The sequence below is a fragment of the Daucus carota genome, chromosome 3 (genome assembly GCF_001625215.2).
Source record: "Daucus carota subsp. sativus chromosome 3, DH1 v3.0, whole genome shotgun sequence".
NCBI classification, from domain to species: Eukaryota; Viridiplantae; Streptophyta; class Magnoliopsida; order Apiales; family Apiaceae; genus Daucus; species Daucus carota.
In genome coordinates, this window is record NC_030383.2 from 34,871,696 (window position 1) to 34,943,784 (window position 72,089).

A 72,089-nucleotide genomic window follows, 5' to 3' on the forward strand; every position below is an offset into this window, starting at 1 on the left:
CCTCTTTACCCATTGAACGCGCCTGTTGATTTTAAGCAGAAGCGACCAAAAGAAAACTGCAGATGTTAGGATACTATAAGAAAACTTAGCCAGAAATTAAGTGCACAGAGTTCAGATACCTTCTGCTGGTGGCTATTACCCCATTCAACAGCAAACTTTACGGACCTGCATTTGTCATCATCCCTTATGGGCCAATAATGATGCATCGGCATCAGACCCCTTGTAAAGAAGTCGTAGAAACGTGGCTTCACCAGCAAGGTCACAGAATCACAAGCAAGAATATATTTTTCACTAACAGACCAAGTCGCTCCTTCTACGTAAATCTTATATCTAAAAAAAATGATAGAGAATAAGTATGACATGACTGTAAAGTTAAAAGCACTAAACAGAACAAAAAAATTCTAATTTATGGAGTATCCAAATCCAAGAACACATTCTTGGTGATTTACCCTCATAAGACTTAAAATTGTTAATAATTATTCGACCTGTGAATGCATTGGCTTGCCAAGTCAGAGTGCTTGTAACCTAGTCGTGCTTCTTCACGCCAGTTCTGCAAGTTTATGAACAATGGATCACAAGCACCAATTGGGTGTCACTTCCTACTAACCACAATAACTATATTCTGCAAGCAAGAAATTCTCACCAGGGAATAAACGCGAGCATTCCAGTCCTGTTTGTCAGTGACATTGCATCTAAGGAGATCCATCCTGGATTTTGCGACAACAGGATTCCCCTTCCAATACGCATATGGTTCCCTGTCTACCCAACTCGTCTTGGCATTCCCTTTCTCTAGGTCCTTTAACAATGAACCCCATGGCTTTATATTAATCTCAGGCCTGAAAGTAAGTACATTTAGAGAAAGACAATAGTCAGAAATAATCAATTCTTACAACAAATTGCTGCAGACAACAAGTAATCCATATGTTTGTCAATAAGAAATAAAAGATTGTGGAACAGTTTTTACCATCCCCAGAAGGACCAGTCTGGGAAAACAATGTCTAATGTGGAATCGTCGCCACAATAGTGAAATAACGGAGGAGGGGCTGTGGCATTAGGACCACTGTAGAGACTGGATTTGATAATTGGCCAGTCAGCACACTCAAACATGAGGTCTAAATCAGGAATCTTTCCAGGGTACAACCGCAACAATTGCAGAATCCCCCAGAGTGAAAAAACATCCCTTGTTTGAAATGATTTACGATATGTTTCCACATACGCCCTCCCATTTAGTATCACTAAACGAAAGTTTGCCGTCCTTCTGGCTTGCTCCACCATCTCCAGTGTGATTCCGGTCTTTCTCCAAGGACTTAGATCCTCATGAATCCAACGGAAGTATTCAGGACACTGATCAGCTGGTGGACTTAACATTAGAGACCGGTCTCTTCTATCGTATTTTCCTGGATAATAATTTGCAGGGCACGTTCGAGTGGCATTGCCAGCTGAGCAGTTTATAGGAAGTTCAATTCTGATTCCAGCAATAGACTGCAAATCAAATAAGGAACTCAATCAAAGAACTTAAAAATCAAAAAATTATCAAAAAAATTGTCCTAAAGAACATGCAAAGAACTTAGACTAGCTTATTCCTTGCATGCTTTTCGTTTCAAGGTAAAATATTTCGACATTTATAACAAAATGTGAAACAAAGACGAGGGATCTCACCGTAAGAGAAGAATGAAGCACGCGAGTGGAGATGAAGGCACCGAAGAACAGAAGGAAGATGAAGACGGAGATTCGGAAATAATAGAAAATAGAAGAAGATCTAGTTGAAGAACAGAGGTTAAAATTCGGTAGAGAAAGAATGGTATCTTTCAAGTGCTTAAATATAATTCTTTCGGAACCTTCGTGGAGTAAATGATGTCTCTGCTTTGTGTTCTCCTTCATTGTTCTCTCTGTCTCTCCTCTGATCAAGTAATGTTCTTTTGAGGTTGTAAGAGAGGCTAGTAGTCGCGAGTCCCGTGAGCCTTGCATGCAATGTGTGTTTTTTCGTCGAGTAAAGCGTTTGATATCATGCCTAAGAGCATACCATGGGTGATTTTTCACTCCCAAGCAGGCAAAAATTGGGGATAAATAAATCTAATATATTTTGCCTGCAAAATATTGATTTATAGATATTTCCTAACTAAAAAATTGGGGATAAATTTGAAAATCCATTTGCGATCCTAACAATTTTGTTGTCAACATATAGGATTGATAGCAGATTGAGGGGAGACCAAATATTATAAAGTGAGAATTTGATGTGTAGTAGTTTTAATATGCTCTAGGTACTTAATCATAGCATATCGTCAGCTTTGTCTGGCCCTTTTGTAATCTCATTCCCAATCAATGAATTCCTTTTGCTTTCAAAAAAAAAAAAAAAGATATAATTCTTGGAAATATATAAAATGTTCAGGAGACGTCCACACGAAGATTCGAGATTCCCAACCAAATTTTAAAACATGTGTTAGCTAAATATTTTTAGACCTAGTAAAACAATCAAATGTCCAAAATCATGTGTTTGATCATAAAATATATCAGGTCATAAAATTTTTTGAACGATTATAGTCATTGGTTATATTTTAAAATTTTGATATTACTATTTTAAATTTTTGTAAAAAGAAATATTCTCACAGATTTGGAGGGACAAATTAATTTTTGTAAACAAATTAATAAATTATGTGAAATATTCTCACAGGTTTGGAGGGACAAATATTAACATCCATATTACCTAAATTTTTGGACCAAAAAATGTACAGTCAAAGTGAAGAATATTTATGATATCTATCTATTCAATTTTAACTAAAAAATTAGAATGTTACTAGCTTTTTTTGCCCGTGCTACGCACACGGATATGATTTTCTTTATATTAATCTTCTTAACTTATATTTGAACCTATATTTTATGTCGTAATTAATCCCAAATTTGACGGGTACGTAATTGGCGCGGTCAAACTATTTATTATCAGTTTTAAGTCATAAAATTTTACGTGTGTATTAGTTATAATAGTTGTTAACGATAATATAAACATTTTGGATTATTTTAAAGAAAAACACGCAACATATATTAATAAGCACGAAAACCAAACAATTACTCCCTCCGTCTCGCCCAATTCTTTACATTGGGTTTGGGCACGGAGGTTAAGAAATATGTATAAAGTAGTAGAAAAGAGAAAGAAAAGTGGGTGAAGTGGCGGGACCCACTGATTTTTAATATATAAAAGAGAGATAATGGAGTAAAAGTAGTGTGAAAAGTAAGAAAAAGTGGGAAAATAGTGGGACCCATTAACTATTTTAGGAAAGTTTTGTAATGTAAAGAAATGGGTGGGACAGCCAAATAAGGAAACTGTAAAGAATCTGATGGGACGGAGGGAGTATCAAATATTATTAAAACAAACAGGGTAGGGATAATATAAAACTTTCATCCGTTCCTTTTTAGAGGCAATAAGTCCGCCTTTTAGCGGCTTCCAAAATGACTCAAATTTCCTGCATAGAACATAAGGAAACAAAAATAAATTGTATTTTATTTATTACATTTACGAATATTATATATCTGACATGTTAAAATTAATTAATAAAATATTTATTTTCGAAAATGCTTTGAACATATAAAACATATAAAATTTTAAACTCGGACAATGTGAAACATATAAATTTTAATATCATTAACATAATAAAATATCCGATCATCAATTTGGTAATATATAATATTCTATAAATCAAGGGAATTTCATATTTTAAGTATAAGTCATAGGAGTTGTTTGTTTCCGAGAAGTAGAAAGTGCTTCTTGACTTGTACTTTTCTTGACCCCTTTGTGTAAATAAGCAGAAGCATTTTTAAAAAGCTACGAATGCTAGCTTCTGCTTCTTTTCCAAACATTTTATTCACTTATTTACTTTTCATTTCTCATCCACTTCTGCATTTTAAGTAAGAAATTATTTTTTTTTAAGTTTGCCCAAACGGACAAAAGAGCATGAAAATAATATCAATTTTTTATATCAATAATGAGGACTTTATGTGATGAGTGTATAATAAATCACTAATTAGTAGACAATGTGATATTTAAATAGAAATGGATAGCTAACCTATAATCGGTGTATTCCTATTCCGATTAGGATCATTTGAATCTAAAATTTGTGAATGAACAATTATTTTAAAAAGAGTTACTATTCTGCTTCTCGAAGTTAGAAATTTTCTTCTTGAAAACAGCTAAGAATGAATGAACTTTATGGGTTATGTAGATATCATATTTAAATATATTAATGCAGGGCACTATAAGACGCATATAAAATGTACCATTGAGCAACATACATCGGATTATTTTGAATTTCTTTTTTTTTTGAAAAGCGAAGAGGGTGTCATATATTAGCAATGTCCATGAGTTTCTTACAAAAGGTTCCTTCCAAAGACAAGGAAGGAAAATGACAGACGCAACTGCCATGCACAGAAGAAACTAGAGGACATAAGCCTCCTAAACCAACCCATCAAACCACCTAAACAAACCTACAGAGAACCTAGAAACTAAATAGAAATACAAAAGCACCTAATAAGTGGAGATAAGGACTGGGAGCAGGCTAGGCAATGCCGTCATCAGCAGAAGTCTGGGGAAATGCAGAGGAGGGAGCAAAGCCCGTCAGTTCAAGCACTTCTTCAACTGACATAAGGCCTTTGAAATCTTCCAGATTGACGAGCTTCTTCGGGACATGGAGCTTAGGGATAATTGCATGCATGGTGCCCAGCATGGCATGATGAAGTACATCGCGCGCAAAAACACCGTTGCCCACTTCAGCATCCAGGTTAATCACTTGTTTTGAGAACTCACCAGAGAAGCGAACCAGTTTTCCATCATCTATGAGCTTCACCGCTTTTGGATGAAGTGCACCAGCATCATTGAATGAGAAGTGAGCATAAATTTTCTCCTTCCCTTTGATAGCATGCAGAGTGTTAGCCTTGACTGTCTTTAAGTACTGGGACAACTTACACCTTTTCAAGGGTGGTGGACCATCTTCCACTTCTCCATCACCAAGAATTTGGGTGACTGCGACATATGGGGGGATCAGGGTTTTCCCCATATCTCTTGCTAGATGGAAGTCAAGCTCCCCCACAGAGTGTTCCACCTCCCCAAATTCAGTGGAATTTGCCAAACCATAGGTCCAGGTGTTCCGCTGTGCTGTTCATGAACCTCGGAATGCATGAGACCCTCCTTTTAGTGAGCCCCTCTTTGAAATTATTGGCGAAGAGGGTGTTCAGATTTCGATACACCTCAAGTTGATCATCGTTCAAGGGAATGTGCTCTTGGAGGCTTATAGTATCATACACCCTTGGGCTTGTCGTTTCAATGTGGATTGCATCCCAACCTTTTGCTAAAGCATGTTCACATGCTGCATGTATGGCAGTGACTAAAGCTTGTTCTTCAGTCAGATCCGAGAGAGAACCAAAAGCAGTCCATAGATTTTCCCCTTGCTTGCCCCTGATGATTGCCCCAACACCATTAAGATTACCGTTAGGCATTGGGTTCTCTGCCACAACGCAGTGAACGTTGATTTTCTCTAAATCAGCTTCTGGGACTATCCATAAAGATTCCATAACGAAGTGAAGGAGAAGAAGATTAGAGAGGGAGAGAAAAGAAAGAAGAGGCAGATGAGGGAGTGAGAAGGAAGTAGAACAAATGGTTCTAGATATAAGCAAGAGAGGGGATGGGGTTAGACCCAACATGCTTGTGGCAGTGCCGACAAAATTTGAAAACCTGGCAGAGAAACTCGGAAACCAAAGAAAAGAACGGTAATACACTGGCGGATAAAAGAGAGTACCCTTGTGTGTTTGCAGCAACTGATCCATAGGCACGCCCAAGGAAGATATGTAACAGAATCTACCCACGATTTGAGCTGAAAAAATCAGAACCCCTGGAGACCAGCTAGAGAGTGCTTTTGAGTAGCTCCAAGAAGACATTTTTTGACCTTAAGAAAAGATTTAAAATACCTCAAGGATAATCTGTAAGATTAATACAGATGGTACTTTAAAATAATAAAGCCTGGGCTGGGCTGAAAATTATTTATGGGCTGAGCTTCAGAAGATGGGCTCAAGTCGGTCCAGTGTGTGGACATGTATGGCCTGAACATGCCCTTTTTGGCCAAGGAGTCTGCATTGTTATTTAGGTCCCTCGGTACATACTGAACAAAGATTGATGTATTTAACAAGTGCTCAAATTCGAAACCAGGTTCGATCAGAGGGAATTCTATCAACAAACCTTTGTGGAAAGCATTAACGGCAATGACGGAGTCTGAGCAAATAACAGAGCGTGAAAGACTAAGATTCCGATATATGAGGCAGTGGATGACAAAGAGGATACCTTCTATCTCAGTTAATAAAGCACTCGAGGAGGAAACAGGGCCTGAGAAAGAGAGGAGAAGCGAGCCATGATTATTGTGTATAGTCCCTCCTATACCTCCTCCCATTAGATTCCCTTCTATCACTCCCCATGCACCATCTACAGCACAAATAAGGTCGAAGCCTTGTCTTTTGTGAAACCAGAAGGAGTTGCTTGTCTTAAGAGAGTGTAAGGCGATCGCACCACGGGGGTGAATCCTCCATAGTGGTGTGTCACCATAATGTATCAAAACCTGAAGCTTTTCCCCACTTCGCAATTCTGATATAGATTAGTTCAGTCAACATGTGCTTCGAGATTTTCGCTTTAGTAAACACTAGTTCGTTTCTGGCTAGCCATACCGACCACAATACTGCAGCAACTACTATGATCCAAATACGTTTGGACGTCTGGGAGATTCTGTAATTCAACAGTCTGTATAAGGAGAACTGAGTTGACTCATTCCAGAAATTTGGCAGACTCCACCATTTGCTAATAAACTCCCAAGCCCATCTTGATAGGACACATTCCCAGAAAAGATGCTGTGACGTTTCAGGGCACGAGTTACACCAAGGACAAGAGTCCATGAGGCCCTTCATCCGATATTTGAGAAAAGCTCTGGTGGGGATTATATTCCATTGAATTTTCCAGAGGAAATACTGGATTTTTGGTGGCGTTTTACTTGACCATATCATGCGCCAAGCACTTTTATCAAACTGAGACAACCCTTGAAGTTTTTGCATTTCTACATAGCAACTTTTCGAGGTGAAAATGCCTGAGTTGTGTGTCCAGCACAATATGTCCTCCCCCTCCTTAAGAGAAATGCTTTGTAGAATAGTTGAGAAGAAGAACAGTTCCCCTGGAAAGCAGAAGGTTGCTCAATCCATAATTTAGCACACGAGGAATCTTCATTCCACAGAATGAAGAGGTTCTTAACTGATAAGTATGGCATGGCTACTAGAGCAAAGAGGTTCGGGAATTTGAAGCAAAGGGGCTCATCACCGAACCACCAGTCCATACAGAAGAAGATCAAGGTTCCGTTTCTTAATAACCACTTGAAACTTTTGCGATCTAGCAGAGGGGCAATTTTAGAAGACTTTTGAGTACATATAATGCTCTTGTTGATAGGGGAACAAAGTTTTGGGAGATGAGATTGAAATCAAAATTCCAAGCCTTGCCATATCTATCCGTTATAATTTTGTTCCAGAAGAGACCCCTTTCTTTTTGCGCTCTCCACACCCATTTCACCAGTAAGACGTTATTTCTCAAACGAACAGGGATTAAACCTAGACCCCCCCTGTCCTTTGGGGTGCAAACTTTCTCCCAGTTTAGCAAATGAAGTTTACGATTGGATGCCTGATTAATGGATCCACTCCAGAGAAAGCGACGCCTATCCTTTTCAATCAGATGGACAATAGTGGAAGGGATTTGAAAGAGATTAAACCAGTAAGTGGGTATACTGTCAATTGCTGCTTTTAACAGAATTGTTCTTCCAGCCATGGAGAGGGTGGTGGAGTCGAGATCTTGCATTTTCTTGCGGATTTTCTGTAATAGTGGGTTCCAATATCTAATTGAACTCGGTGAAGAGCCGATCACTGCTCCCAGGTATTTAAGGGGTCCAACCCCGACTTCACAGCCCAAAGACGACGCCCATCTCCTCGTGCTTTCTTCTGGTTGACCATAACCGTATAAGGCACTTTTAGAGAAATTGATCTTGAGCCCTGAAATAATTTGAAAACATTGAAGTACTCTTTTGATTCCCAATACGGAGTTTATGTCAGGGTGTAAGAAGAGGATCACATCGTCGGCGAACTGGAGGTGTGTAACCGTACTTTGGCAGTTAGGCAGAGTAATACCCTTGATGATATGAAGGTCAGAAGCTCTTTCCAGTAGCTTTGCCAAAACTTCCCCTATCAAATTAAACAGTAACGGGGATAGAGGATCCCCCTGACGCAGGCCTTGTGTAGGGGTGAACTCAGCGGAGGGTGTGCCGTTGACTAAAATTGATATTTTTGAACTCTCGAAGATTGCAGAAATCCATTCTAACCATTTCTGATCAAAATTCATGCATTTCAAAACCTCAAGAACAAAATCCCATCTTACTTTGTCAAATGCTTTTTCAAAGTCTATCTTCAAGACCACTCCCCCTGTTTTTTACTGCAGAGTGTGGATGATTTCATTGGCAATTAAGATGCTATCTGAAATTTGTCGCCCCTGGATAAAGGCCGACTGAGTAGGCCCAACAAGAGAGTTCATGACTGTTTTTAATCTCCTAGCTAGGACTTTGGACAACGACTTTATGATTGAATTCATCAGACTTATAGGGCGAAACTGGGAGGGATGGTTAGGATTGGGAACTTTTGGGATCAACACCATGAAGGACGAATTGTAGCCTTTCGGAATGGAGTGGTATCTGTGGAATGAAGAGAAGAATTGTAGAACCTCCATTTTTAACACTGGCCAAAGAGAGCGAAGAAAACCAGCATTAATTCCATCCGGGCCGGGTGCTTTTGTTCCATCTGTCGCAGCCATTGCTTCCTCAATTTCCTCCAAGGTGAAATCTCTTGTCAAGTTCTGTTTTTCCTCGAAAGATAAAGAGGGGATCATAGAGGCATCTAAATGAAAAACCTTTTCCTGGGAAGGAGCAGTAAGCAGCGACTTGAAATGGTCATATAGAGCATCTTTGATCTCCTCAGGTCTGAAGATAAATCTACCTCCGCAGAAAAGACTCGCGATGTTATTTGAATGAATTATTTTGGCTATGGCCCTGTGAAAAAATTTTGTGTTTTTTTCCCCTTGAGTTCCCAGTTGAGTCTGGATTTTTGACATAGGACACCCACTTTGACTTGAATTAATCTGTCCAGTTCAACTTTAATCTGTTTCCCATCCAAACTGTGCTCCAGTCCCGCATCAGCCTTATCTTGCTTAGTTAAAAGCGCCTTAATCTTCTCATCTATTGATCCAAACTCTTGGTTTCCCCATTTTTTTGCGACTTCTCTCAGCCTGCGAAATTTCTGAGTGAACCCATTAAGACGACAATTCAACCATGAGTTCCGTAAGGTTTCAACAAAATGCGGATCTTCCAGCCAACAGTTGAATAACTTGAAGGGTTTTGGACCCCAATCCAATTGATTAATGGTTAGGACAATGGGCCTATGATCTGAGGATACTCTATCTTGGGCCGTTAATGACCAGTTTCCTAGGCTGAGCCAGTCGTGAGAAACGAGAATTCGATCCAACCTGCTACACTTATTTGCTGGACCAAACCAAGTAAACATGGAGTTGACAAGATGTACGTCTATCAAGCCAGTATCTTCGATGAAGTCATTAAAGGCTGAGCTCTCATGAACACAGAATACGGAATTAACCCTCTCTTCCACTTTATGCACTGCGTTAAAATCACCCATCATTATTATAAAAGTCTCAGTTGCTTCTCCTAATTCGTGCAGAAGTTCAGCCCAAATATGTTTCTTGGAGGCCAGCGGCTGAGGAGCATAAAAATTGATGATTAAAATGTATCTACCGTCAGCTAAACAGGAACCTCTTATTAGCAACCAGTTTGTCGCAACTTTAGAGAATGAGATAGAGAATATGCTCTTATTCCAGAGGGTGAGCAGACCTCCAGATAGTCCAGTCGAGGGGGATTCTATCCAACCAAAAGGGTAAGGCATACCAAGAGAACGCAGGCTTTTTTCCGACCAAGAAGAGCATTTAGTCTCTTGAAGACAAACTATGGCTGGCTTTACACGACTTATTAATTGTTTGATTATATATCTACTAGAGATGCTATTGGCACCCCTAACATTCCAAGATAAAAAAGATTGCAAATCTGATGTGCTAGAAAATATACCTTATAAAATCGCAAGCGCACGATCACCGTTTTAATATTTAAGATTCGATCCACAGAGATTAAAATTATTTTTCGCTAACCTTTAAATCTAACCTAGGCGAATTAGAACAATTAATTTGTGAAAAGGTGGTTTTCTAAAATTAAGTCTAAAATTATTAAGTCTAAAAAGAGAGGTACAATTAAAACTAATCAATTAATTTGTAAAATTTTTGCTCAAAAAAAATTAATTTGTAAAATTTCGATAAAACAACAATTTAACTAACCAACATTATGCGGCCAATTAATAAACTTTAAATCCATAAACAGTGGTAACAAACTTAACAAAAAAAAACAAAACTTGGACAAAGGACAGAACAAAACTAGCACTACGAATTAACAAAAGTAATGCAGCCACCCAGCCAACAAAACAAAAATCTGTAGACACGGCAACTCGAAAGACTCACTGAAACAGGGCTGTGACTCGGCAAAGAAAACTCGGAACTCGACATAAACACGAAGCGAGTCGACTCAGCTACGAAACTCTATCTAACAGAACTCAAACAAAATCAATTCAGATTATCAAAACGAAAAACACGAGAATCAGCAAGCTCCGAGCTCGACTCAAAGGCAAAACTCGGTAAGGACGTGGTCCAAAACTCAGTAAAGAAACTCGGCAGCAAACTCAGCAAGCAACAATAAACTCAGCGAACTCAAAATTATTATTACAAAACAACCCATGACGATACAGAATACTACGACTCAGCTTAAACAAAAACGAAGAAAAAGATTTGACATGGTAGAGGTTTAACAGCTAAATGAAAACCCAGCAGCGAAGAAAAGGAACTCGACTCGGACAACTTAAGACTCGAGCCCAGACTACAGCCTAAAATCGCGAGCAAACTCGGAAGAAAAAGAAATCTGGCAGCAAAATCCAACTATGGAACTCAGCTACACGACAAAAGCAAGAACAGAAAACTCCATTACAACTACAGAACTACAAAACTCAATCGAAAGCAAGCAAATGGGTTTAAAAATAGGACCAAACAACTCGAGACTCAGGAACTCAAACTAACCCAGCAACTCGGATAACTAACTGTAACTACAACTCGGCAAAATCGAAACGAAAACTCAGTAAACTCAAGAACAAGAACCAGAACATGAAAAAACGCAGATTCAATCTCCAACACCCAACTGCAGAAACTCGAAACCAGCAACGAAGAAAAGACACATCAACACTACAGAGATTTGATTCGACAAAACGAGACTTAAAAACTAAAAAAAAAACTGTGACTCGATTTTATGCAAAACCAGAGGCTCGAAAACACAGCCAGAACGACTCAGAAACTACAAGACAAGACTCAGTCATACAAAACAAAACCAAAACCCAGCAAATGGCTCGGCAACTCGGTGGAGACTCGGCGAGATTTCTAACAGCAGAACAGTAAACAAAATAGAACAGTAGTCGCGTGGTTGTTTGAATTAAAAGAAACAGATTTGTTTAGCCTAAAAACGAAAACAGGGGAGTGGGTTTTCTGGTTAAAAACAGAGAGCAGCAAGGATGGTTGTTGAATATTTAAAATAAATGATTTATCGAGACAACTAAATTACTACAGCCTTGATTAAATAAACCAAACCCCACACACAAATTAATTTTGTGTTAGAGTTCAAGCACTTTCTAAAAAATAAATTTAAAGCTAGAAGCTAATAACTACATTAAGGCTCCTTCCAATCTACAACCAACTTTGAAATTTTTGTAGTTAGAGGAAGATTTCATAGCCAAAGGAAACATAAATAACAAAAATGTAAAAACAAAGATGAACTCTTGCATTAAAATATTAAAATGTGTTTACAAAATGAGAAGAGAGCATACAAATTAAAACTAGATCTAGACTATAAAAGAGAGGCTACTAAAAAGAGAAAATCCTAGGTTGGTTGAAACATGATGGGGAGGTGTGTATTTATAGGGGGAAATTAGGGTAGAGGGGGGTGTAGGTGTCTCATCTAGATGCTTCCTTGAGAATATTCCCCTATGATCCTTTTCTTCCCATCTTTTTCTCTTTTTTGCTTTATTCTTTTATTTCTTCAAGCATTTGCAATATTCCTGAAAAAAGACAAATAAACAAATAAATAAGTGAGAACAAGCAATAATTAGGGACTTAAAAATATGAAAAATATGCACTTATCAAAATCCATAAAAACAACAGTAAGAGATGAGCTGAGGTGGGAGAGGCTTACTTAAGATTTTTCTTTATAAGCTCGATAGAATGGTCCTTCGAACCTGAAGGTAGCAAGCCCATCATCATGCATGTTTCATAGATTGCCTCGGCCTCATCATAGTTGGCGTTGAGAAATTGATGTGATATTTGTTGGAGACCCTCCCCCTTAGATTTCTTTCGGCGAGGTAGTTTAAAGTGCTTGTTGAACTGGTTCTTTTTAAAATTTCTAGGCCTACCCCTCTTCACCTGCACTTTCATATTTTGGAGCTCCTTAAGGACACCAGAGGTAAGGGTGAAGGAGTCAGAGTCTTCCTTGTCACTGTTGTCCTCAACATTTGACTTGTTTTCATCGCTTGTAGACTTTGGGAAGGAGGTGGATGAGTCCCTTTCTCTCGGTTTCCAATTGGCTGTGTGAAGATCGAATTCTGGGGATTCTTCCACTACTGGTGGTTCATTAACAATTGTATGATGCGTGTTCAGAGTTGTTACCTCTTTGTGGCAGTCCTGTTCTTCTGGGATAAACGACCTTGGAGTAACTGGATTGATGCACGATCCATCATCCCCCTCAGAGACAGCTCCATCCGTACCATCATGATTTTCGGTTACACGATCTTCCGCCTCCTCAAGATTCATATCGTGCAGAATAGGGGCTTCATCACTATGTCCTTCTTCAAAAATAGGTCCTACATTCCCTTCTTCAGGGTCATTGTCTGAGTCAGAATCTGCATGTAAATCGCTTCCCACTCCATAAGTCTCCACAATCCTTATCGACCATTGCTTTCCCAAAAGATCAATTTTTTTTGTTTCATTTATGTTTTCCAAGTGAGCAGTTTCAATTAACAACTTAGGGGTGATGTAGTAAGCATCTTCATCCAAAGTACGCCCATAATGAATGATTTCACCCCATGGTCGTAGCAATGATGCATAATTCTCCTCTGTCCATCCAAGTATAGGGAGCCCCCTAATATCTACACATGCTTGATGTGGGACCACGAGGTCGTCCATCTGTATTTTCCGTACCTCCAGGAAGCCAATACCCAAGAAATCGAGGTCTACTTCCTCTAAACTTTCCACTTCAGGGAAGTAGGCCATGAACTTATTATTTAAGAGACCACGAATGATGGCATCCTTGCATCCTAGGCCTCCCACGATCATCTCAACATTCCCAATTGTTTCTTTTTTGACCGTAACAAGGAGTACACATTTATCTAACTCCTCCTGAAGGCCTGAGTCGTGAGATAAGGTCGTGGGATGGGGTCGTATCGTGGTATCTTGGTTCGGGGAACCTCTTTCGACCCTGTTTTTGTTTGGGGACGGATTTTTAATTTCCACGCCTTTTGATTCCACGTGGGGGATATTCAAATTGACTTGTCGTTGAGGTGGATTAGACTTAGTGGGACTATGGCTAAGCTTAGTACCTGGCTTACGCTTAGTTTTTGCGAGATAGAGGGTATTCCTTCCTTGGTTGCGTCCATTTAAATGACCTATTATTTTTTCAGCCTCCCTTTCATTCTGGGCAACCACAAAACCAAAGCGATTCCCAAACTTATCCCTTTTACGCGGCATGATGATGTCTTTGATTGCGCCTGCCTTTTTGAACAACTGCCATAGTGTTGCTACATTAACAACATCATCAATCCCAGTAAAGAAGATTGAGCAAGGGCCCCGAATAGGACTTGTGCGTGGGGGCAAATTTTGCTTAACTTGCAGGAATTTTGGAGCCTGCGTGGGTGGAGGGGAGAGTACAGCCTCTTTGAATGACTTAGTATCTTCCGGCAGGGTTTTGTGATGGATTTGGCCTACTGCTAGGGATAGCGCCTTCTCATTATTGTTCATAGCATCTATGAAGACCGAAGGCTCAATTAGGTGTTTGAAACCTAGAATGAACTCCTTCATAATTCCCGTCTGAGATGAGAGTTTGGACTGTAGTTGCCAGACTGTGGGCTTCGGTTCATACTTTGGTTTCTCCCCCTTTCCTCGGCAAGCACCCTGTAAGGAACCATAATAAATCTGATTTGAGCGCCATACGAATGCCTTCATTATCCCCTGCATAAGCCAAGGGCCTAGTATTCGGGTGAATCATATGTTCCTTGCCGCGCAAGAGCTGAAAGAGAGGGTCTGACCCCATCCTCCATTCTTTGTTGTCCTTTTCCCCCACAGTTAGATTTCTAGCCCTTTCCCGCTAGCCATTATTTGAAAGGAATCTATGGAGCTCCCAGAGAGCATCTTCTTCACCTTTTAGGCTTTCAGAAATCAGATCTGTTGGGACCACTCCTAGAAGATAGTTAACACGCAAGGGCTCCTGGCAGCAAACTGATGTTTCCTTTTTGAAGCGCTGTTACGTAATCATCGTTTTCAAGTAGGAACCAGTGCTGATATACTTTGTCCAATTGCTTTTGGAGTTCCTCCTCATCTTTCCCCTTTTCAGAAAGCCCATCTCCCTTGTCGGTTCTTGCTTGGTCAGTGTGGTTCTTACCCTCAGCTCCACTCAATCTATGATTATCACCCCTGCTAAAGTCTTCTCCGTTGAGTTTACCTTCTCCGTTGATTATTTTGAATTTCTTGGCTCGAAGTCAGATACATGAGAGGAGTATTTACTTGTTGATTTTATGATGCATTCTGCTTTTCACAGCCACGGCAGCAGCCTGAATAGGAGTAAGTGTCACTCTAGTATTGTTAATCCAACCAATAAGCCTATCATGCATACAACTTATCTATGCATGGCTACAATTTATGCAGCAGTCAGGACGCTATGACGTGAGGCTGACAAAGAGGCCGTGCAGCAATACAAAACTACGATAATTCAATTATATTTATAATTTTAAAATTATTTATTCTTCATTATAAGAAAAAATATAATTCAACTATATTTATAATAGAATAGAAATACCGAAACGTCTTCGTAGACATCAAGAAAACATCAACACGAAAAGATCAATCTACAAATAGTATTATTACAAATAGTAATAATTGGTGTAGGCCTTATGCTTGAATAGTGAAAAGAACAGAAAACTCCTTTGTACACCAAGTTCTACTCATCTGCCTCCTTTAAAATTTCCTCCACTTTAACAATCCCACTTGCATTCAGACTTCTCCAACATGCAATACCTCTTATTGAGGGTTCTAGATAATTATCTAATGCAGCAAAATCCTTCTTGTATTGAGATTTTCATTCAATAGCTTGTATAGCAAAAGAAAGATGGAAAAGTTTGCTCGTCAACCTCTAAAAATGATGCAGACAAACAACACGAGTCCAAGAAAAATTGTAAATTAACTGAAATCATACCTGGCCCAACTGAAATAAGTGCCATTCAGCCTCGAAAGATAGTAAGGAAACGACCTGCTGTAGGCTCAGATCTTGGCCCAAAAGCTCAACCCTGACAGAGCAATAGGAAACTTAGACGTACTGAATCACCAGTAGAAACTTCCTCAAATGTTCCGCCTCATGCTCTTCACTCAGCGGCAAATGTTATCACTTGAGAGGAGACCTATAAGCAGAAAATGATCATGCCTTTTGTATTCAATCCACAGAATACACTATATGGCTAACTTGGTTTCAGTTTGTGTCTTGTATAGCATAATTATTTGTTTGGTGTCAAGTGTCAAAGAATGGCAATAAAATGCTGCACAACTTGGTATAGATCTCTGACCTTTCTCAGAGTTCATACTGTTTGTCACAACATATGTGCAGTAATGATTTATGATGTCTTGTTGGGTGCATGAGGCCTAAATCTTCGTAGAGTATAACAATCTTGCTCGAGTCTTGCTATAAAACCATTATTTTTTAACCTATCCTTCTGATGTATCATGATACTTAAAAAAATTAAGCCTTCTGCTTCAGGCAACCCCATCAGTAGTCAAGAAATCTACGGGTTCTAAATTATCATCATAAATTTCATTATAGGTTTTCAAGGCCAATATTCCTTATAGTGTGTGAGCAGAATGAGTGCATCTAGGTTGTTTGCACTGAGAATGACAATCATCTATTCATCCTGAAAGGCCCTGCACAACCCCTAAATGAGTCCACATTTTATTTTCTAAAGGATTCTTGTTGGATTAGACCATGCATGATTGCGTTCAAAAAGATGTAAATTAATACTACATAGTATATCCACCTACATATATCTATTTGGAAAGACATAAAAATGCATTTGTAATCTTGCGAGGAGTAAAATAATACTTGGTATTTTTCAAACAAAACTTAAACTTCAAATATATCACAACACTTGGTATTTTTCTCTGTGCTATTAAGAAGGCGTTTAATTTTTGAGTGAAGTTACACGGGGCACATATTCTCTCCGGGTGGATCATAAAATGAGATTTTTCTAAAAATTTTAAATTATGATAAAATTGGTTCAGATCTTAATAAACCACATAAGCCCTTGCTGCCTTGCACACATGTATACCATCTCATAGGGAAACCTAAAAAAGTTATTTCCACATAAAGAATAGTCATGCCCCTTTCATATATATATATATATATATATGGGTTGCACTCCACACAGAACAATTTTAAAAAAAGAACAACACAGACACTATCATAACACTTTATTTTTCATAAAAAATGATTTGTTAAGATTATAATTACATAGTTAAACACTAACTAAACTTAATATATAATATTTAACATCCAAACTCATCCAAATTATTAATATGAAATATTATAGAATCCAGAATAGAATCCAAAACAGAATCCTGAATAGAATCTCATATATATTCTTTACATGATTAATATCACATAGAATCATGTTATTTTTAATTCATAATTGTTGTTAAACATGTTAAATACTATTATTATTCGTAATAAAAGGTTAATTAGCTTAAAATTAGAATTTAATTCAAGGTTTAGATGAGATTCTATGTTTGATTCTAAGTATTCTTATATATATATATATATCAACAAAACCTACCGTAATTATAAACAATAAAACTGTGTTAAGAAACACACCTAAGCAACTTTGTTATAAAAAATGCAAATTTATCTATAATTCAAGTGATGCCCAACATTGTAAACTGAAATCCGTAGGCTTGCATGACTACATAAATGTAACTTTTTCTTGGGTTGTTCATCTTCTAAATAATTAAACAACGTCCCTCAATTTTTCACATCCTTGTCATTCAAAATAAAAGAGGAAATAAGCTTGGAGTAGTTTGACCATCAAATTTTACATTTGTAATAGCATCAAAGAGATGCATATGCGGGGAAGGACATAGCTGAAGTGGACTCTTTCCATTTACCTTGATGATTTACTTAATTAGTAGCCTTGCCATGGCAATCTCCTTTTAGAGAGAGAAAAATTAGTTTCTACGTCCGGGATACATCATCATCTCTTCTACTCCTAATTTAACACATACATGCTTGTATTAGAAATGATCACCGAGAAGTAATTAGTATTAAAAATTTTACACAAAGCATAAACAGTATAATTATATGATAGTAATACATAGCAAGGTATCTAGGACCAAAAATCATGCATCTTATTAAAAAAGAAACATGAATGATTACCAGAAAGATTCAGATACAAAACCCTTCTTTTTTGAACCTATTTCACATAGACTCTGCTTCAAGATAGAGATTGTTCTACTTGTGAAATTTTGGAAATAGAAGAGACCAAGAAAACACTAAAGAAGGCAATTCAAGGCAACTGCAGTATACTTACACGCTATATTATCTTCATCAGATATAATTCTATGATCCGACACATTAACATCATATAAGCTCTATGATAAATTAGGAGAACTATGATAAAAAAAAAAAAAAAATTAGCTGCAGAGCATATGGGCAAATACTCTCTATAATCTTATAATTATATACATAATAAAAGTTACCAATTAGATAAAAATGAATATCTTTAATAGACTTATCTGAATAAGACAAAGTGTGCGATCTAGAACTTTAAATAGTAAAGTACGAAAGAATGTTGTGGGCTACAACAAAATAATTATTTAGTAAGAAATAAGAATGATCAAATAAAAAAGGATCAGAAATCGATCATATGTTTTACCATTCTATGCTAAAAAAACAGAGTTAATACCAGACCCATGGGAACTCGTTTGAGACCGCTGTAGCATTATTGATTAGTTACTGGCCAATAGCAAGGTATGTCTTATATTGAGTAGAAACACTTTCGACACTAACCTCAGGATACATTTTCTTCGGTGTTTGAATATGTTGCATGACGTAAGGCAGGCTGTTTTGATACTTTACTGTATTGGTCATTATCTACAGTAATGAATTATATCATCTTATGAATTTGGGATCATGTGCATTAAGAATAGTTGTTAGCCAAAACTGAATTTTAAATAGAGTATAAATAACTGCATATATCAAACTGATTGCAATTTGAGTAGCCAGCAATCTTCGGTTCATAAGACTATGTTGAGTAAGTGGGTGGAGAACCTACAATGATATTCTGGTCCAGTTGAGGAAGGTGGTTGGCCCCGGGAGCCTAATAAAGCTAGAAGCACGATGAGAATAAGATTCAATGAGGTATGCAATATACCAAACCTGTGTGTAAGAAATTAAATTTTATATTCAAGAAGTTAAAGTTGCAGTAGAACTTGATGAGCTGTTCATCGCAAAGTGAGATGTCATTGAAGATTGGTTTTTAATGGTGGCCGCCATAATTTGGGTGGTTGCTAAAAGAGAAAACACATTAATTTCCACATCCCAGATATTTATATGCAATTATCAAACTCCAGTAAAAAATTTCACAACTATTAAAATACATGTTACTGTACCTATACAATTAATAGTGCTAGAGCAAACCTGATAAACCAATGCTAGGAAAATGTGATGATATTGGAAAATGATGGATGTTTGGAATCCGTTCGTGACGTGTGCTTGCTAACAACAGAAAAGAATTAATTTTCATTAAACATGTTCATAAAAGTACATGATCTGTTTTAAAAAAGAATCATGCTGATTATAATACACTGGGTACTTTCTATGAGAAATAGGAATAGTTAATCAAAGGAAATGTTAACGACCTGACTGATTGCAATTTGAGTTGTCTTGCATCAAGGTAGTTTGAGATGCAGTTTTTGAATTGGAGATTAATGTATTATGGTAGTTTCTGATCTAATTCACAGAGTGGCTGGCCAACATATTTTTATAGATAGAAACATGGAATAAAAAAACCAATTAGACATTAGTTAGAGCTTTAATATAGGATGTGTAAACGTGTTTTGAGTTCGTGATTTGCTTAATAAATACTGTGTGTGAAATTCATATAGTGATAACATGCATCATAGTTTGCAATACATGAATTTTTTACAATTTTTGACTAAAGATATGTTTTGTTTCTCACTCTGGATGCTAGAATTTGAGTGCATACAGGGGGAGAATTTTCTGAATTAACATGGAGTTGTCGTTTGCTTTTTTTCACTCGCTTCATTCATGGAGAACTTTTTACTTGGGTTCATATGCCTCCTTATAGCTAACTGTATAATCATAATCAGCATCTCGATAAAACACATGGTATATTATCTGATCATCCAAACTAACCAATTAAAATAAACTAAAATGCCACAATAAAACACATACCAGGTTTCATCGATGAAGGAGAGAATTGGTTAGTCAGAGGCGGACGTTTAGAACCTATTAAGATGCAAAGAAGAGTTTAATAGTTTAGATCCAGGAATTGGTTATAAAGTGATATAACACACAACAATATGCATCATAATTACCAACCATAATGATTTGCAGATGTTTGAGATTTTTTTGTTTGGGTCCATGTTGGAGAATTTCCCAAACACAACAATTATGGCTGATATTAACCCGTGAGATGACTGAACATGTCACCAATGGACGATCTTCATAAAGGTAGATAGTTAAAACTGAGAAATTCAAAAATTTTGACGTGATAGGTGGAAGCTGTAAATATTTGTATACAATATATCAGGCAAGATCTGAGGAAGTTTAAAATTTGAAACTTTTCTTAGATGAAGGAGGTAGCAGCTGCGCATATTTGCAATGTATCGGGTTGTAGGTGGATCTGGTAGGCCCAGTTAGTCTATGGAAGTTACAAAAATACCCTAGGATTAGGGACAAAGAGGTCAATTCCTTAGAAATTAGTAGTGGCAGGGAATTAGTTTAGTATAAAAAGATGATATCAATATGTCCTAGCACTTGATATATATTGGCTTTTGCTTCCAATTGTCTAACAATTTTTAAATTCTCGAATCTATTGCTCTTCATTATCTACTTCCCCTGCGCGTTGTATGGAAGTAAAATGAAGCATATCAAATCTGGTACATTAGCAAACCGTCTTTTTTTCATTAGAATTCAGAAGTTACCAAAGCAGCTAGCTCTACCCGCAACCTGGACTGATGATTTGGGTTCCTTTACCACTTTGCGGTCCTAATTGACTGGTCCTTCTGATAGGAAGAAGAAACGTTAGTTAAAAAGCACAAAGCCAATGCATAATATTGACTCTAGTTTATTGAACACACCTGATAGTGGTTATACTAATTAATCACCAGAGGATCTCTACGCAAATCTTTCACTTGATTCTGAAAAAAAATATATTGACACATAATAAATGCAAAGTTTCAGCAGAAAAAGTAAAACGCAAATCCTTATGGATAAGCATCTCATGAAATATTAATTTGAAGTCCAAATAAAGTGCAACAATATTCACCACTTTAATATGAATTTCGCCGCATGAATTAACAATCACTCTTGTTTATAGATATTTAAAATTTAAAATTACTATTAGAAGTGGAATGCAGTTTAAAATTTAGTTGGTGTACAAATGAAATTAAAGTACAGTTATTTAGAAGAGGTGGAACCTGTGAATCATATACAGGAACATACTTTATCATCACAAAACCATCTTATAAGCACTAAGGAAGGAAAACATATCTTGCCCCAAAACTCTATGAGAGATTTAGCATCCAAGAACTTTCTATATCTGTATACCTATAAACAGGAAGAAAAATATGGACTTGGCCGAATAAAATCATGAAAATTATTTCTAAGTTTCAATTTTACTGAAAAGTTTAACCTAATTTCTAAGATCTAGCACAGAAAGCATTGTACTAAAGTTCAAATCTGGGTGTCTCAAGAAAAAGTAATCATAAAATTACATATACTACCTCATTAAATTCAGCCACAACCCTCAAACCAAATAGAAAGAGCATTTAACATACAAAAGTAATATAAAGTTATTGCTAGTTCCTAATCACTGACAACTATATGAGCAGTACTTACTTTTCTTCAGTTATCTTTACTTGTAGCTACAATAGGTTGTTCTGGAATCTCTCGGCCAAATATCCTGAGGAAACCAGCTAATACAACAATAGACCTGTATGATTTGAAAAATAAAAGTTTCTCAAATTTAGACTTTATGAACATATGTTTTTCAAGATAAAAACCATAGTCAAAATCGAGAAAGAAATCATATGCAAGGTATTTGCTTACTTCACATTTAAAACCTCTCAACACATTCCCCAGATTCCTGCATAGATATGTTTGTCCCGCAATAACGACAGAAAAGTCAGATATATAAATTAAGTATTACAGAAAATTAGTACACATAGAATAACACAATAAAATTTAACTCTCTAGAAACATATATGGTCGTCTTTATGTTAATATCAACAAATCTCTATCATTTGTACATATAATTTGAACATATATAAACACGAATAATAGTTAAAAAGTAGAAATAGAACCTTCTTCTGGGGATAAACATAGTGAACCATTTAATTATCTTGCATCTTGCATCATGTTTGGAAACTGGCTCAAGCATTTTATCAAACATTTAACGTGCAAATCAGTAAATCAAATACCATTAGCAGTCGAAACAAAATCGAAACAATCAGTTAACATTAGTTAATATTAAGGAAAAAAAGATAAAGTTTTCAACATTTAGGCCTGTGAAATTTTCAAAAATAATGTACATCAAGGAACGATTTAAAAAAGAACAAATAAACGAATACGGTGACATGCACGCATTACCTCATTATATACTTATATATAATAAGCGTAAGGGAGATAATTTGGTCGCATGGTCCTATGGTCCAAAAGCTTATCGTCCGTTGAATCGTATATTGAACAAATAAGCACCGTTAGATTAGAACAAAATTAAATTTTATTCTAAAAGGAAACTGACATCAACTTGCATGTTTATAATTCCTTTTCTGAATCCAAAACAAATTCTTTATTTCATGTGTTTTTGGTTTTTTTTAATCCAAAATAAATATTTTCTACCAATTTTATTTGTAGAATCATATAAATCGAACCGTCACAAAATTATTTTTATCTAATATATTTTAAAATTAATAAGCCCAATTTATGTGAGAAACGAATACAAAAACTTTTTCTTAATCCAAAACAAATTCTACCACCTTATTGCATTTTTATGATTCATCTTCTTAATTCAAAACAAATTGTGTTTATTAATTTTAATCTCGAACCATAAAATTTTTTAAGAAAATATTTAAATCACAAAAAATAATTCTAATATAAAATACATTTATAAATATAATCTAATAGGAGTTGGCGTCACATATTCTACTTAAAATAATTTAAAATTTGATAGAAAGAATTTAATACTTTGGCATGATACACACAATTTTAATTTATTATTTATAAATTAAATTTTTTCACACTATTTAAAATATATTTAAAAAGTTTATAAATAATTAAAAAGCTCTCGTGCCTTGCACGGGCTATAAGCTAGTGTTTATAACCACAATTAGCTCTGTTTCTTTGGTCGTCCGTCGTCGTTGGAGGTCTGGGTTTTAACTTTGCCCTATTGTAATATTAATATTAATTAATATTACTGGCCTTTAACCCGTGCGAAGCACGGGCGGGTATATAGTTCGTAATGAATTTTAACATAATTTTATTAGTATTTTAGTATTAATGAATTGAATTTTAATTAAATTATATTATTCAACTGACTATATATATATATATATATATATATATATATATATATATATATATTAGTACATTTAATCAGAATTTAGTACACGTAGATTTAAAAATAAAAAATCAGAAAATTCAAATCTTTTCCAAACATAACTAATCATGTAATAGCTTTGAAAGATTCAGTAATCTAATCAATCGAATTTCAAACATAATTTTGTAATTTTGGTTTTTTTGACAATAATGACTTTTAAGATTAGAGTTAGAAAAAAGTTAAAGTTAAAAAGAGTTATATGAAGGTTTTTGTTAAAAAAATCAAAATTGTATATTTATAATTTTATTTATAACATCATTATAATTTTTAATGAAATATTATATAATAATGTATTATTATGAGTGTTTTTAGTATTTGGAACTGTTTAACAATATGATACTAATAGACTCCACATTTGTAGACTTCTAGTACCAAAAGGAGAGTACCAAACCAAAAAATATAACTAAAACCTTGGATTACAAATTATACCCATGTTGACTTATTATAATATAGTATGGTATAGATGTATATCTAATCAATTAGAGATCATTTTAAAAAAGCTCATGTAGCTTATAAGAGTTAAAATTTTAATCTTGACAGTAATAATTGTTGTCAGTATACATTTTTATTAGAAACTAGTATTTTTGCCCGCTCCGCTAAGGCTTTTATAAATTAAGATTAATTGATTTATATAAATTAATTTCCATAAAGATATTTTTTTTTTCAGTTGCTTATAAATCAATTTGTCCGTTTGTGTTATTTATTTAATGAAGAAGTCAAACTTATATACCTGAGTTTTGTTATTACAGGGCTATTAAAGTAATGGGGCTATTACACTATTAATGGGTAGTTGGGGGTTATGTTCCATTTGAATTAACTCGCCGTTTCATAAAGCAGAGCAAATCAGAGCAGTTCACTTCATCTTCCACTTCTGCTAATTCCCTCTGCTACTGCACTTGGTAAGTAATATTCCATCTGTTTTGCTGTGTATCATTTGTACTTTATGATCCATCGCATGTTCTTAAACTCTAATTTTTTTTTTCATTTTAGGGTTTGTTACAATGAGTACTGTTGAGAAATCATTAGATTTCATGTGTTTGAACTATGGTGGAGGGTTTAAGAAAGGGAAATTGGTAATAGTTTCCACCTCTTCATTGTTTCCAAAAGCTCTAATTTTTTTTTACAGCTGATTAGTTGTCTTCTTTTCATGCAGAAGCTGCCTCTTCCATTTTATGTGACATATATGGACTCTTTACCCAGCAAACTCGTCTTGCATGGTCCATCTAATGACCTCTGGCCTTGTACTTTTGACAAAGGTGATCATCGTCTTCATGGTCTGGAAGAGTGGATGGACCATTATAAAGTGAATCCTTATAATGTAGTTCGTCTCTACTATTTGGATGGCCCTGATTTTCGATTTGAGATTTATACTCAGTTTGCTGTTGAAATGAACTATCCCGCCGTAACTTCAGTCCCTGCCAGTAAAAGATCTGTGTATGAGGTAGACAAACTTTGCTCTAAATACCTTTTTAATGGGTTTCGTAACTGTGTTTGCAAGTACAGTCTCTCAATTGACCACAGTCACTTTGTTGAGGAATCTTACCCCCAAGGTAACATTCCAGTTTATTTGTATTTGAATCCATTTTATTGTGTTTTTAGCAGCGCATTAAGTTTGTATAACACCATTTAATAATGTATGTAGATTTTGGTGAATGACGCATCTGAGAAGTTGGGGCTAGATAAGTTTGTACCTTCCATCATACTGGGATTTGGTAGTACTACGGGTTGTTGCTTGAACTACATTATTATCATAAAAAATAGTGAATTAAAACATACATTCGACATAAAATGAAACATAAAGACAATGCGCATACCTCCTAAATTTGTTATATTGCAGAGTGGTTGTCTAGAATTCAATGTGGGCAGAGGGGGAGTACGGAATCCATGTGTGGGACTGCCATTGAATACACCTAGAAAAATAGGTAGAAAAATTGACAATTGCTTTACTCACACCATTTCATTTACGTTACAGCTTAAAATTCATAAAATTAAAACACAATGCACATACTGCCTAAATTTGTTATGTTCGGGAGTGGTTGTCTAGAGTTGAATATGGACAGAGGGGGAGTATGGAATCCAAGTGAATTAGCAACAACAGAAGTGGGACTGCCATTCAACACACCTACACAAATAGGTACAAAATGCAACAATTGCTTTACTCACTCTGTTTCTTTTACAATCTTTACAATCAACAAATCAACAAATGAAATTAAATGACAGTGCGCGTACCGCCTAAATTTGTTATGTTAGAGAGTTTTTGTCTAGAGTTCAATGTGGGTAGAGGGGGAGTGGGACTGCCATTCAATACACCTAAAAATAAGGTAGAAAATGCAACAATGAAATCTCCAACAGTTCCTCAATGTATGAACAAATAAATGGGAGCAGTGTGGGTTACAACTTACTCTGTGTATTTGAGGACTCCTGATGTGTTATGTTCGACCCATCAATCTTTCTTCTCCTTCGAACTGGGCTGTCTACATCTCAGTTGTAATAAATGAAAAAAAACCGACATAAATACAACAGAATGTAACAACCATAAACACAACAAAATATATTAACACAAAAAAGTATCCAAAATCACCTTGCAAGGAGGTAAAATTATCAAGCTTCAGATGATCCCAATTGGCCTGAAAGTTAGGAGAAGGCATCTGTTATCAGGAGTAGTGGGAAGATACATGAAAAAATTGCAGGAAAATACATACCTCTCTCATAAATTCGCAGCAAAATCAAGAGATAATGAAGAGTTTCAGAGATGCGAATTTGAATTTGGAGGGTTAGGGTTTGTATGTTGCAGCTGCTGAAGAGTGAACTGAGATCTAAATTTGAATTCATCGCTTGATTCAGGAGTAGTGGCTAGCAGAGCAACGGAGTTGAGAAAAAAACAATTTGGACTTGAAACTCCAGCAGCTGAATGTCCTTCCAATTGAGGAAGATTTGATTTAATTAATATAATTAATAGAGATATGCACAGACAGGCAGCACAACTGATGGTAAAGACGCCGCAATATGACAAATGTTGTACTGTCGGAACATTAATGAAGCTTGACTTGTTGTAATACATGCTTTGAAAACGAATGGCAAAACTTGTAATTTTGCATGAAGTTTTAGGGTAGGGGGTGTAAATATGTTGGTAATAGGATTCAGGATTTATTATATAGATAGAAGATAGAAGCTTACACATGTATATAATCTTCCTCACTCCAGCAAAAATTGCAGATGACGAAGTGGTGTGATAGAGACTGGTATATGAAGGCTGAATTTTGTAACGTCAATATAAGCCATCTAATAGATAGTGCCGACCTATAAGTGTCAACACTTTTGTGTATGCGTAGATGTACGTGTCTACGCGTGTGTGTCTGTAAATTTGCCAAGCAGTAGTATTTTCTTTAACTACTTATATGTGTTTGCCATTCCAGTTTATGGAGAGAATTGAAACGGATCAATAAACAGGCTGAAGATAAAAAGTAAATATATTATGGTGACTAATTTTGTAAAATACAAACCCAGCTAAGTAACACCTTCTTAGAACCACTATAAGTGCATCTAGGTTGTGTGTATTGACAATGACAATAATCTATTTATCCTGAGAGGCCCTTCACAACCCCTAAATATAGTCCACATCTTATTTTCTAAGGGATTCTTCATGGATTAGACCATGCATGATTGCATTCAAAAACATATAAATTGACACTACATAGTATATCCACCTACACATATCAATTTGGAAAGACATAAAAATGCACTTGTAATCTTGAAAGGAGTAAAATACTTATTGTTTACAAACAAAACTAAAAGTTTTAAATATATCACAATACTTGGTATTTTGCGTCGTGCTATTATACTGATTAAGAAGGCCTGCATATTCTCTCTGAGTCGATCATAAAATGAGATTTTTCTAAAAAATTTAAATCATCATAAAACTGGTTCAGATTTTAATAAACCACATAAGCCCTTGATGCCTTGCACACATGTACACCACCTCATGGGGAAACATAAAAGAGTTATTTTCTCATAAAGAATAGCCCGGCCCCTTTCAGACATATATATCAACAAAACCAAAAGTAATTACAAACAATAAAACTGTGTCAAGAAACACACCTAAGCAACTTTCTTATAATTAATTGCAAACTTATCCATGATTCAAGTGATGCCAATCATTGTAAACTGAAATCCGCTGGCTTTCATGACTACATAACCGCACCTTTTTCTTGGGTTGTTCATCTTCTAAATTACTAAACAATGTCCCTCAATTTTTCACAGCCCTGTCATACAAAATAAAAGAGGAAATTAGCTTGAAATAGTTTGACCATCAAATTTTATATTTGTAATAGCTTCAAAGAACTGCATATACGGGGTAGGACATAGTTGAAGTGGACTCTTAACATGAATGACTACCACAAAGATTCAGATACTAAACCCTTCCTTTTTGTACCTATTTCACATCTATTCTGCTTCAAGATATAGATTGCTCTATCTGTAAAATGTTAGAAATAGAAGAGACCAAGAGAATACTAAAGAAGGCAATTCAAGACAACTGTAGTATACATACATGCTATATTATCTTCATCAGATATAATTCTATGATTCTTTATAATCATCAGTAGAATCACCAGTGTGTGGGCTTGTCGCAAGAAACTGTTCCCCAAAAATATCAGTTATGCCTGGAAGTTTGGGAACATCATCCAGCAAGGCATGTATATGAGAATTAGATAAGACATTAGCCTAAAGAGGAATCTCTCCTCTTATTAACCCTAAATCTGTATTCAGACCTTAATAGGAGAAATCATTCATACCTATATCAGGAACTTCTACAGTGGTCGTTGCTATCAGAGAATCATGTATATTAATATCAGGTATTGCCATTTCTTTCCGAGAATCAAGCATACTTGTCTTTGGAAAAGTTTGGGTCTCAGCAGAGGGATGATGAGGATAACCCGACTCTGCATAGGACTGTGAAGAAGCTGGTAAAACTTCTGAAAGGGTGACTCCAGAGTTCCGACTGGAGGAGCAACCACTGTCTAACACATTAGCAAGAGAAGAATATACCAATAGAGGAAGAGAGTAACAGGAAAAGGAAATAAAAGAGGCACTTTTAATTTCCTCGAAATTAGATTGCAAGTGGACTCTATTAGCCTCAAGCATCTTGGATACCTCATTGCCAGATTCAAATGCCCTGAGGAAATGATCTTCAATATCTATTAAAGCTTCTAAACACTCCCTTCCCCTTACAGGTGTATGAAACACTGTTAAACTCTTTTGCTCATTTCCTGGTGGGTGATGTTAGAATTAAGATTCACTGGTTCTATATTCTCCTCAACTTGAACTTTTTTTTCATTATTAGTCACCTTCACACTGCTTTTTTCATCCACACTGCTTTTTTCATCCATATTAGCACGTACCTGCAATATACAAAATGATGGTATAACCTAAAGTTATAGTCGATGCATTGTATTTTTTATGCCGGTAAATGATAATAGGCTCCGTCAAATCATTATATACATTTCCACTACGAATGGAGTAAAGTGAGTGAATTTTAAGCAAAACAAACAACGGCATAATAACTTTCACCCAATATTTGGCATCTAAGCGACCAAATGGACTTATGTGCTGGAAGAAAGAAAGCAAAATGGGAGAATAATGTACATTATACCTGCAAATGGCTTCTGACTTTGTTATGGGTAAGCCCAACAACCTTCATCCTCTATTGATCTCCTGCCCATATTTGTTGCATAAATTTTCATTCCTAAATTTAATATCATCTGAAACAACTACAGAAACTGGAGTTGTAGTTTCAATTTTCCGGTTAGGAGGCTTTTTGCGATCAAGCTTTCTGAACATTGTGGGGCTTGTTTTCTTGTAACAATTAGTTATTCAGAGTTCCTGTTTGTGACACAACATATTCATAGAAAACATGTTTTTTTAAAAAAAAATATCAGATATAGTATCATGACTCAACTTGTGCCTTGTAAATGTTGATGATTTTTCATTCCACAGGTCAGATTCACAAAAAAAACTTTAAAAAAAAATATAGTATTGCATGAGCTAATCCTTTGGAAGGTACAATATCTACTTTTCATATACAATGTTACAGTCTTCTTTAGTATTAATTGTGATTAATTTAATGCACTCGTATCTTTATTAATCATTATATTATCCACTATAATTAAAACACCATCATCCATTTTCCAGATTCTTGCTAAACCATTAGCAGATGTTGTAGCTAAGAACTCTGAGTCCAGGCTTCAAGTACAGAAATTCAGAGCCTAAATCTTTATTACTATTTTCCTGATATCTTTAAATGAATGGAGTTTTATTATTTATAAGAAGGTTAGTGGACAGAAATATTTAAAAGGTAAAAAGCATATTTAGCTCATATTGCAACGTTGTTGATGGGAAATTTTGTTAAAAACATATATGCACTTTTGTTATCCTCTAGGTTATGGTTTTCCTTCAACTAAAGTTTATGCTCCAAAGTGACATAATGTTACTATTGAGTTATCCTAGTGAATGGCTGCAGGCCGGAGGATTAATAAAGTCCGAGAGATGGAGCGTGCTGTAGAGTCAGCCAAAGCTTAGATATTTCTGTCTGTCAAGCACACCCACTCTTTGTTGCACAAACTTATATTGGGTGCTGACCAAAATTCTCTCTCTTTTCTTTTTTCTTTTTTTGTAATTCTTATACTATAGTTTTAGTTTCTTATATTTAATTATATTATATGAATGAATTTGCAGAAACTACTGACAGTGATCAGGAAAGGAATGGATTGACTTAGTGTCTCCGAAATGTGCTAAGCTCAAAGCAACTTCTTTTTCTTGTTATATCATTCACGTTATATTGTGTTTATGTGTTTCGTTCTCATACTTGTATTATTGTGCAGGAACCACTGGAAAAGGAACTCAAGAGGTTGATGGGAAGATCAAAAATCTTTTGGCTGGTATGGAAGAATTAGAGGCATCAAACAAAGAAAAGGATGATCTGAATACAAAACTATTGATAAAATAGGGTGAAACTAACATACTCAAACACATAAAGAGCCATAATTTAGATAGATTTAGCATATGAAAAGAACATTACTTGGTGCTTGAGTTGACACTTTAAATAGATCAATGCCGTGTAGCCGTCTTTGCGATGGAGTCAAATATCCCTGACTACTTTTAATCCTATTACCAGAGAGATCTTCGTCCTGTAGCTACTTCCGTGATGCCATGAGATAATGCTGACTACAATCAAAACTGGTAGTGCCTGGGCATTTTGATGATGATGATGATGATGATGATCATAATAATAATAATAATAATAATAAAATAATGGGATTCAGGCTACCATAATGAATCTCAAAGACAATACAACTATTTATGTTGATTCAACATTTGATATTATGACAACTAACCGATGTTATGTGAATGATGATTAAAGTCAGGAACTGTTTTGGCAAAAGAACGTGTCTATGGTGCACAATTTTCTCTGCTCCTAACTGTTAACAATGTATGATCATTGTTAAGATTTTAAACACTAAATCCATTAAGTAACATCATCTCATCCAAACAAATTAGGAGCAAATATAAAATTTGAAAACCATAGAAGTGTATTTTCACCTGATTCTTGGGTAGAATGTAATGGCATTTGGCATGAATTATCGGCAAGAGTGGGAGTTCCAAAACGTGAATCTGAATTTAAATGGTTACCGATTGTATTATACTACATAATTTTGATTGCATCTGACAGTCAATAATAAATGGGAGATGTGAAAATGCTGAAGTTAGATCATGTAATGTACCCAACGCCTGCCTTGTTCAAGATGTTGTATTCAGATCACATTTTCACGTGAAGTTTCCATCTCATTAACAACAAATGACCATCTGACAATGATTTAAAAACAACATACTGGTTAGAACTAAATTGAAAATCAGTGACAATGATTGTATTAATGTGATATCACTCAGACCGCAAATTACCAGGACTTCGAACTCCCATATCTTCGAATCCCGGAACAACTACAGTTATGTCTCCTTGAGTGCTGTGTATGTTAAATAGATTTGATGAATCAGAGTGACACGTGTCTTTGCCTGAATCCGGCTCATGATGGTTGTCATATCCTGTGTTGCGGCTACCGTGAATATCTGAAATAACAACACAATTGTCAGCCTCAAAACATCTTCTCTTATACACAAAAACAAAGAACCAATCACAAATATATTTCACCGTTATAATGGACAGTGCACTAACTTTGTGGACGCCCACGAATCCTGGACGCAGGCAGTTGGAACAGGGGAGCTTTGCCTTTGGATCTGAGTCTCCGATTGAGCAAAGATGAAATAGGACATTGATGCGTGACACCTATAACAAAAAAAAATCTCAGAATATTGATGAATTCCCCATTGATATCTTCATAAGAAAGTACGTCCTTACATACATTAACCAAAGTTAAATGAGGTAATGCAAATCCTGAACCTGATGAATTAAAGCCCAGTGGAGTGGTATCAGCGGGAGTAACACAGGATTTGGCAATTCCTCCTCCGCACTCTGGAATAGTATGTGAATCTGGAATTTCTACTACGATTTAAATACATGTCTCCACAGACACAAATATAACATATCACAAAATTCTGTTAATAAATACAATTCAAACCAATAAAAGAAACAACTATATGGAGTGCGGATTGTCACAATTCTGCCTCTTATGCAGCGGATAATATATATCAGAGTTGCAAATGCTCCCACCAAAGGTCCCTGATTGACAGCAATACCAGTGAATAAGTATATAGTCTGAAAATTCTAGCTAGCAATTATGTGCAAAGCTACAATAATATAAAACTGTTAATACATATTCACGCCGACAAAAATAACTACACAAACCCTGCAGATCATCATTGGTTTGCATTTTATGGAGCGGGGTCCTTATAAACATAATTCCAAACTTGTATTAACTTGTGTAGACATGTCAAAGGTCATAAAATTATAAACTTATATAATCAGTTTTGAGAATGAAGTTATCATAAGTGTTTTATTATTAGCTATTTCATACCAAAAAGATTCACATTTAGCAGCCTTCTTGGGGAAGGTGTAAGATTGCAACTATCATGGGGAAAATGCCTTGTGACACCTACTAAAGAAATATATATATTTTTGGTTGCATGAGAGTGAATTACAAAGAATGAGTAATCATTATTCATCGAGTTGTTAGTGTACTAATACCTGTCGAATTAGTGCAAGCAGAGCCTCATGTGAAAGAGTTAATACTTCGGATTTGCCTGAGATCACAACAGCCTAAAATGATGTAGTAAAGCATCCAAAACAAAAAAAATTAAAGACGATTCAAAAATATAATAAATAAATTTAATCACACAGGCAAAATTGGTCGATTAGACAGAATAACACATTCGAGGTCGACATTGGCCAGTGTTGCAGAATATGAGTTTGTATCCAGACCACATGCAATCTGATCATACTTAAAAAATAGCATAAAATAAAACACACATTGGCTAGTGTTCCAGTATATGACTTTAATATGAATATCACCGCATGAATTAAAAATCACTCTTACAATTTTCAAATTACATATACCACCTCATCAGGGGTGGATCCAGGGTTTAATTCCTGCCCGGGCTGGAGTTAAAAGACTCAATAAAAAAGAATAGATTAATAGACTAGTAGAAAATCAACATATGCATAAATCATGTAAAAAACAAAACTAGTTTAAAAATGAACGTAAAAGAAGTTAACTTACATCATCTGAGTTGTACTCGCCGATTTTTTTGAGTATAAAATTCGTCTATCACTTCATCTATAACAATGCCTTCAGCATACTCTCTTTCAATGTTGATAATCATAGAATCTCGCAGGTATTCTTCATCCATTATATTTTGAAGGACGGTCTTTACTATTTTCATAGCTGAAAAAGCTCGTTCTGTAGTAGCTGTAGAAACCGGCAAAGTCAAGACAAGACAAATCAACCGATAAATCAAACTGTAGTGTTCAGCCTTTCCTGTATCAATTAGTCGTACACATAACTCAGAGATAGTAGACAAATTCTGAAATCTAGCATGCCTAATCACATCAATCTTGTAATGATCAAGTTGGAGTTTCAGATAGTACATCTCTTGTTGACTAAAATCAGCAGGATAAAAGGTACTAGCAAGGGTACAAATCTGCTCAATGTCAAACAAACTAAAATTATTCTTCGGTTCCAATGATGAACTCAATCTCAAAAGCTCCACTGCATTATCATTAAACCTGTAGTTCAACTCTTCCAACTGATAATCAATAGCAGAATTAAATATATCATAATGATAATGATGCTCAACTGATATATCATCTCTTTGTCTCACTGAACGGATACTATCCATATAACGAGAATTCATATCCGGTACATCAATCTCGAATTTTTCGCAAACTGATATAACATATTCCAAAAGAACATCAAACCCATCAGCTCTCAAAGATTGTAGCAATTCTTTTGTTGTTGCAACTAAATCCACGGCATTCAAGATATCAATTGATTTAGTTTGTAAGGCTCGACAAAGAAAATCTGTGATGCCCATGATCTTATGCATCAAGTAGAGTACAAATAAAAACTTGAATGATTTAAGTGCATTTAGAGAGCCTCTAGCTTCTCCACGTATAGAGTTCGAAGATGTACTACAAGTAATAATGCTTTCCAACACAGTGAGTATTGAACTATACTTATCAATCAAACTACAAATAGAGTTAAAGTGAGAGCTCCACCTGGTAGATCCTGCACGTTGTAAATTTCCAATCTGATTTAAGTCCCCTCCCAGTCTCACGTTCCCCACTAGCCAAAGAATGATCAACCTCAATGCCATGTGCTATCTGTAACTCTGACAGACGTTTAGAAGAACTAGTAACAACATTCACAACATTAGACAACATAGAAACAAAGCGCTGCATCTTTGGAAATCGAATACTCTAGCCAAGAGAATGTGTTAAACCAAGATGCTTGAAATCGACGACGTTGACTTCTAAATTGAGTAGGTGAATATTGCTCTTTCCTCAATTGAGGTTGACATGGTCCCAATCTAATGTATTCAAGTCTAATGTCATCTTGTACAATAGGTGGATACTTCCAAATCGGACGACGTAATCCGGGATCACGTTCAAGGGATGCAAGATCAATAGGAGTGACACAAGGTGTAGGAGTCGCACTAGGAGTAGGAGCCACGTTAGGAGTAGCCGTAGGAGTCACACTAGGAGTAGGAGTCACGTTAGGAGTAGCCGTAGGAGTCAGACTAGGAGTGGGAGTCACGTTAGGAGTAGCCGTGGGAGTTGGAGTTGGAGTTGTAGGAGTACTATCAGTCGCACTAGGAGTCCCAAAATAAGAAGACAACGTCTTCATCTTTCGATCTTGACTCCTGCATTGTGTTAAAATAAGATTATAAGTAAATCTAATAACTAAAAAAGTTAAATTGACAAAATATACTACCCCTAGAACAGTGGCCAGTGACAAGAGTAAAATCAAGAGCAACCCATTGTTGCTAACTAATTATTGATATATGTATTTAATTTTTTTATTACTGTGATTTATTCTTCAAATTCAATATTTAATAAAAATCCATACAACAAAAATTATGCTAGTAAAATCACTTTTTCTACAAAAGTTAATTGATTAGCCAATCATTAATAATTAATCTCTTGCAAGCTGTAAAATGTCTAATTCATAACAATTAACTAATTAATCAATACAAATCAACATATAATTGTAAATCACAAATACAATCAATAATCAAACATCATAATTTTACAAAATATTTAAATTAATAAAATAATTACTTACATGATGTTATAACCAGTAATCGAAAAGAAGAGTGAGGACTAAGGAGCGTCGTTGAGATATAATTAAAATTGAAAATTGAGACCAGATATAGGGTGAACACGAACAGCCAAGCAACTTTATTTTTTGTGTCGTGGAAGTTTCTTTCCGTACGTAGCAGAGCAGGTATTTTGAACAGGGGGCGCATGGCTAGTTTTTCTGTTTTTACTGCTTTGTTTATTAGTATGGCTGGGCTCCAGAAATTGGGCTACATTATATTGTGGTGGGCTGGACTTAAAAAATAACGGGGCTTAATTTTTTTATTCAAACCGGGCTGAAATTTTATTAATACTACTAGTTAAGTGGGCTCAAAAAATTTTCCCCGTGCTGGGACCAACCCCAGCCCACCAGAAGATACGCCCCTACACCTCATTACATTCAGCTACAATCCTCAAACCAGTTAGAAAGAGCATTTTGCGTACAAAAGTAATATAAAGTTATTGCCCGGTTCACTATGATTGTCCCGCAAAGTTATTGCCCGGTTCACTATGATTGTCCCGCAAAAAGACTTCAAGAGTTAGAAAAAAATCAGAAAAAACAAATAAGTATTATAAAGTTTGATATGTTTCTCAAACTTCATAATACTTTGGTCTGAAACTCGTATGTATAATTAGAATTTGGAGGAATGGGGAAATTTGTCCCTAGAACTTGTATGTATCATGAACGATGCGCATTGGTGCCACACGCGGGCATATCCACTCGGTAAAACAACAGCTCGATCATCATATGAGCATATGATCGAACACAACGTCTTCATTCACAAAAAAGATGCAAATCCATAATACCCATTTGTGACATCCGGGATGCCATCTATCTAGACATGATCATGACAATTTGTGAAGTTAGAATAACATAAACATTGGAAAAGGAGGTTTCGCAAACAACACCTGATATTCCTGAATGCGCGCAGTAGGGGTGAGCAAGAATTCTCCAAACCGACCTAAATCGGCCGATCCAAACCGTCCAAACCGATTTTTACGGTTTATTAACGGTTTGGTTTGGTTACGGTTTGAAATTTGAAAAACTGAATTTTTTCGGTTTGGTTTCGGTTTTTACCTCCAAACCGACCGATATAACCAAACCGAACCGAATATATATATATATATATATATATATATATATATATATATTGAAATAATAATATACACGTGTGAATAATAAATTGATAATAAAATTATATTCTACAAAATATGTGAAAAATAAAACATATAAAACTATTATCATATTTTTTTAAAGAATATTGATATACTAATGTTTATGTACTATCTTTTTGTTTTTTTAAATAAAAGTATAAGAATTACATTTTTATCATCTTTCGCCCTCTCCTTATATTTTACAAGCTCTTATAATTTAATATCTTTTTTAAAATATAACTAAAATCTAATATACATATTCATAATATAGTTCAAACTTTCAATTCTTGTTTTGCAATTTCAAGTTTAATTTTGTTGTTGAAATTGTTATATTGATAAAAAACGGTTTTAACCGAAACCAATCCGAACCAAACCGTTTTAAACGGATCGGTTTGGTTCGGTTTTTTTACTTAACGGTTTGGTTTCGGATTGAAGTTTTGGAAAACCGATAATTATGGTTTGGTTCGGTTTGGACCCTCAAAACCGTCCAAACCGACCGATGCTCACCCCTACACGCAAGTATGCCTCGCATGTTCAGAATAATTTGTTGGACAGGGTAATTGAATTTGAGCTGACTTCGGAGGTGAGCCTGGAAGATAGACTCCTCAATCAGAATTCTCAATGAGTGCCATGATTGAAGCGTCTGCATTCAATACAGTCTTACTGATATGGTAGTAACACACTGCATATCCAGGGTGATCCGGTTCGGGTGAAGCAAATATCCGAAATCTATCTTCACAGCGTTAATTTGAATGAGGAGCTGCTGGGTCGATTCAGAACTTAATGGGTTGATCCAACAGCATGTGAAATTACCATTGCAGCCTTAAAAAATCACTCATGCTTTAAGAATTATATAGACTAGATTTTCTTGCCCGCGTTCCGCGCACGGGTGTCCTGATATTGTAGTTTTTTTTTGGCGTTGTGAAATAATTTTTATGATTAAGAACAGAAAATCAAACCATCAAATAATCTCAAATTAAAAATTAAATTTAATAAAATAAAATGTCATTTAAAATCAACATAGCCCGGATGAAAATCTCCTAGTCTATAAAGGATTTAAGCATAATTTGAAATACTTTATTACATTATTGTTTCATAAAAATCTAAATATTGTAGTACATTTATTCAACTATCTTGGAGATGTTATAATCAGAGATATAACAGTGATACATATATATCATGATTAAGCCTAGAACGACATAATTTTTTTTTAAAATTATTCTCGTATTGTTTTGAAATCAAATATACAGTTATATGATTACCTATGAATGATGAGCAAATTAAATAAGTATCTATGTCTCATGCTATATACTGCATTCAAACTTGGATTAACATAGACTTTCGATGCTGGTGTGTTGATAAATCTGATATCTCCTGTAGTTTTATAAATTGTCACCAAATAGATTTAAAAATTAAATGTATTTAGATGTGTATATGATTGAGCCGAGTGAAAATTTTGATCTAACCTTCACACATTTGAACCTTCATATATACTTGCTAGAACCAAGATCACCGGTGTTTTTAAGTCATCTTGATAAATATGAATCGCAGATTTAACTTGTTATCTAAAGGTTGATGCAGTAATTCATCAATATATTTCACAAGAATATAATATGCAAATTTGTGATATACTAAAATGGAAGAGTACACATGGATTAGCAAACTTCGTTCAAAGAAACCAGATGAATATACTTCGTCCATGATATGAAAACATCAGACTTACCACCCATCGTTTCTTCATGCATCATATTTGTATTAGTCTTGCAATTCTTATTTTGAGCAAGTCAAGTTAGACCGTAAGCTCCGACTCTGGAGGTACTTGAAGAAACAATTTCACAACCAGGTGGTTTAGTATCCTTGTGTGGTCTTGTAAGTCTAAATGTAAAGACAACCCTATCTGTTACATAGGGATGATAACTCAACAAATAGAACAGGACAAGTAAATAACACTACGCCTGCACCGGAATCGGAAGATACGAAGACAAAGGTTGAAGAAGCCATCTACAGTCTTGAAGGAATAAGTTCACTGGAAGAAGTTCATTAATATGTTCATGCCTCAGTGAAGAATAAAGATTGAAGTATTCAAGATTGTGGAAGCAATGAAGATGTTGTCCAAGTACTCGAAAGATTTCAGTGCAACCCCTGAAGCAAGATATTTCTATATATCTTGGTTGGTTATTTATAATCAACAAACTGAAGCATAAACTAACCCGGAACCGACTGATCAATGTTTGCTGACAAAGACGGTACAATGTTTAACTTCAGTGTTAGTCGCTTGTGAACCAGACCAGTGCACTAAGCGTCAGCACGTACGGAGCTTTGCAAAGTATTTATCGATCGAAGAATTGATCCAGTCATATCAAGTCATTTGTTCCAAAGCCAAGCCAAGCCAAGTCAAATGCCAGCTATGCCAAAGCTTACTGCTCAAATGCCATATGTCAAAGCTTCCACAGAAAGCCATATCAGGAAGTGACATTTTATATATGTGTGCACTTATATATTTGTATATGTACAAATATAATTATATATGTATATATGTATATTTAATTAAATATAATATATATAATATATATGTATATATGTTTTTAAACATATGTATATGTATATTTATATGTATATATATTTAAATAAATATATATGTATATAGTATATGAATTTATATTTTACATAAACACTTATATATTTAAGTGTATATATATATATATTATATTATGTGCATAAATATGTGTATATTTATATCTATAGATAATTATATATATATCTCTATATATATTTATATTTATATTTGCATATAATTTTATGTATATTATATATATTTAAATATATGAGAATATATTTAAATATATGTATATATATATATATTACTATATGTTTATATAAATATTATTTATATACATTTATATATATATCTTTATTTATACATATATTTATATAATATTATGAATATAATATAAATATATGGATTTTTCTAAGGCATTGCTAAGTGAAGATACTGCACTGTTTGAGGCGCAAACTTTGACTAAAGTCAAAGCTTGCGCTCAACAGTTGTGAGAGTATCTCAAATGTGGCGCAAGTTCATCTCAAGGGAATTTGCTCCAAGTCATACAGGGCAACACAGTGGAACTAGCGCAACCTTTGACTCAAAGAAAGTCAAAGATTGCGCCACACAAGGTGAAGGCTTTGGCGCATGGTTTGACCTTCTCAGCGCAAACTTTGACTGTTTTACTTAGAAGAATTTCTAAGTAAAAGATCCACAAGCAATGAAGCTCAACTCTGTTGAAGCGCAACATTTGACTTGGTCAAATGTTGCGCCTCAAACCACTTCACTTGGCGCAACTTTGCACCACTCCAAAGACTAAGTATCATACACAGGTGCACACTGTTATGGCGCCAACTTTGACCGAGGCGCCAACTTTGACCACAGTGGAGAAGAACATACATTTGGGCGCAACTTTCATATATATATATATGTACTTATATATATGTATATGAAAGTGGCGCCACTCCTTGTATATTCTGAGTTAGACTTGTTTTCATAAAACGAATCCGTCCAGGACGAACTCAAGTCGTCCAGGACGAACTCGTTAACCATGGTTAGTTTATGAAAAGCCTATAAATATGTGAATTGTGTTCTCACAATTTACACATCATCCTTCGGGATGGATGGCCAAGTGCTATGCACAAACTCTCTCAAATATACACACACCCTAGCCTAGTTTTGTACCATAAATATTTGTAGTGGATAGGGCTTGTAATATTTAGAGGAGTGGTCATTGTAGCCAACCTTCGGGTTTGGATTTGTAGCACCTTCGAGGTATTTATCAATATACAGATATACCTTGGAAAATATTGTGTGTTGGTTTAATATTTTCATATCCTCAGAAACCGACCCAATAAATATCCGGAACACGAAACCCATTACAGGACTGCAATTTATTTATCCGCAAGATTCGAAAGAATTTTAAATTGTAGTGAGTATCGTATTCAACCCCCCCTTCTACGATACTTTGGACCTAACAATTGGTATCAGAGCCAGGTTGATTGATATACAAATCAGGATCCTTATCGTACGGAAAATCAAGAACCTAGCTTTTGATATTTGATTAGGGGAAATGTTCTTCCGGTTTGTGTTGCTGAATTTGTCCGTAGGCCTAAGCAAGGATTATCCGTCGGATACTGAACTTTGGACTGGGACTTATAAATTTATACTTTAAATTTTAATAAGTTTATTTTATAAATTTGACTTAATTTATTTTAAACTTATTAATTGAGTTTATTATGAATTAATTAAATTTATCTTATAAACTTAATTAAATTTACTTTATAAACTTTACCAAATTCATTTAATAAATTTGTTTAAATTTATTTTAGACTTGTAAAGTTTACTCTTAGACTTTATTAAGTTTATCATAAATTTTATAAATTTATTATTTGAATTTGTATAGTTTATGATTTAAATTTAAGTTAAAATCTAGAATATAAATTTAAGAGGATTTAACTGATTATGAATATAAGTTCAAGTTCAAGGGTTCAATTTGATTTGTTCTGGAAGTAGTAATTTACTTGGAGACGAGACACTTGAATATTTTCAAAAATTAAATTTATCTAATAAATTTTAATATATTTACTAAATGAATTTGAAATAAATTTGTTCTAAACTTATTCAGTTTATTATGAATTTATTTGAATTTATTTTTTAAATATAATTAAATTTACTTTATAGATTTAACTAAGTTTATTTGATACTTTATTTTCTTTCATCTTTTAAAACTTATTTTTAAATTTATTTTCTTTATAATTTAAACTTAGTTTAAATAATCAAGTGTCCCGTAACCTTTTTAATTATTCTACTCCAAGACAAATCAGATTGACATTTAGTTGAGACAGATCAGGCTGACAGATTACAAGACAAACATCGGGCTTTCAAATACCAGATTCTCAGAACCGGTAATGGAAGTACATTGATGACCCAATCCAACTGATTTCTCAAAGGATTATTAGAAGCAGTTTTCTATGTTCGACAAAGATGATTGTGATTCGAAGAAGATTCTATTAAAGACTAGTTTTTGCAGAAGAATCTTCAAGGGATTTCAATCTAACTCAGTGATTCAGGGATATACAATTACTCAGTGAATTGTATCAATGCTAAATCCATCCAGAATCAACTGAACCAAAGACAGAGAACTGTGGAGGTTTAAGGATATAATTATCGAGTTACTACCGCACCAAATCAGTTTGTGCATTTATGTCAGAACCTTAGGATTGAACAGAAGAGTTTGTAACTGCTGAATTTGACGAAGCTCAAGTCGACGAAAGTTAACACTTTTGAAGAATGTGAGGACAGAACTTCAAGGATTAGCATAACACTGTCTGAAAGGTTTAGTCATGTCAGATTCAGATGGAATCCATTGGTTTCAAGTGGTGACTCTTCGGGGTTCAGTTCGACAGGTTGTTTGAAAACTGAGTTGGTCAGTACACACAATATTGATTGGTATCTTTAGCAAAGAAGGGTTGCTATATATAATTGAAGCCTCGACAAACAAGGATGATAGGGCTTGTCTGAAATTCAAGTGGATGTTTTGAAAGAAGCATTACAACAAGTTCTTATGCTATTTTAGGAAAGGTGTGAGATGGATCAGTTGTTGATGAGAAGGATGATTATGGTTATCTGGCTATCCAAGCATTCTCTGAAGATGATTCACTTTGCACATCTCAGGTATGAATTCTTTCTATCTATGCAATACATATTTCTTTATATTCAAAGCACGTTATAAATCTCTGAGTAGAATTGTTTAACACACAAGCACAAGCATGATAGCATCACAATAGATAATGATTGGACTAGTATGCTAGATCACTGTTCTGGTAACTAGGATTGATGATAATCTTGTGCATGTGTCTTTAGCAGATTCTTAACATGTGTATGAATATTTAGGATTTGATTATTTGCAATGGTGAGATTAGAAGCTTTCCTTTGGAACACGACTCTTAGTTTTAGGGGTTATGATCCTAGCATATATAACTTTGTTAAAACACTTACTTTCAGATTCCCTAGTACAATTAGATTTGCTTATCTAATCTGAATTGTTTGTTAAGGATTTTATTTTGTTCTATGATGGAATGTCTACCTTGTGTCAGTAGAACTTTTAGAACTTCATGTTAGATCAAAAACTGACTTTGGTAATAGAGATAGTATAATGCCATATAACAACAGATTGGGATTAGTATGAATTGATAATGTGATTATTAATTTCTTGTGTCTAATCCATATGCTTTTCAAAGATTATTGAATATATGTAATTCTACTTGCTACCTGTTGCACTTGTGTTAATTGGTTTAAGTAGAGAGTGCTGAATCTTCTGAATTGCATAACTGCCTGTCTTGCTCTTGTCTTATCTTTGACTGTTTGCCATGTGCACTCAACATCATGTCTGTTTATTTTCATGTCATGAATGCATGTCTTTGTACTTGCATTGATTTTAGAAAAGCATGTTTGAGAATCACATTAGGGCAATGTCTAGATAAGAATTAGCATGTTAAGGTTGTTTCTGTTGTTACCACTGTTAAAGAAAAATCTCTAAACCATCCGGACCCAGTTATGATTGGGGACCATAGAACTCTTTCCATTTGTGATTGCAGGTTACATATGATCCATATGTTTTTTGGTGCACTCTGTTTGCTGAGTAGCTGAAAGCATATGATTCACAAAAAGTACCCTGTTAGCATATGTGATCGTGTGAGCAGTTCCATCAATAATCTTTGGAAGATGACAACGAAGATTCTCTTACGGGACATGCTTGTTTTTATGAAATGTCATCATGGAAGTATATCTTTCTTGGAAGAGTCAAAGCACACAAATTCTGAGTATCAGACTGTTCTCTGACAAAGGACATTATGTCAGTTCATGGAATAGTGCTTTATCTCAAATCAGGAAAGATGTGAATCTGCTCGTAGCTAATATGGAACTTCAACTGAAGATGGAGTGAGCTGTTTCGATAATAAAGCTTCATCAAATAAGTGTTAGCTATAGCATCTGAAGCTCTCGCACTTGTATGTCAAAACAAGGAGCTCTTTTTATTCGTAAGAAGAGAATTGGTGAGAGGACTACCTCATATGGAATTCATTATGGATGAAGATTATGAGGTATGTCAATAGGGAAGTCGAAGGACCATCGCACAGAAGCGAAGACATGATCAACATTACTGAGCCGCTTCAGATGATACGTATGGATTTCTACGGAGCAGCTAATGTCATGTCTGCAAACAAATCCAGATTTCTTTTTGCGATGATCGTTGACTACTCTAGTTTCTTTTGTGTTGTTCGTATGTGTTCGAAGGACAAGACGTCACAAATGAAGGTTGATCAAGATGAACCCTGATCATTGATAAATCTAGAAAGACACCATTCTTGTCAGTGGCCAATCAGAAGCAAACACTAACTCTTGGTATGTGTTTGGAGGAAAATGCCTCTTTGCAAGTCTTGCATTTGAAGATCAAAGAATATTTTCCTCGGCTACTCTACGGAGTCTACAGTCTACAGGGTGATTGTGATTAATCAACAGAAGGTGATTGTAAGTCTGGACAGGACATTGAACGACACTTTGCTCCAAGCTGTTAAAGGTGATATTATTGGTATAATAATGATTCAGATCCAAGCAGAATTTCTTTGCAAGGATAATGTTTATTAAGAAATCCCAGCAACAGCTTAGGGGGAGCATTTGGTGGATTCACTAGTCAAACTCAACACTACATTGGAGATGAACAGGACATATCAAGAACATATCTGCTTAGACAAAGGGTTTTGGAGTCAATATCATTCCCGGGTTCTAGGTCTTAAATGTTTTGAATGGTGAAGTGAAGACTAGGAGAGCTATTGTGAAAGGATTTTATTTCTTTGGGTTTCAATCTGAACTGAAACTTAAGGAAGATTCAGAAGCTCTTAAAGGGATCCAGATTGAGTGATTGCACAACAAGATGATCTCAATAAGTTTGAAAACAGACTGTGCGGATTCTAATACTTGACCTAATGACAATTCAATACTTAGTACTTGTCGGGTATTTAGATTCCAACTGGATGTTTTTGGCTCTGTTATGAGGGACAAGCCAATTTGGTTGCTTAGAGTTACTTCAAAAGAGAAGGTTATGGAGATGTGGAAATAGAATCTTCAAGTTCGGGACTCTACATCTTAGGGGACTCAATGACCTTCATGATTGAACTAAAGCACCATTGACGAGACTTGGGTTCAGGATATTACAGTGAGCTAGAAGATGAAGCTTCATACAACATTTCAAGGACTTTGCAGTTGCAGATCCAACGGAATTTGTATTCTCTGTCTTCACCAGCTCTCTATGGGTTGCTATCCAACACCTGATGATCGTCACAGACATGGTATGACTTCTGACTAGCATATTATCTTAATATCTGTTTGCTAGAGTCATATTTGGTATCCAAATTATTACCTCTCATGATACAAGGCACACACAATACAAATATATGTGCTGTGATACCATGATTATATTATATGTGGACTAACGTCACTTGTGCAAGATAATTGCTAAGTGAATGCAGATTAGTGACATGATGAATTTGTTGGAAAGTTGCAATTCTTTATGGTCTACTAGTTAGTCTAAAGAATGATGGCAATAAAAGGAAGTCAAGGATCTTTTAAATATGCGCAATTTGGAAGATTCTAGACCTGCCAAGACTTATGCCAACAACCACTGGACTTGATCAGTACAAGAAAGGTACATCAACTGAAATGTCAAGTCTCAGAGGCAGTCAACTCATCACTTTACTCAACTGCAAGTGGATCACATACTATATTTTTCATAAGGTATTACTTCTTTCATGAGCATGTCTATCGTATTTCTTGAATGAATTCATGAGTATTAAATTGTCTATACATAGGACTTGTGAATTTATTTAAAATCCAGTACCTCGTGCTTTTTGCTATTATATGTGATTGCCATGTTTATTGTTTTGCATGCTTAGATGGTGATTATATATTTTAGCATGAGTGTTTGTTATTTCAAATTATTTAAATTATGGTGCATGACAATTAAGTGACTTATTTGTTCATGATTTAAATGATTAGAGATGACATGAAGCATGACTTAATTATGTTATTTTTCTTGATCTATACCTCTTCAACAATTGGTATCTAGTAGAGAACTTTGTCATAATCTAGTCGTGATATATCTGTATTTGTGAACATACTTAGGATTATTTTCTAGGTTGAATTCATTTTTATAGGTATAAAATCTGAAGCATGACTTATTTGTTTCTAGACTTGTGACTTGTATCAGTAATTGGTATGTGGTTAGAATCTAGTTAGAATTTAGTCATGATATACTAGTATTTGTGGAGTTACTTAGATTCTCTCTAGGCTGAATCCATTTATATTAGTGTATATACTTGAAGCATAACTATTTGTGTTGGATATTTGATGATCCATTAATTCATATTTCATTTCATGTCTAACTGCATATAGTTGTGATACTTTTAGTGTTAGTGATATTTTTTGCATGCTTATATGTAGATCACTAATATTAATTGTTAATATTTTTCTGCGAGGAGTTGTGTGAATTCACTTGTGTTTAATGATTACATTTACAGGACTTGTGAACTTTTCTTCAACTTTCCCTCGGGCTTGCGAATATCTTTGTATGATTGTCATGATTTTAGTTGTTATATGCGTCATGATTTTAGTTATTATATGCTGATGTGATGATTATATGATATTGCGTAGGTAATTATTATTTTATCTTAGTTAAATTGTGATCCATGACAATTATATGCTTATTTGTTTCATGATTGACTTTGATAGAATAATAGAAGCATGATTGATTCATTTTTGAAATATTTAATTGGTATCTATTTTGATGCTTTATTGATGTTTTATTTGTGAATTGATTGTGATGTATTGGCACTGGTGAAATATTGTTGCATATTTCTTAAAACCACTAGTGCTAATATATTTTAGGTGTTTAATATTCTGAGTACAAGGGAGACAACAAAATCTTTATTCTGTCTCGTATTTATGTTCTGGAGTGGTGAGTTTCTGTCAAGAAATTTTCTTATCAATTGATTTCAACAATTGGTATCCACTACTCTATTTCATTAATATTTCTTAGAATATTTTGCATCTATACATGTAGCGTCATAACACGAGATATTGATTATCTTGTATTTGTGTACTTGGTGATCTTTGTCAATTGCAGCGTCTGTTTTGACGATGTGCTAGTATGAGGCCTTTTCACTAATTAGTGTGGCGAGTGCTTTATACACTGTAGCGCATAAATTTTCTTGTTTCCTTTTTAAAATTGTAGTGAGAAACAGGAGTCTGTGTCTTTTTCAAAGACAAGTTCATTTAAACCTTTTATGCATAGATACAGACTCTTGTACTCTAACAAGTTTTTAATGGAAAAACTTTGATTCTTTCATCGGTTGTGATTGTCATTCTTTATGAAAATCATTGTTACAATCACAACTGATTCATTTTTCCTCAAAAGATTAAATGCAATTGCTTTCATTCAAAATCATAGATTTTCTAAAGTGCATTTATATCTCTTTCTGTTCTTTGGAACTTAATCAGCCTCTTGGCTTTCCTAGATAGTCATAAGGTTGAAAACCAACAATCTTTATCCCAGACTATAAAACCAAATTCAGAACACATCCCAACTTTTCCCCTGGAGTAATAAGGAACTTATTAGACTAGAGGTCAATGAGGGAGAAACTGTACTTGTTGCAGCAAATAAGGATGTGAGGGATAGTGTACCCACAGCTCTACCTCTCAAGAAGAAAAGGTGTTTTCAAACCTGAGGTAACTGTTGCTCATCTGTATTCTCTCAAAAGAATATAGAGCTGAAAAGGCAATAATACAGTCTCTGGAATCATTCTCTCAACAGAATGAGTCCATTGAAATTCGCTCGTCAGCCAGAGCATCTTGTATTGAGTCAAGCACATCATCAGTAATCATTCTGATAAAGAGCCTAAACAGAGAATCTTATGGACACAATACAAGAGAGTGCACAGTGAGGTTAAAGGTTTTGTTCCAGAAGCAACTTCTTCATCTACCATTTTACGGTAGATAAGATGGTTGATGCCTTTACAGGTGTAAGGAGGAAACGAGGATCTCAATTGCCAAATCTTCAGGATTCTCGTCTCCCTCCCCAGATAAGAACAGATCTGGATCCAATCGGAATGGATTTCCTATTTATAGGAGATCGGCAACTCTCTGACTATGAGTCAGTTTATTGATGAGTCAGTTGAGGATTGGGGATTTACGAAACCCCATTGCACCGCCAGTGACCTCTCTTGAAGGGGCTATGGTGATTTTCTCATGCAGGTACAGAAGACCATACTTTGAGTGCTGAGAGAAACACTATGAGCCAAACACTGAGAGCTAAACACTTGGTGCGATTCTGAGAAGAACCAGTGAGATATCAGAATGAGAAATCTGTGAGCATGAGTGAGTGCAAACACATAGGAAATTGAGAAGAGTGAAACACTTGTGAGGTACATATTATAATATTTAGTATCGAAAACTCACATGTTGTTGAAAGAATTGACGGAAGCAACTACGGTTCATTCCATTTCACGGTGTGAACTTTTGGTTGATGATTCTCTTGAATCAAGTGTCTTCACAGACATTGAGGAGGACTTAGGCCTTTGCCATAATTAAGCCTTTGTCTAACCTCCCAGAGCAAACAACTCTGGATCCTTAACTGGATAAGCCACTTAGTGGTTGGCAACTTGTGGACCATGATTCGGATTTATCTGATGAGTCTATAGGGACTGGGAATTACGAACTCCCATTGCACCACCGGTGACCCCCTTTAAAGGTGGCTAAGGTGATTTTTTTGCAGGTACTCAGCATTTTGGAAGCTCAGTATTTGTGTGGAGGGATACACTTACAGAACTCGTGAGTGACACCCTTACCCAAAAACCGAGAGAAAATTGAGTGTTGAGTGATACACCTGCAGAACATTTTAGTGAGACACCCACTAATTACCAAATTTATACCTAAAGACAAAGTGGATGTTGTTACTGGAATGTTATTTTTATTCATTACTTTTCCGTTTGGAACCTATTCTTTCAGCATAGGGACCAACCCAATCAAAGTAAACACTTCTTCTGAACTCTTTCTTCGACCCCAGCTTTAGCGTTGTTTAGTTCTCTATGGGGAGATTATCTTTTGGTACAGGAAGTATTGTACACGTTCCTTGACCTATTTGATACCACATATCCTCGGAGGATTCCACAACTAAGGGGGAGAATATATTTAGGGGGAGAATATATGAAAGGGGGAAGAAAAAGTAAGTTAGCTTTCTTCTATTGTCTACAACTAAGGGGGATTAAACTACTCTTTAGCTGTGTACTACTGAGGGGGAGATTCTTCTTTCAACTAAGGAGGAGGATTGATCTTTCATCTAAGGGGAGATAGCTACTTATCACTAAGGGGAACCTGATCAAGGTAACGGGAGGAGAAGTATAAAGTGATACATCTATTCTTCAGTAAGTGGTAGACAGGAACTTATTCATTACCACTGGAGAATTCAATGAAGCTGCTGATTATTCTTTGCATAATGGAATGTTTTGAATTCTCTTCAAGACAGACTATGAGGATTATCTGGCAGGTAAGCAAAAACCAGAGAAATAAAGGTGATATGCACATCTGTTATTTCTATTCATGAAATCTGGAAATGTATTATATGATCCAGAAACTTTGTAGCATTATTTACTAGTCCAGGACTTTACTTTTTCTAGTGTTAGTTGAGTTATCCTCCAGAGGATTTGCTTGTTATGATTAACAAACAAATAGGGGGAGATTGTAAGTCTAAATGTAAAGACAACCCTATCTGTTACATAGGGATGATAACTCAACAAATAGAACAGGACAAGTAAATAACACTACGCCTGCACCGGAATCGGAAGATACGAAGACAAAGGTTGAAGAAGCCATCTACAGTCTTGAAGGAATAAGTTCACTGGAAGAAGTTCATTAATATGTTCATGCCTCAGTGAAGAATAAAGATTGAAGTATTCAAGATTGTGGAAGCAATGAAGATGTTGTCCAAGTACTCGAAAGATTTCAGTGCAACCCCTGAAGCAAGATATTTCTATATATCTTGGTTGGTTATTTATAATCAACAAACTGAAGCATAAACTAACCCGGAACCGACTGATCAATGTTTGCTGACAAAGACGGTACAATGTTTAACTTCAGTGTTAGTCGCTTGTGAACCAGACCAGTGCACTAAGCGTCAGCACGTACGGAGCTTTGCAAAGTATTTATCGATCGAAGAATTGATCCAGTCATATCAAGTCATTTGTTCCAAAGCCAAGCCAAGCCAAGTCAAATGCCAGCTATGCCAAAGCTTACTGCTCAAATGCCATATGTCAAAGCTTCCACAGAAAGCCATATCAGGAAGTGACATTTTATATATGTGTGCACTTATATATTTGTATATGTACAAATATAATTATATATGTATATATGTATATTTAATTAAATATAATATATATAATATATATGTATATATGTTTTTAAACATATGTATATGTATATTTATATGTATATATATTTAAATAAATATATATGTATATAGTATATGAATTTATATTTTACATAAACACTTATATATTTAAGTGTATATATATATATATTATATTATGTGCATAAATATGTGTATATTTATATCTATAGATAATTATATATATATCTCTATATATATTTATATTTATATTTGCATATAATTTTATGTATATTATATATATTTAAATATATGAGAATATATTTAAATATATGTATATATATATATATTACTATATGTTTATATAAATATTATTTATATACATTTATATATATATCTTTATTTATACATATATTTATATAATATTATGAATATAATATAAATATATGGATTTTTCTAAGGCATTGCTAAGTGAAGATACTGCACTGTTTGAGGCGCAAACTTTGACTAAAGTCAAAGCTTGCGCTCAACAGTTGTGAGAGTATCTCAAATGTGGCGCAAGTTCATCTCAAGGGAATTTGCTCCAAGTCATACAGGGCAACACAGTGGAACTAGCGCAACCTTTGACTCAAAGAAAGTCAAAGATTGCGCCACACAAGGTGAAGGCTTTGGCGCATGGTTTGACCTTCTCAGCGCAAACTTTGACTGTTTTACTTAGAAGAATTTCTAAGTAAAAGATCCACAAGCAATGAAGCTCAACTCTGTTGAAGCGCAACATTTGACTTGGTCAAATGTTGCGCCTCAAACCACTTCACTTGGCGCAACTTTGCACCACTCCAAAGACTAAGTATCATACACAGGTGCACACTGTTATGGCGCCAACTTTGACCGAGGCGCCAACTTTGACCACAGTGGAGAAGAACATACATTTGGGCGCAACTTTCATATATATATATATGTACTTATATATATGTATATGAAAGTGGCGCCACTCCTTGTATATTCTGAGTTAGACTTGTTTTCATAAAACGAATCCGTCCAGGACGAACTCAAGTCGTCCAGGACGAACTCGTTAACCATGGTTAGTTTATGAAAAGCCTATAAATATGTGAATTGTGTTCTCACAATTTACACATCATCCTTCGGGATGGATGGCCAAGTGCTATGCACAAACTCTCTCAAATATACACACACCCTAGCCTAGTTTTGTACCATAAATATTTGTAGTGGATAGGGCTTGTAATATTTAGAGGAGTGGTCATTGTAGCCAACCTTCGGGTTTGGATTTGTAGCACCTTCGAGGTATTTATCAATATACAGATATACCTTGGAAAATATTGTGTGTTGGTTTAATATTTTCATATCCTCAGAAACCGACCCAATAAATATCCGGAACACGAAACCCATTACAGGACTGCAATTTATTTATCCGCAAGATTCGAAAGAATTTTAAATTGTAGTGAGTATCGTATTCAACCCCCCCTTCTACGATACTTTGGACCTAACAGGTCTTCGTTTCTTCAACCATTTTAATAGATTATCGTTTGAAAATATTTTAATTAAATTTAAATTTCAAATGCTTTGAATTATAGCACTTATCGAATCAATGCTTACGTATTAGTTAAGACAGTTAGAAACAAAAGCTAGAATGAATGCATAATTTGTGGGATTGTGCTAGAATCAATGCTTTGAATTATCGTTTGAAAATATTTTAAATAAATATAAATTTTAAAACCTTTTTGCTATGAATTATAGCAGTCTATATCCATGTATCGGAAAATATAAAAAAAAATTAATATATAAAAATTTCATTATCAAGAGGTAAATTGTGGTGTTAAAAAGTGTTCCATTGATTAGGAAGTATAACAAAAAGTCTTGATTTGGAAATTAAATGTATTGAATATGGAAACCGGTATATTATACAAAAAAGTATTGTAATTATAACGGCCAAAATCAGTTAAATCAAATAAATTTTGACTATTTTTCCTTATTTACACATGGGTTATAGCAAGCTAGACCCATGTATCAAAAAAATTAAAAAAGTCAAAATATATAAAACCTTCCTTATCAAGAGCTAAAATTATGGAGTGAGATATTTATTTGAAATTATAACAAAAAATCTTGATTTTAAAATTGAATATAATGAACATGAAAACTGCAAAAATTAAATAGAAAAGTATTTTAGCAATTAATGTCAAAATCAGTGGAAATCAAATAAAGTATGACTTCCCTATTTGCATATGAGCTATAACAGTCGAGATCCATGTATCCGAATATTTAAAAATCTAATATATAAAAACTTCCTTATCAAGAGCTAAAATTGTGTAGTGAAAAAGGACTCCATTAATCTGAAATTATAACAAAAAGTCTAGATTTGAAAATTGAATATAGTGAATAGGGAAACATCTACATATTATACAAAAGGAATAAATGCCAAAATCATTGAAAATCAATATTTTGACTACTTTTCCCTATTTACATATGAGTTATAGCAGGTTAGATTCATGTATCTGGACAGAAATTGTGTCATATTCATTCTCGGTGGTTCTTGTGAAACAACAATGACACACGATAAGATGTAAACAAAAAGTCTAGATCAATAAGCAGATGTTGAGGAAAAGTGAATATAAATCTTCACACGATGAGCATCCGATAGTTGCATGGACGAATCATCTCTATTCAGCAAGTGCAAGGAAAACTCAATAACAAGAAGTGGCTCAATAAATGCATTAGAGTACATATGTGCATCTAATCACTGTCAATACGAAAGGAAATTATGCAAAAATAATCGTTAGAAATCAAAAATAATCTCAAATTCCTGGAACATGAAATCAATAGAAATCATGAGGACATATTTCTCAGCTTTTCTCTATAGCAAATTATCAAACACGTTAAATACAAAATCACATACTGATTATGATACCTGCAGCGTTCAAACAACAAACTTCAAAACCCGTTCAACAATAATAGAATAAACAAATATACACAATGGAGCAAATATTGTAAATTAAGCTGGAAATAGTGTAAACCTATTTCACGACCAATGGTGTTATTCTCTTTTTGACTTCGAGACGTCATCCCTTGTCGAAGCATCATCGCAAAAGGACTTTGACGGATACTACCTGATGCATACACGGATCAACGCGATTTGTGCAAGATAAGTAGAATTTTATTATTAAATAAAGTAAATAAGCGCAAAGCAAAGTTCGTAAATAGAGAAATTAATGTGAAAAGAAAGCCAAGATCATTAGTACTGCAGTAAATATCCAACCGAGGACACAAATCAGTTCGAAAGCTAAGTAAGAAAACATACTCGTCACGATTATAGGCTTGGAAGAAAGAATGATTTTGAATGTGAAATTAAAATTATCTGCTTTGATCTGATAAGAATATCATATGCAAATAAGTAGTAAAGCTTAAATCTGAACTGAAGTCGTGATCAGTGGCACGATTCAAGGATGCGAAATTAATGCTATTTTGAAATTCTAATCTTGATATGATGATCGTGATATGATTTGAATGTGCTCTCAGATCCAACGATACTCGGGTCGGGTTTCTTGAAGATCCGAAATGTTTCATCGCAGTGTTAATTTGAATAAGAAGATGCGGGGTCGAACCGGAAGCTTGATGGGTTGATACAAGAGCATGTGAAATTACCATATCAGCCTTAAAAATAAAAATAAAAATATATAGATATATAGACATATACATAGATACATAGATATATACATATATACATAGATGAATACAAACAATCAAGGATATGAGGTCTTGATGACGGTTATATATATATCCACTCTCTACCAAATATATAGATATATAGACATATACATATATACATAGATATGATGCTTTTCAAAGAAAAAAATACATATATATGAAATCAATCAAACAAATTAGCATAATATATATATCCACTCTCTACCAAATATATGGATATATAGACATATACATATACATAGATATGAAATCAATCAAACAAATTAGAATAAATTAAATCGTTGTTTTAATGCTTGTCATACTATTGTTTAACGAAAGCTATACTCAAGGAAATTTGAATCTAAAATTGAAGAGAGACAACCATATGATTCCAATTTTGCAAATTTTTAGATGGTAATGGAAAGAATCGAATGAAATCCACTCCATTCCCATTCTGAAGCACCAATCATGCATATAATCAAGCAGAGCTAAATATTGACCACATGTGCCTTCTAAATTGCTTACAATTTCTGATCCTCAAAAGATATTATTTTTCAAATAAAATGAAAAAAATTCAAACCAATTAAATATATAAAAAACATTGATTATGCAGCTGATTGAGCATGCTTAAATATCAACTAAATGCTGCTCCACACACCCTACCATTACGACGCTCTGTTAGTGCTTTAGTATATAATTTTGAACTAATTTCATATTTATTTTAAAATAAAAATTAAGAGAGTAAAACATATATAATGACGCATCTCACATTTTATATATAAAAGAATTACTTTATTAAAACTAAAAAATAAAATAATGAAGAAAACAATAACATATAAATAAATTTAACAAAATAATAGTCAAATTATAATTTTTTGAAGTATAACATATTTATTCATGCATTAATACCTTATTCTTTTTAATATAATCTTATTCTTTTTAATATAATCACTTTTTCAATCTATTGAATTTTTAATGCAATATAACACAAAAATCTTTTAAGTGCTTAGGAAATCTTTACAAATTTAATTCGAAAGAGATAAGCAAAAAATTACAATTAAAAATAGGTAAATATACAAAAATATATATGTCGATGTGAAATAAATTAAATGTATAAAGATAAGAAAATTATTGTTTGAAATTTTATTAAATATATTTTAATTTTAAATATTTTAAGATAAGATGATCAACAATTTAAGAGATAATTCAATTTTTGAAGTTTTAATTTTTCATGAATATCGTACAATAAAGTCTTCAGAGTGCTTAGGAAGTCTTCCCATATTTAATCAAAGAGAAATTGGAAGTAATTAATTACAATTATAGATACGCAAACATATGGACACACACACACATATGAAATCAATTGAAAGAATCAAAATAAGTAAAATAAAGTCTGTTACAATTAGTAAACTTCTCGTGCAAGTTATACTAATTATTCAATTAACATACTTGAAACCGGAGGAGAAAAATAAAAAAGATGAGAGAGATACCGATGAATTTGAGTTTTTAAAATAGATGATAAGAATTGATTTGATTTTGAAAAACAATCAATGTTGTACATATTGGTTAAGACAATTAAAAATAAAAGCTGGAATGATGGTAAGGAAGGAAAAAAAAATAGGATACATACAAAAAATTACAGCCATTCAACAGGAATTAATTGTGTCATAACATCCAAAGAATAGGAAGCAAAAATCAAGGCTGAAAATATGAGATTACATATTTAAAGTACCCATTGAGCTGGATTTTATTATGTGGCATTTCTGGACTACGTGGCATTTACGTGGCATTTACGTGGCTTTTAACGAATTACGGGGACTTGTTGACTGGGCATCATTCAGGAATTATTAGATAAATAGATAAATAGATATAAATAGATATCATACAAAAAATCTTTTAAGTGCTTAGGAAGTCTTTCCAAATTTAATTCGAAAGAGATAAGAAGCTAACATTTACAATTAAAAATAGGCAAATACACGAAAATATACATGTAGATTTGAAATAAATTAAATGTTTAAAGATAAGAAAATTATTGTTTGAATTTTTTTAAAAATATATTTTAATTTTAAATATTTTAAGAAAAGATGATTAATAATTTAAGAGATAATTCAATTTTTGAATCTTTAATTTTTCATGCAAAATCGTACAACAAAGTCTCTAGAGTGCTTAGGAAGTCTTCCCATATTTAATGAGAGAGAAATTGAAAGTAATTAATTACAATTATAGATAAGTAAATATATAGATAAATACACATACATATGAAATCAATTAAGAGAATCAAAATAAGTAAAGTAAAGTCTGTTATAATTAGTATTAATTGTATGAAATAAACTTCATGTGCAAGTTATACTTATCATTCAATTAACATAGAGCTTGAAACCATACTTAGAGAGAAGGAGGAAAAATAAAAAAGATGAGAGAAATACCGATGAATTTGAATATTTTTAAAATAGATGATAAGAATTGATTTGATTTTGAATTTAGAATTAATGATGATTAGTTTATACTTGGAGAGTAATTGAGAAGTCTTTTCATATTTAAATTAGAGATATAGGAAGAGCACACATTTAGAGTCAACAATCAATGCTTTACATATTAGTTAAGACAATTTAAAACAATTAGAACTTAAAAGCGGGATTGATTGCTTAATTTATGGGATTGTGTATTATACTTGACATAAATAATAGATGTGATGATATGATGCTGCTGATGTGGCTTTTTTTTTAATTACATGGCTTTAATATCCAAAGAATAAGAAGCAGAAATCAAGGCTGAAAATATGAGATTACATATTTAAAATAACCATTGAGCTGGATTTTACGTGGCATTTACGTGGCTTTTAACGAATTACGTTGATTTTGTGATTGGGCATCATTCAGGAATTATTATATAAATAGATAGATAAATAGATAAATAGATTAGAGATATTCTAAAAGAAGAGAAACATTAATGGTTGATAAAAAAAAAAAAAAGAAACATTAATGGTATATCCAAATTAAGATTATCAAGTAATCTAAATCGGGATCTTTTTGATCCGATCCAAAAACTATTTCAACCTAGCACTCTAAAGTGATCCGTTGATATTGGATACCACTCCAATCAAGTATCAGATTATATTATTTTTTGTTTGTCCAGATTTGAGTCCGGGATCATATTATTTTTTATTATAAAATTTTATATGCAACCTAATGTGAGCGGGTACAAAAGTGCTCAAATCCGAGATCATATATTATCTGGGCTTAATTATTTCGCGAATCATTTCTGAAACGGATATGAGACATGTATTGAGTCAGATATAAACTAAAACATCAGATATTGATTAACAGCCCTATTTTAATCGTAAAATACAAATATAAATCTAAATTTAATTATTATTATATTCATATATTTTGATTTTAAATAACTTTAAAATAGATTAATCAATTATTATAAATCATAATAATAAAATCAACCGATCAAATTATAACAAAAATACATGTGAATAACTATTAAACATTATACCTAGCATAGTATAATACTATAATCTGGTTGAGTTAATTAAGAAGAATAATTTTAAATCTGGAAAACATATTAGCCTTCACGGTATACAAGGAAAGATGAGAAAAAAGACTTTATTAAAAGATTTAAACCCTGTATTTTTTTTTAATCTAAATTCACGTTAATTTTTCTACGATGAACATATTAGAATCTTGTAAAAAGAGTTGAAAATCAAATATTAAAATCTCTAAGTCGTCCACAAAAATTTCATGAATTAGAGTCCACTTGTTTACTTATGAATAGAGCTGAATAAGGTCTAACTTACCAAAACATCTCATTCAACTTGTTTGGGACGCAGCTATTGAACAGGCCTTCTTATATTTTTGGAAAAATCTGCTTTCCAATTATTGTAGAATGTTGTTACAGATTTCATCATCAAAACTTATCAAAAATACTCTCACAGCTGAACGAGTTAATATACTACCTTGAAATCAACTATTACATCATTTACGATTTGAAGACCTATTGATTGACCTATTGATTCCAACAAATGATTGCACAAGAATCCTTTAGTTATAATGGGATAAGAATTTTTAATGTATTTTATATTAAACACTCATAAGATTTTTATAGTTATTAAATATAAATTTGAGCAAAAGATTTTTTTAACTTATTTGTGTTTTTATTAAAAATTTTGTCATTCAAATATTTTAAAAAAATATCAAAAAATATTATTCATTCGGAACTCAGATTTTTTATTCATTCAGACTGGTCAGATATATTATTCATTCATATATTAATTGCTTAGATTTATCAATGTGACCTCTTAAATTAGCAATCACATAATTTAGTTTGATTATCTCGGAGGAATGGAATTGATATGTTTGATGACTAAATTGATAATTTAATTTTTATTTAGTTTATTTAAAGCCATCTTATCATAAAATTATCTATGTTGTTTATTTTATACTACATCTTATATTTTCACGAGTTTATATTTATTAACATTAACAAAATCAATAAAACTAGAAAAGACGACAACATATTTATAATAAAAAAATTTGGTTCACTTACTAGATGATCAAAATCAATATACTTGTATAAAGGAGAAGTGAGAGGCGTGTAGGTGGCGCCTCTCATATAGCTCCGTTCTATTTTTCTAATTTTCTGGAACTTTTGGATGAAAAATATCAATCATCAATATACTTATATAAAGGAGAAGCGAGAGGCGTGTAGGTGCCGCCTCTCATATAGCTCCGTTCTATTTTTCTAATTTTCTGGAACTTTTAGATGAAAAATATCAAAAATTAAAAGTACCTTTTTTAGTTTCGGGTGTATTAGAAGCAAGTTTCAAAATCTAATTTTGTTTCAGATTATTTATGGAATATAGTAGTTTGAAAGTTTTAATCTGATTTTTTTTCAGATTATTTAATTATGAGAAAGAGTAGCACACAAGTCTCTTTGCACCTATAAATACCCATATAGATTGTAGGGTTTTGGATCATCTAAACCCAACCTCCTCTCTCTCAATACCTGTAAAGCATAATGTAACGTAAATGTAATTACGATAACTCAACACAACAAAAGACAAGAAACAATACATAAGTATAATACAGGAATCTACAGGTTGGAGATTCGATACGAACAGAAAAAGACAATCAAGATATTTGAGACGAGCATCAGTCCACTGGAAGAAGTTCATTAACATGTTCAAGCCTCAGTGAAGAATAAAGCACAATCAGTTTCTGCTATCAAGATTGCCTGGAGATCAAGTATCAAAGACCAGAAGGTTCTAGTATATTTAATTTGATTATTTATAATCAAATTTATTGAAGCAACATCTAACCCGGAATGATTGATCAAGTACATTATCAAGCTAAAGGATTCAAGGAATTATTTCAGTTCGAGTCGTACGAAAGTATTCAGTGGATTCGATCAACGAATTAATTGATCAAGTCAATTAAATGATTCAGGAAGAGTCATCAAAGGATTAAAATCAATATATATATAGATATATTAATTAATTGTGGATTACTTGGATATAAATAATTCAAGTAATTAATTAAACACAATTATATATATATATATATATATGTATATATATATATATATATATATATATATATATATATATATATATATATATATATATGTATGAATGATTCTTGATGCAAGCTTGGGTGTCTCAGAATTTGCCTAAGTCAAGACAGTGTATCAACACACTATATGGCGCCAACTTTGACTAAAGTCAAAGTTTGAAGTTATAGACTAAAAAATACTCTAAGTACCCACACATGGGTACACTGAAGCGCACCCTTTGACTAGAAAGTCAAGGCGCAACTTCAGTTTCTTCTATTTTCTTCTAAGTCATATTTACAGAGACACAGTGGCACTTGACAAAGTCAAAGCGCAACATTTGACCATTCCTGGTCAATTGTTGCGCCTCTGACTTTATCAACTCTATGGGCGCAACTTTGTATATGTATAATTATTTATCTAAGTCCCTACACTATGGTGATGCATTTGGCGCAAAGTTTGACTGGGTGGCGCCAACTTTGACCACACTTCTCCTGGCGCAACTTGGAGCTTTTCTTTGGAGTTAGATTTATTTTGGACAATTCATTTTAACTACAGTTAAAATGAATTCGTCCAGGACGAACTCATGTCGTCCAGGACGAACTCGTTAACCATGGTTAGTTGTTGAGAAACCTATAAATAGAGCTTGATGTTTTCATTTGAAAACAACTACACACTTTGTAAAGTGCACACACTATACACATTCTCGAGAGCTAAGTTAGAATATCGATTTTATCGAGAGTTTGTAATAGAGTGATTGTAGTCTCTGCAGCCGACACTTGTGTTGGAATTTGTAGCACCCGAGGATTATTTCTAATACAAAGAATATTCCCCGACTTGCTGGAGTTGTTTATTTATGATTGATTTAACATGGACTGAAACAGAATTATTCCGCAATTAAATTAAATCGAAAAAATTGGTATAGACGTATTCAACCCCCCCTTCTACGTCTCATTGGACCTAACAATACCACAACCCTACCTCTCTCTCGTGATAGTTCTCTTGCTCGATTTCTAACTTGGTGGATGAGCGTGTAGGTGGAGCCTCTCATATTTCAGAATCTGATTTTGTTTCAGATTATTTATGGAAGATAGTAGCTTGAAAGTTTTAATCTGATTTTGTTTCAGATTATTTAATTATGGGAAAGAGCAGCACAAAAGTCTCTTTGCACCTATATATACCCATATAGATTGTAGGGTTTTGGATCATCTAAACCCAACCTCCTCTCTCTCAATACCACAACCCTACCTCCCTCTCGTGATAGTTTTCTTGCTCGATTTCCAACTCGGTGGTGCCGTTATTCTACAACGATAAGTGAAGGCTGTTTATACAGTATTAAAAAAATAAAGGTTGTTGCAAGCAAAGGTAGTTATAGACGGCTATGTTGGAGTCGACAAATCCAAACACAGGAAAAGAATATAGTCTTGACATAATATTGATGGATGATATCAATAAATTAACTGTTAGTGATATATGTTTGTTGGTTATCATTTTATAATATTGCTTTTGTTCTCCGGACATGTTTGTTGTTGTGAATTTTTATATGATTTACTTTGTATGCAGGAAAAAAATTATTCATGCATTATCTGTTTGCTCTGTTCAACCAACTTTTAAGTGAATGCTGTTTATAAAGTATTAAAATATAAAGGTTGTTACAAATAAGGATAGTTATAGACCGCTATCTCACGGATTTAAGTTAGATGTTTTTGTGCACAATCAATCCAAAAAATTGGAGTAAGATGACAATTTAAGAACATGATTACTTTTAAAAAAAAAACACAAATATAATTAAGATTCGTTGTGCTTTAAATTGTTAATTACGTGTATAAATTTATTTTCATTTTTTCACCATGCCACAAAATTATTTTATTGTACAAATATTAATATTGAATCATTAATATAATTTTTATAGGCCGCCGCAACGCGCGGCTTCTCCACTAGTTTAGATCAATGTTATTTACTAATATCAATTTAGATCACTTTTTATTCGATTATTGAGATGATTTAGATAAAATTTCTTAAATGGAATTATTTAATCATGCCTGTTCTCAAAATTTTGATTAGTTCTCAGATTCGTATATTTTTTAGATCCTGTTAGTCTCAAAATATTGGGAAGATTTGAGGTACGAGTATGTTATATTCCTATTTTCTCATTCAAAAGTCTATTCTCGGAATCAAGGGTGAATATTTGAATCTCTTGCGAACGTCGAACTTGATATCAGTAATTATTTAATTCTTCGTACCTAGAAAAAAGCTGCCAAATTTACTACTCCCTCCATCCCATTTTAAGTGTCCACTTTGCCAAAAAAAAAAATCCCAATATATGTGTCATACTCTTTAACCCATGCAACTTTTTACTAGTTCCAATATAGTATTAAATACAACTTACTAGGTCCAACATGAAAAAAGGTCAAATACATAGTAGGAGTGGTGCTATACATAATTAATATTTATAAAAACAAGGTGAATAGGTGTGTGAAGATAATGATAAAAATATTACATTAATTGTTTCTTAAAATGTGTGAAATTTGCAAAGTGGACACTTAAAATGGGATGGAGGGAGTATTACTATATTTTAACAATCTTTTGAAAACCATTTTTCATCGATAGTGAGGAAAGGATATCTATCTTCGAAACATAAATTTGCGTTTTGAGAGTTTCTCTATGTGTTGCAATTGTATTTGCCACCGTCAAGAAAGCACACCAAACTAGTGTTTGAATCCACCAGTTGTATGGACACTCATAACTCATAATTTGACTTTTCGAGAATAACCAAGTGCAGCTGTGCAGGGAGTCCACAATGCTCAGATAATTCAAATAAAAAACAGTACCTTGGAGAATAAAATAACAATACTCTCTCCGTTTCAAATTACACGTCCACTTTAAAAAAATTATATAATTTAAAAAAATGGAAGTTCACAAACTAATTGCATTAAATGATCAAAATATGTGAAGTGAGATTGATTTAGGAAATATAAATAAGAGATATGTGGAGTATGATTGACTTTGAAAATATGATTTTGCATTAAAAATTGAAGTAAACAACTAATTTAAAACGAAAAATTTTGTTAAAAGTGGACAATAAATTAAAACGGAGAGAATATCTCATTAAATAGGGGGAGACCATCTATTACTACTCCCTCCATCCCATTTTAAGTGTCCACTTTGCCAAAAAAAAAATTCCCAATATATGTGTCATACTCTTTAACCCATGTAAAATTTATACTATTTCCAATATTATATTAAATACAACCAACAACTCCTCATAAATATATTTAGAAGCATTATGAATGTATAGTGTAATTTGAAGTGAGAGAAGGTCCAATACACAATAATTAATGAGATACGTAATTAATATGTATGAAAACTAAGCTGATTAGTTGTGGAAAGATGATGATAAAAACATTACATTAATTGTTTCTTAATATGTGTGAAAATTACAAAGTGGACACTTAAAATGGGATGGAGGGAGTAGTACTTTACAAAACAAAATCTCCTGATTCCTGAATTATTAATTCACCAATTTTGCAGCCTGAATTTTCAAAGATAGGCGATAGCACGTGGAAACCCGAAACCCTTTCAAATGTAATTCGTTCAGTCACGATTTACAACGCTGTTTTTCAATGCCGGTTGCAACTTGACCACGGAGCCATGCATTGCATTGAATTGAATTGAATTTGAATTGACTTTTTTTTACTTCACTGCATTTCCTAAAGCCGTCTTAAATTTTGAACTTTGATGTTATTCTTCAAAGAATACAAAAGATCAAGGATTTTAGAATGTGCATAAAACAAAATTATTAATTGCATAAAAATCTTGTGTAAAGATATCATAAAAAAGTTTTATCGATCAAATTAAATAATGCAACGGCTACAAATATGTATGCTTAATGCTGTAATTCGATCCGGACAGCTCGCGAACTCGCCCGGCTCGAACTCGTTTTGATGGGCTCGGCTCGGCTTGTTTAATTAAACGAGCACGAGTGAGGCTTTGGCTCGTTTTGTTAAACGAGCTGACTCGACTCGTGAAAATTAACGAGTCGAATTCGGGTAGCGTTTCAGGCTCGATTTAGTATTAAATTAAATGAGCCGACTCGCTCGACTCGTTAAAATTGGCTCGTTTAGCTAAACGAGCCAGTTCGACTAGACTCGTGAAAATAAACGAGCCGAGTTGAGACAAAAATTTAGACTAAATTTTTTAAACGAACCGAGATATGCCCGGTTCGAAACTCGGCTCACCCGACCGAATATATGTTTGCTATAGAAAAGATCTCAACAATCGTATGCGAGGACGTGCACCCATCATATTTATGTATGCTCTTTGTTTACGCAAGTTCGGTCCCCATCTATATATCCCCTCCTCAATATCCTCACTTCGCTCTCCTTATTTCCTTCCTTTAGTTTGTAAGTTTATACTTCGTCCCACTTTTTGCTGCATCTATTTCGCTCTTCTAATGGCTCCTCAGGTACTCTCTCTCCCCCTCTCTCGATCTCTCTCGTACACACAACACTCCACACTAAACATGCACAAACGTCTAACTCTCGATCACGAATCATATACAGCAGAAAGTGGTATTGAAGGTCATGACCATGACTGATGACAAGTCCAAGAAGAAAGCAATGGAAGCTGCAGCAGACTGTTACGGTATCCGATCCTCCCCTTGTTTTCTTACAAAATTTTATGTGCAATAAAACATCTTATATGATTCATTTTACACCATTCTAAATTTTACAAAATTATAGAAGTGCCCCCCAAAAATTTGAAAATAAATAGGTGTTTTTCGAAAATTTGCTTCGTGCCCCCTAAGATTTTGTGTCTAGATCCGCCCCTGCTCATATCCATGAATTATTATTAATCTGTAGTTCAACTAATAATTTTGGGTGGAGTATTAATTTACGGGGATTTTATTGTATTATTATCTTACAGGAATCGATTCGATATCGGTGGACTTGAAAGAGCAGAAGATAACAGTGATCGGAGAAATGGACTCGGTGGGACTTGTGAAGAGATTGAAGAAAGTTGCCAAGGTTGATATTATATCAGTCGGTCCAGCCAAAGAAGAGAAAAAGGAGGAGAAGAAAGTGGAAAAGAAAGAGGAGAAGAAAGAGGTCCCCAAGGAAGAAAAGAAAGATGTGAAGAAGGAAGAGAAGAAATAAGTAAAGCATAATGATTAATCAAGTTTAGCAATTAATTAAGGAGTAGCTGATTAAGTTGATGCAGCTGACTGTAGCTACATGAGATGTTTGAGATTTTGTTTTAATCTTTTATATTCCTTTATCGCACTTATATTTACTTACTACAAATCAGTGTTGTAAAAAGCGGAAATCAGACTTAATCGGTGAAGTTACGGAACAAGGATTAATCGGAGATTAATTGAATTGATTGGAGTTTAATCAGATTGATCGGTGATTAATGAGAGATTTAATCAGTTCAGCGAGATACGGAACAGGGATTAATCGATGATTAATCGTGATTAATCAGTGACTTTTATAACAGAGCTAAAAATTAGAGATTCTCTTGAATTAATACACACATATGAGCAGCTCAAACATCATTTCGAGTCTTGCACTTTTCTCTCAGATTTTGTATGGGTGAAAAGCATATGGTTGCGAGTTAAAAGTCGGTGAAATGAAGTAACTATTTTCAATCACATGCTCTGTAATTTAAAATATTGAGGAGTGCTACTAATTTTATTGATGTGTCATATATTTGAAAAAATCATAAAGTTGATTGTTGATTATAATTTTATCTTTTTAGTTGAAGAATACTATTTTAAGTGATAATCACTTATATGCCATTTCAAGACCTTTTCCATATCTTCCACCAAATTTAACTCCTTGTTTTGTACCTCCTCTCATTTTTAGAGTAAATGTTTTGGAATGAAATTCTAAGTGAAAGTTTTGAAATAAAGTTTGAAGTGTATATAAGCCGTGCTTATAGACTCACTTATTTTGAAATATAGATATAGATAGTTTGATTTTTCACGATTATATTGCACTATGTAATGTCAGATTTTGTCTCTTAGCAAATCAGACCTCACACTTTGAAACGTGGTAGTTTGTAACTTTAAGTTGCATTTAGCTTTCGGTTTGTAACAATGACCCACACATCCGTTAAAAACAACTGTTAACTTTAACTGTTTGAGATGTAACAGTGTTTATATTAGTTTCTAACAGCTACTTTACCTCCTGTGACCTCTCAAAATTTATATATAATATTTTGAAATTAATTCTGAACAAACACAACGATATAAAAAAATTAAAATAATTTATAAAATATGTATTTATTTAAAATTTTAAAATAAGTTACATCGTTTATGTAAAAAAAGAAATTCAAATTCTAAATCATAATACATATTTTATACATTATTTTAAATTTTTTTACATCGTTGTGTGTGTTCGGAAATAACTTCAAAATATAATATATAAACTTTGAGGGGTCACGGGGGTAAAGTAGTTGTTAAAAACTAATATACACACTGTCATCTCTCAAACAATTAAAATTAACGACAGTTTTTAACGGATGCGTGAGCTAGGATTACAAACCGAAAGCTAATTGAAATTTAGGGTTAAAAACTTTCACGTTTCAAAGTATGGTGTCTGATTTGCTAATAAGCCAAAGTATGAGGTTCTAAAGTGTTATATACTCATTTTTTTAATACATATTTCTCAATTTAAAATTGAAGTAGAGATAAATTTTTGGAACAACTTATCTTTTGAAACCTCATCTTTAAGCCACTCATGATCAGTTCATAGCATGTCAGTATGTGCCATGTACAATGTTGAGAGTGCGGGTTTAGTTTTGCTGCTTTTGCATTTCTTTCTCAGGTGTCAGGACACCAAAATGAGGGTGACACAAGCCGAATGTCATGACAAGAAGGTTGAGCCAAATAAACTTTTAGAACTTCGGATTAGTAAAAAAAAATAAAAATTACCGTACTCTTTCAAATCTTATTTAGTGCTATTTTAGACTTCTTTCAAATCTTATTTAGTGCTATTTTAGACTTCGATGCAATTCTTATGTGTCATATTTCAGACGATCTGTAATATATGGGGATTGTGATAAAAGATGGACGGTTCAAACATATGGTGTCACTCTATGCGTAAACTTATTTAAAATCAAAATAGAAATTTTTTGAAGTCGCGCACAAATTGATTGATGAGAGATGAAAAGAAAATACAATAAAACATATTTCAAAAAAATATTACTAATGAAAGGAAATAATCATATTAGAAACAGAAAGTATTTTGTGAGATATATGTAACTCCTTAAATTTATTCTTATTTTTTTTAATTTTTATTTCTATTTAATCATATATCTATATATCATTGTTGTAGAGATTGGAAATCAGAATTAAACGATTACCCTAAATCCTGTCAGAATTTTTTTCCGATAAATCAAACTTTTTTAATCAAATCGGAGTGTAATCAATAAAATGGGAAAAAAAATTAAATAATTGATCAATCGTCAAGCGAACAAAAAATAAAATCACTCATCAATATATGCCATCCTTGGGATTTGCCTCTGCAAAATCGAAGTGCTTGACACATTGCCACCCTGAATAAAACACGCAAGTACGCAACAATGTAATGTGACAAACTGAAAATGTGTACATCACAACTTCTTTCAGTTGAAGATTAACGTAGTGCTATCTGATTCTCAAGACATGATGTGCTCTGTAAAATCATAAAGAAATGGAAATAATTGAAATCTAGTGTCTAAAAGGCAATGCAAGTACGCAACCTTTGCGATAACTGGCTGTTGACACGCATCAGGGGGCTTGGCAGCTTCTCCTGCGAGTGAATAGTCAGTATACAGCTGCTTACAATGATATAGACATTAGAACAGCTATAACCACTGAGAGCCGCGGATTACTAAATAATATACGATGATACAATTTAAGGTTATGCTGCTGAATGCTGATAGTGAATAAACGTTCAAGATAATGATTAGGAATACGACATTTTCACAAATGATGGACACACATTTAGTGAGCATATATATTAAGAAGTTTAGATCGTAGAAGCAAAAAAGTAATCCAATTGGTGCTCAGAAACCAGAACGACCTAATCCAAGCTGGTAATGTATAAAAGAAAATGATAAAGAAGCGACATGATTCAACAGCAGGAAGATTAAATGCACCTAGATCATTCAGTAGCCTTAAAATTAATCCACATCTCTCAAAGGGAATGGGACTGACGGCCCTCCATAAAATGAACCAGTTGTGTTAAAGCTAGGATGACAAGGTGCCAGACCCTCAAGTGTCATTACCTAAGACCGCAGCGTTAATATTAATCCGTATCTGTTGGATCTTTAAATATAAGCGTATATCCTTAATATTAATCCACATCTCAATAACACTGGAACTGAATGCCTACTGTTAAAATCAATAAGTTGTGTCGAAGCCACGACAGTCGATGACAAAGGGTCAAACCCTAAAGTGTAGCTACCTAAGACTGCAGAACTATTTCATGGACCAAAGGGGAATATGTGACATTGATTGGAAGCAAGAAAAGTAGCAATATTACAGATTCTATATTTTCCAGTCTCCTTTGATGAGCAGACATTGACAATGATGGAAGAAGAATTAGTTACAACATAAAAGAGGCATATTTCAACCCAAAACCATTGTAGGGGGAATAATACAGAGTAGAAAACATAGAACATCAGAGAAAAAATGTGCTGATTAAGTGTGAAGTGCAAAAATATAGGCCTTACAATGTACTAACCACAGAGATTTTTGGGTATAGAGATAGAAAGGGTATCAATGGCAACCAAAAACTAAGTATATTAAGAAATTCAAAAGTGATCTACAAAAAAAGCTTCTTTTTCCAGGTATTCCTGTAGGCAAATAAATGGGGTAAGGATGCAAGCTAACAAATAGGAAACTGAGAAAATGGAAGAAAGATTGTGAGCAATTACATGACTAAACTTACACAGAACAAAAAGAAGCGGCAGGTATATCTAAAACTGTAAGAACTCTTACAAATTTACACTAAAATCCCGCATAGTTAGCCACATTAGCATCTTCTATAACGCTTGAACCTTGATATGAGATCAATATACCTCCCCTTTTCCACCATCACTCTTATAACTTCATTAGCTTCAAACATCTTTCCGGCATTGCGCAGGTAACTTATGAGGGTATTATACACAGTAAAATTTGGAACACACCCTCTGGATTCCATATCTTCAAGCATCAAACGGGCTTCCTTAAACTTCCCAGCCATGCAAAGCCCACGGATCATTGAATTGTAGGTAAAGACATTTGGGACCTGGCCTTTAACAATCATCTCAGTAAAATAATCCTGAGCTGTCTCCAGCTCCCCTGCAACAATAAACCCTGTAATAATAACAGTGTAACAAACCACATCTGGCGAACATCCATATTTAGTCATCTCAGCAAAAAAATATTTGCACGCATCCAAATTTCCAGCTCTACTCAGTCCATCTATTAATGTGGTGAAGTGAAGAACACTTGCCTCAATGCCTACTTCCTTCATATGGTTCAATAGATTAAGTGCTGCTAGGGGTTTGTCACCTTTTCCAAGAACATGAAGAAGGATGTTAAATGTATGAGAATCTGGAGAATATCCATTCCTACCCATTTCATCTAGTAGTCTGTGGAACTGATCAAGCTTCCCGAGCCTATATTTCGCAAACATTAGAACATTGTAAGTCATTGTATCAGGATCATGACCTTCAATCAACATCTGCTGGTACACCCACTCAATCAATTTGTACTGCTTCACTGTAAGAAGGGAGTACAAAATTGCATTAAAGGAATGCTTAAATGGCCTATACGTAAATGTCTTTAACTTAATAAATCTTTCTACAGTTTTTCTAGCTAAACCTGCTTGACCACAGGTACATATTACTATGTTAAATGTGCGTGCAGTAGTCGGTAATCCTTTCTCAATCATTTCATCCACTAATCTCCACATTGCTTTATATTCCTCAGAATCTGCAAAAATCTTCATCATCAGATGATACGCATTCACTGTATGTGCATAGTTTTCTTGGATACCAGACCAAGTAAAGAACTTATAACCCATTTTCGCAAACCGGGTTTTATTAGCATAGTTAATATTCGTCAATATCCCTAAAAGAACATATCGCACAAAGAGCCCCGAAACCGTTACCTCCATATCATCTAAAGCCCCTTTTGCATCAAAACCAGGACCATCTTGACTAAGAATACTTAAGGCCCTATCAGCATCACTTCTCGCCATCTCAGTAAAACCCCTCCTCATCGAAAAATTTGTTTGAGAATAATCTCCATAGCTGCAACTAGTTCCTGCACTACCTAACGATCCCCGACTATCTGTTTCTTCATCCAAACCAGGAATAAATTCTGAACAATCAAAATTCACATCCAAATACTCCTCACTACTTCCAAACCCATTACCCCCTCCATCACCACTCCGGTTGCACAAAGAACGTGAAAATCGACAAAGACTAGAACTTTGCATAACCCTTCTAACAAAAAGAGTTACACAGTACATAGCAATAGTCAACCAAGAACTGAAACAAACCCATTAAATTTCCAATTCATTAACTTCCAACACACAAGTTAACACCTTAGACAAACTGATTCCAAGTAAGCCTCCACTAAATTAATTAACTGAGAAAAACCCATTTACAAGAATCCAATAATAAACAAAACCCAGTTCTCGGGTTCACATAACATTGCAATTGCAAAGAAATCTAGCGATAAAAATGCAAATTATTAGGGTTTAAGAGAATAAAAATGAGGGTTTAGTGTAGCTAGTGAAATGAAATGATGACTAACCTTGAAGGAATTGATTTTGTAGCTGAAATAAATAAAAAGTGGAGCAGATTGAACAATCCAGAGTTGATAAAAATGAATCAATTTGTAAATGAGAGAGTGCAGAGTGGGTTTTAGGAATCAAGAAGGCTAAAAAAGAAATCAAAAAGGCTGGGGTCTCATTGGATCGGATTGTATTTGAACCGGATCTCAAGCCCGGTAAACAAAAACCAGGTAATTAGGAATTAGGGCTCGATGCTATTTATTTATGGGTGTTCTAGTGTGTGCCAATGAGCACACACTAACAACTGCTTTTTATACTTTCTACTGAGATGGAGAGTATTGGTCATAATATTTGTGCATGTAGAGGTCATGAAAGTTCAGTGAATAAATCCTCCATCTAGTGAAAAAGTGATTGTTATGGTCACACACTAAAAAATCCGTTTATTTATATATAAAAATATTTTTTTTTGATAATTCAATATTAGATTTTGGAAAATAGACTCAGGTCCCGACCATCGTCCCACTAGGTGGGGTAGAGCGGATGCGGGTTCGATGCGGTTTTTGGATAAAAACCGCAACCAGAACCGCATGCCCTCGGTTTTAGAAATCAAAAACCTCAACCACAACCTCATCGTCGGTTTCGGTTCCAAAACCTCAGATTCGGTTTGTATCGGTTCGGTTTCGGTTATAAAACCGCATGAAAAAAAGAGAAAGAATTATTACACATGAATAATTAAAATTTAAGTAAAAATTATGCATCCATCCAAAATTTACATAAATATTAATACAAATTTAGTTCAGTTTGCTATCTGATCACTGATGTATGTCGTTGCCTGCTAAGTGCACTGTAATTCAATGGAAAACCACACTGAAACTTCTTTTTGGAACAATAATCCGATTAAGTATTTGCCGCAATAGTCTAACTAGCTAGCCAGACCTGAGGTGATTTGGCTGTTACTAATGGGAAACATCTATTTTTTTTAGTATGATATTCAAAGATAAAAAGACTGTTTAGCAAAAGTTATGGTGTACACACACTTTCAATTCTTATGCTAATGCAAAAACTGTATTGTTTGCATTTTACAGCAGCTAACAAAGTTCCATGACTAATATATAAAAGTTGTAGCAGGAATGTCATACAGTCAAATGTTCATCAAGATAATCATAGTAATTCCAGTAATTCCACTAATTCTAGATTTCTAGTAAATGTATATGTAAGTTTGTATTTTTTAAATTTAAATTTTATTATAAATATTATATATATGTATATATATATATATATAATATTTTAAAAATCGGATCGGTTTGGTTTTTTTTCCGGATCGGTTCCTAGCTATAACCGCAACCGAATATTCGGTTTCTTGCCGTAAAAGCAATATGTTTTGTCTTTTTTTGTTGAATACAAGTCAGTAACAAATAGGCTTCTTTCCCTCACTTCTTTGAGAGAGAGGCTTTCATTATTCTTGTGATAAATTTTGCAGTCAAATGCATCGAAATCAACCTTGAATCCTTTATTATTGAATTGGATGCCACTCAATAGATTGTGCTACAGTCCATCTACAAGAGCAATATCATCAATGACAACATTTCCAATTTCCAATCGATCATATCCCATTGTGTAACCTTTGTTGTTGTCTCCAAAAGTTATAGTTGGGCTAGTCTTCTCCACAAACTGTGACAGCAGGGCCTTGTCACATGTCATGGCCTTGGAGCATCCATTGTCGATGATCCACATGACCTGTTTATTAATTTTTCCCTGCACACTGAATGAGATTAAGTTGCATTTGGTACCCAATTTTTGTTGGGTCCTGCAGTTACATCATTGCTAAGATTAGCATCATTATTTGCTACAGTTATCACAGTTTCATCAACCACATCAAGATTATCAACAATGATATTTTTGACATCCCTTTTTACCTACTGTAACTTTGAAAATGGCACTGCCTTTTTCTTTGTAGGTGTAGCCTAAATACTGACATAAGTACGCTCGAGAGTCTCAACATCATACGAGTGAGAGCATTTAGCAGTTGATAGAATAGGCTGATTAATCACAGTACTCATGGTAGTAATCTTACAAGGCATGCAATCAATATCACTACACATCCATAGTTCTATCCATTATAGGGGTTCCGTGTAGATTACCATTAACATTGACAACATTAATAGGAGTAGCAGCATCTTTCTTACAAACATGGGTAAGGTGATGAGAGGAACCACAATTATTACATAACTTCCTAAGTGCCTCTTAGCATACTCGCCATTCTTTCCTTGACTG

General features: G+C 34.1%; 5 protein-coding genes and 2 long non-coding RNA genes across 21 annotated transcripts in view; 2 read left to right on the forward strand and 5 right to left on the reverse strand.

Annotated features, from left to right (window-relative positions):
- LOC108213568 (uncharacterized) overlaps positions 1–3,506 on the reverse strand; it is a 4,030-nt gene extending 524 nt beyond the window's left edge. Inside the window, exons 1-6 of the mRNA XM_017385370.2 lie at positions 1,660–3,506; positions 965–1,482; positions 644–836; positions 486–550; positions 120–330; positions 1–22 (exon numbers count right to left, since the gene is read on the reverse strand). The exon at positions 1–22 is cut by the window's left edge and continues 524 nt beyond it. Of these exons, the coding sequence (XP_017240859.1) occupies positions 1–22; positions 120–330; positions 486–550; positions 644–836; positions 965–1,482; positions 1,660–1,968 (1,318 nt within the window). The 5' untranslated portion in view covers positions 1,969–3,506. The remainder of the gene's footprint in view (positions 23–119; positions 331–485; positions 551–643; positions 837–964; positions 1,483–1,659) is intronic.
- Positions 3,507–11,928: 8,422 nt separating this feature from the next.
- LOC108213669 (uncharacterized) lies at positions 11,929–22,249 on the reverse strand. 13 transcript variants are annotated; one of them, XM_064088626.1, is made up of 12 exons: positions 22,061–22,248; positions 21,807–21,843; positions 21,597–21,690; positions 20,837–20,896; positions 20,076–20,761; positions 19,929–19,982; positions 19,693–19,825; positions 19,152–19,229; positions 17,621–17,721; positions 15,669–15,870; positions 12,402–15,027; positions 11,929–12,267 (listed from the first exon to the last, which is right to left on the reverse strand). In XM_064088626.1, exons 11-12 carry the CDS (start codon positions 14,432–14,434, stop codon positions 12,249–12,251), a joined length of 2,052 nt encoding a protein of 683 aa, XP_063944696.1. In that variant the 5' UTR covers positions 14,435–15,027; positions 15,669–15,870; positions 17,621–17,721; positions 19,152–19,229; positions 19,693–19,825; positions 19,929–19,982; positions 20,076–20,761; positions 20,837–20,896; positions 21,597–21,690; positions 21,807–21,843; positions 22,061–22,248; the 3' UTR covers positions 11,929–12,248. The 13 variants fall into 13 exon arrangements, 12 of the variants coding, with proteins under 12 accessions (XP_063944696.1, XP_063944700.1, XP_063944698.1 ...); XM_064088630.1 differs by having other exon boundaries at positions 17,621–19,229; positions 20,681–20,761; positions 22,061–22,249; XM_064088628.1 differs by lacking the exon at positions 19,693–19,825 and having other exon boundaries at positions 17,621–19,229; positions 20,076–20,197; positions 20,681–20,761; positions 22,061–22,249.
- A 2,103-nt stretch (positions 22,250–24,352) lies between these two features.
- LOC108213670 (uncharacterized) lies at positions 24,353–25,497 on the forward strand. Its single transcript, XM_064088868.1, has 3 exons — positions 24,353–24,428; positions 24,509–24,905; positions 24,998–25,497. Exons 1-3 carry the CDS (start codon positions 24,357–24,359, stop codon positions 25,009–25,011), a joined length of 483 nt encoding a protein of 160 aa, XP_063944938.1. The 5' UTR covers positions 24,353–24,356; the 3' UTR covers positions 25,012–25,497.
- Positions 25,498–28,620: 3,123 nt separating this feature from the next.
- Positions 28,621–31,754, reverse strand: LOC135151072 (uncharacterized). Of its 2 annotated transcripts, XR_010289540.1 has the most exons (6): positions 31,583–31,754; positions 31,312–31,476; positions 31,134–31,215; positions 30,952–31,023; positions 30,431–30,576; positions 28,621–28,754 (listed from the first exon to the last, which is right to left on the reverse strand). It is a non-coding gene; the product is annotated as an uncharacterized LOC135151072 (long non-coding RNA). The 2 variants fall into 2 exon arrangements; XR_010289541.1 differs by lacking the exons at positions 28,621–28,754; positions 30,431–30,576 and adding an exon at positions 30,671–30,830.
- Positions 31,755–32,842: 1,088 nt separating this feature from the next.
- On the reverse strand, positions 32,843–35,653 carry LOC135151635 (uncharacterized). Its single transcript, XR_010290410.1, has 2 exons — positions 35,552–35,653; positions 32,843–32,923 (listed from the first exon to the last, which is right to left on the reverse strand). It is a non-coding gene; the product is annotated as an uncharacterized LOC135151635 (long non-coding RNA).
- Positions 35,654–63,352: 27,699 nt separating this feature from the next.
- LOC108213450 (heavy metal-associated isoprenylated plant protein 39) lies at positions 63,353–64,337 on the forward strand. 2 transcript variants are annotated; one of them, XM_017385243.2, is made up of 3 exons: positions 63,353–63,508; positions 63,606–63,687; positions 63,970–64,337. In XM_017385243.2, the coding sequence occupies exons 1-3, from the start codon at positions 63,353–63,355 to the stop codon at positions 64,197–64,199; spliced, it is 468 nt and encodes a 155-aa protein (XP_017240732.2). In that variant the 3' UTR covers positions 64,200–64,337. The 2 variants fall into 2 exon arrangements, with proteins under 2 accessions (XP_017240732.2, XP_017240734.1); XM_017385245.2 differs by having other exon boundaries at positions 63,363–63,508; positions 63,609–63,687.
- Positions 64,338–67,709: 3,372 nt separating this feature from the next.
- LOC108211398 (pentatricopeptide repeat-containing protein At3g60050) lies at positions 67,710–69,841 on the reverse strand. The gene has a single exon (XM_017382991.2). The coding sequence runs from the start codon at positions 69,546–69,548 to the stop codon at positions 68,064–68,066; it is 1,485 nt and encodes a 494-aa protein (XP_017238480.1). The 5' UTR covers positions 69,549–69,841; the 3' UTR covers positions 67,710–68,063.
- Positions 69,842–72,089: the final 2,248 nt, after the last annotated feature.

What these genes read in the sequence shown, in the direction of transcription:
- LOC108213669 (XM_064088629.1), bottom strand. Translation starts at nt 14,434, where the DNA reads ATGCAGGGGATAATGAAGGCATTCGTATGGCGCTCAAATCAGATTTAT.
- LOC108213670 (XM_064088868.1), top strand. Translation starts at nt 24,357, where the DNA reads ATGAGTACTGTTGAGAAATCATTAGATTTCATGTGTTTGAACTATGGT. An exon ending in GGTTTAAGAAAGGGAAATTG is followed by an intron (nt 24,429 to 24,508) that starts GTAATAGTTTCC and finishes CTTTTCATGCAG; the next exon opens with AAGCTGCCTCTTCCATTTTA.
- LOC108213450 (XM_017385243.2), top strand. Translation starts at nt 63,353, where the DNA reads ATGTATGCTCTTTGTTTACGCAAGTTCGGTCCCCATCTATATATCCCC. An exon ending in CTCTTCTAATGGCTCCTCAG is followed by an intron (nt 63,509 to 63,605) that starts GTACTCTCTCTC and finishes AATCATATACAG; the next exon opens with CAGAAAGTGGTATTGAAGGT. An exon ending in AGCTGCAGCAGACTGTTACG is followed by an intron (nt 63,688 to 63,969) that starts GTATCCGATCCT and finishes ATTATCTTACAG; the next exon opens with GAATCGATTCGATATCGGTG.
- LOC108211398 (XM_017382991.2), bottom strand. Translation starts at nt 69,548, where the DNA reads ATGTACTGTGTAACTCTTTTTGTTAGAAGGGTTATGCAAAGTTCTAGT.